The 72089-nt window shown below is 44.1% G+C and overlaps 4 protein-coding genes across 4 annotated transcripts; 1 reads left to right on the top strand and 3 right to left on the bottom strand.

The window, feature by feature from the left end:
- Nucleotides 1-12683: 12683 nt before the first annotated feature.
- LOC137022679 (extracellular calcium-sensing receptor-like) lies at nucleotides 12684-16288 on the bottom strand. The gene is made up of 6 exons (XM_067389114.1): nucleotides 16074-16288; nucleotides 15380-15671; nucleotides 14352-15179; nucleotides 14042-14269; nucleotides 13699-13822; nucleotides 12684-13597 (listed from the first exon to the last, which is right to left on the bottom strand). The coding sequence occupies exons 1-6, from the start codon at nucleotides 16286-16288 to the stop codon at nucleotides 12684-12686; spliced, it is 2601 nt and encodes an 866-aa protein (XP_067245215.1).
- Nucleotides 16289-25303: 9015 nt separating this feature from the next.
- Nucleotides 25304-34983, bottom strand: olfcq1 (olfactory receptor C family, q1). The gene is given in 7 exon segments (XM_067389113.1): nucleotides 25304-26208; nucleotides 26326-26449; nucleotides 26601-26828; nucleotides 26932-27744; nucleotides 27851-28068; nucleotides 34370-34464; nucleotides 34763-34983. Coding segments are annotated over 7 exon segments (2604 nt in total).
- Nucleotides 34984-37413: 2430 nt separating this feature from the next.
- olfcu1 (olfactory receptor C family, u1) lies at nucleotides 37414-41652 on the top strand. The gene is made up of 6 exons (XM_067389112.1): nucleotides 37414-37640; nucleotides 37940-38246; nucleotides 38625-39440; nucleotides 39646-39873; nucleotides 39947-40070; nucleotides 40748-41652. The coding sequence occupies exons 1-6, from the start codon at nucleotides 37414-37416 to the stop codon at nucleotides 41650-41652; spliced, it is 2607 nt and encodes an 868-aa protein (XP_067245213.1).
- An 18815-nt stretch (nucleotides 41653-60467) lies between these two features.
- LOC137022676 (extracellular calcium-sensing receptor-like) lies at nucleotides 60468-65520 on the bottom strand. Its single transcript, XM_067389111.1, has 6 exons — nucleotides 65291-65520; nucleotides 64785-65079; nucleotides 63739-64524; nucleotides 63323-63544; nucleotides 62796-62919; nucleotides 60468-61381 (listed from the first exon to the last, which is right to left on the bottom strand). Exons 1-6 carry the CDS (start codon nucleotides 65518-65520, stop codon nucleotides 60468-60470), a joined length of 2571 nt encoding a protein of 856 aa, XP_067245212.1.
- Between the last annotated feature and the right edge of the window lie 6569 nt (nucleotides 65521-72089).

The raw sequence follows: 72089 nt of genomic DNA, 5'->3' as shown, positions 1-72089 counted from the left end.
GGACCAGCTTTGGCTGTGGTTAAAGCTGTGCGTACTGCAGAGACTGAGATTTCGCCCAAAAAGTGTTTAGAGGCAACTGAGAGTGCATTTGGTCCCGCTGAATCTGGCGAAGAGTTGTATTTCGCATTTCGCTTGATGCAACAACATCCAGGGGAAAAATTATCTGATTTTCTTAGGCGACTGGAGCATTCTCTGAACAAAGTAGTACAGCGAGGTGGATTGCCCACGAGTGGGGTAGATCGAGCCAGAGTAGAGCAGCTTCTCCGTGGTGCTGTCGCTTCTGATATGATGCTAGTCCATCTCAAACTAAGAGATAGGAAAGAACACCCTCCTACATTTTTAGAGTTACTGAGAGAAATTCGCACTGAAGAGGAATATGAAGCCGCCAGGGTTAAATTGAACTCATCAGTGAACAAAATCCATGCTAGAATTGATCAAGACAGTCAGCAGCATGAGGTTCAAGCTCTAAAAAATGAGGTCAAAGAGTTAAAAGCTTTGTTTGCAGCTATGACTACCACTCAGCAGCAACCTGCTGTAACTGGGACAGGGGAGCCAACCCCAAAACCTGTCAGTTCAGGGGGGAGTTTGGATCCTGAAGTGGTAAGTCTTAAAAAACAAGTGAAAAGGCTGTAGCAAAAAGCCACAGTCCGAGGTTTAAGTACTCCAGCAACTGCATTACCAGTGGAAGCGTCACGAGCAGGTAGTACAATGGTAAAGTACTCCAAGCTTGCCAACAGTTCTGAGGAGTTGTATTGCTATCGATGCGGCGAGAATGGACACTTCTCTTCTAAATGTAAAAGTCCTGAAAATTTGAGCAAAGTCATACAGAAACTGATACAATCTCTTCAGAGGGCAAAACGGAGAGACTCAACTTCAGGAGATGTTGATCTGGGGACGGCTAACTGTTCTGTAAAAAGGAGTGTTGTAGAAGTGCGGTGAGATTGATTCCCAAAGGATTAATAGGCCCAACTTCTGTGGTACCGTTGAAGGTTAAAGGACATTCATGTGATGCATTACTGGACAGTGGCTCACAGGTGACCATAATATTTCAAGATTGGTACAGACGCTATCTATCTGATCTCAAAATCCACCCAGAGACTGGATTAGCCATTTGGGGGTTAAGTGAATCCAATTATCCCTATTTGGGTTATGTAATGGTAGATCTGGAGTTTCCAGAAAAACTCACTGGAACTAATGATACCATTTCGGTCTTAGCCTAGCCCCGATCAGACTCCGGTTATCTTGGGTACAAATGCAATTTTTTTCAAGCGGCTGGCCCAGCTGTGTAAGGACAGGGCAGGGGTGGACCTCGCTCAGACATTGGGCATTGCTGTAGATACAGCAGCAGAAAACCTGTTGCTAAATATAGCCAAGCCTATCTCTGGGTGTACTACTGCGGAAGATCATGTGGGTAGTGTCATCTGGTTGGGCCCGGGTTCTCTGAATTTACCGGCTGACGGAGACTGTTGTTCCATATGTAGTGTGGAGTTAGCTGTGACATTGGAAAGTGAGGTTTTGATGGTGGAGGCGTCACCATCCGTGACACTGCCCGTAGGGGTATTACTGCAACCGATGGTGATCCCTAGTAATGGAGTAGAGATAAACAATTTCCCAGTGTTGATACACAACGAATCCAAGAGAAGCACAGTAATTCCGGCGGGAACAGTTGTGGGACATTTGTATCCAATTGATCCGGTGAAGCCAATAGCGAAAACTGAGCAGGTTACTGAACAGTTTGACCCCAATCTCATTAATTTTGGTGATTCTCCCATCCCCGAGATTTGGAAGGATAGGCTTCGACAGAAGTTATCACAGCGAGCACGAGTATTTTCCTTGCATGAGTGGGATGTTGGCTTAGCCAAAGGTGTAGAACATCATATTAGGATGTCAGACTCTAGGCCTTTCCGGGAGCGGTCGAGAAGGCTAGCTCCGGCAGATATTGATGATGTGCGGAAGCATTTGCAGGACCTTCTGAAAGCTGGAATCATAAAAGAATCCCGAAGCCCATATGCTTCCCCATAGTAATAGCTCGCAAAAAGAACGGGAGTGTCAGAATGTGTATCGATTATCGCACTTTGAATAGTCGAACAGTTCCAGACCAATATACCACTCCACGTATTGATGACGCTTTGGACTGTTTAGCTGGGAGTCAATGGTTTTCAGTTCTAGATCTCAGAAGCGGTTACTATCAAATTGCTATGGCCCCAGAAGATAAAGAGAAAACCGCTTTTATATGTCCCCTTGGGTTTTATCAATTTGAGAGGATGCCTCAGGGTGTCACCGGGGCCCCGGCAACCTTCCAAAGATTGATGGAGAAAGCAGTGGGAGATATGAACCTTCTTCAGGTTTTGGTTTATCTTGATGATCTCATCGTCTTTGGAAGGTCTTTGGAAGATCATGAGGAGCGGCTCTTTAGGGTTTTAGACAGGCTGGAGGAGGTTGGGTTGAAAAGTCTCATTAGACAAATGTCAGTTTTGTCAAGCCAAAGTGAGATATGTTGGGCATATTGTGTCTGCGGAGGGCATTGCCACTGACCCGGACAAGGTTAGTGCTGTCACAAATTGGCCTCAGCCTGTAGACCTGAAGTCTTTGAGATCCTTTTTAGGGTTCTGCGGGTATTATCGCAGGTTTATTGCAGATTATGCGAGAATTGTTAAACCCCTTACAGAGCTCACTAAGGGATACGCCCCCACACAGTGGAAAAAGAAAGCCGAGGCACATAAATCCAATACTTACTTGAAGGAGTCAGAACCTTTTGGTGACCGGTGGACCCCATCTTGTACTGAGGCATTTCATCAAATTATTCTGTGTCTGACTACCGCACCCGTCCTGGCTTTCGCTGATCTGAGTAAACCCCATGTGTTGCATGTCGATGCTAGCTTAGGTGGGCTGGGAGCTGTTTTGTATCAAGAGCATCCCTCTGGGCTGCGTCCTGTGGCATTTGCTAGTCAGAAGCTGAGCAAATCTGAACAGAAGTATCCCATCCACCAGCTAGATTTTCTGGCACTGAAGTGGGCTATGGTGGATAAGTTTCACGATTATCTGTATGGGGCTAAATTTACAGTCCATACTGATAATAATCCCCTCACCTACGTGCTTACCACCGCAAAGTTAAATGCTGCGGGACATCGCTGGTTGGCTTCCCTAGCCACGTATGATTTTGATGTGCAGTATCGACCCGGGAGAACCAATGTTGACGCTGATTTATTGTCTCGCAGAGGAGTTGAGAGCCAGGAAGCTGAACCTTGGAGAGGCATATCTGAAATGGGTGTCAGATCAATATGCCAGAGGGTTGGTGCAGTCGTTTCCTCTGATGGTTCACCTAGATATGTTGAACAATTGGGAGCCTCCCCAGAATGCATCCCTAAAGTGTTTGCATTTCCTACTCACCTGAGTTGCAATTCTATGGAGCAGAAGTCACATGCTGAGTTGATCCATGCACAGAAGAATGATGCTACCTTAGGTTCTGTAATTTCTGCATTGGAAGATGGAAAATGGCCTGTGGAAGTAGAAGGAAAGTCAGAGCTAGGGCTGATGAAGCGAGAGGTAGGACGGTTAGTCATGAAGGAGGGACTATATAGAAGTAATAAAACATCTTCTGGTAAAGAAACTTGGCAGTTGGTGTTGCCATCGAAATTCAGAGAGACTGTGCTGAGATCATTACATGATGATATGGGTCATTTAGGGGTGGAACGCACCAGTGACCTGGTGAGGAATCGGTTCTTCTGGCCTAAGATGGCTCAAGAGGTTGAGCAGTATATCAAGAATTGTGGACAGTGTGTTACATACAAAACTCCTTGTAAGAAGTCTGCTCCGTTACATCAAATTGTCAGTAATGGACCTCTAGATCTTGTATGTATCGATTTCTTGTTGATGGAGCCTGACTCCAAGGGGATCAGTAATGTACTAGTGGTTACTGATTATTTTACTAGATACGCACAGGCCTTTCCGCCCAAAAATCAAACCGCTCTGACTGTTGCCAAAATTCTAGTGGACAAATATTTTGTTCACTATGGTTTGCCAGCTAGGATTCATTCAGACCAGGGGCGGGATTTCTAAAGCAAACTGATTAAAGAGCTCCTGAGTATTTTGGGTATACGGATATCTCGCACCACTCCCTATCACCCTCAGGGTGACCCCCAACCTGAGCGTTTTAATCGCACCCTACTTTCTATGCTGGGGACACTGGGACAGGAGAAAAGATGTCAATGGAGTCAACATGTAGGTCATGTAGTACACGCTTATAATAGCACCAAGTCTGACACTACAGGATTTTCTCCTTATTACCTAATGTTCGGGAGGGAAGCGAGATTGCCTGTTAATTTGTGTTTTCCCATTTTCTCTGATGGGCAAGAGGAGAGACAGCATACACAGTATGTGAAAAAACTGAAACGTGATTTGCAGGAAGCCTATCAGCTGGCATCGAACGCAGCTGATAAAGTTCACCAACGTAATAAAAAGGCTTACAATAGTAAGGTGAAGTTTCAGAACCTAGACGTTGGTGATCGAGTGTTGCTCCGAAATCTTGGGTTGAGGGGTAAGCACAAACTCCAGAGCCGCTGGAGTCCTATACCCCATGTTGTTGTAGGGAAAATGCCTCACTAACCTGTTTATAAGGTGAAACCAGAACAGGGCCAGGGAGGAGTGAGGTCTCTCCATCATGATAACCTCTTACCCATTGGCCAATGGGTAAGGATGCCGGAGAGCACAGTTGATGTTGAGCCGATGAAAGGGGTGAAAACACGGTCACAATTAGAAGAAAGACACAAGAGAACACAAAGGCGAGCAGAATCCTTACCTGAGTTGTCAGAGTCTTCTTCTGAGTCAGAGAGTGAAAGACCAGACCGCCATTTTGGGGCCTGCATTGATCATTTATTGCAGAACAGGGTGTCACGAGAAAGATCTTTTACCTTTACTTTTTATCTTTTACCTAGCAGAGCTGGATGATCAAAGCCTAGATGATAATGATTCAAGTGTGGAAGACGATTAGATCTCTTTAGATTGTCCTGATGAGGAAACAGGGGACAGTAGTTTTGAATGTCAGAAAGGGAGGAAGCTGATCATGTTATCATTCATGAGGAAAGACAAAGATCAAAAGAAAAACCAGCAGTGTGCCTTACCCCAAGAGCTAGTAATAAAAGGAGGATAAAACCTGTAATCAAACTAACATAAGATGAGCCAGGTAAAGCTAAAGATCTCCCGATAACTATAGTGCATAGAGGAATCGTAATTAAGGTTGGTTAGAGGTGATTCAGAGAGAATGAGATAGTTCATCCTCTTCTAGTTTGTTCGACTAGTTTGTTCCTATTCTAAGATAAATGTCTGATGAGGACATCTAGACAATTAAAAAGGGGGAGGGTGTAACCCAATAGGAAAATGTGGTTTAAATTTCTTTTGTTGTTCATTTCTTTCTTCATGGTTTATTTATTATGATGGTATTATATGTTAAAACTTTCAATTATTAAGTGTAAATGTGTTTAGTTTGTTTTATTTTTATTTCTTACCTTATGTGTGGCCAATCAGATGTCCAGGGCAGAGGTGTAGGGGAAGAGCTAGAAGAGAGAGGGGAGAAGGGGTATGAGAAAGAACGTGACAGCGTGAGCTGGCGATCTGTATATTAAACAAATAGATTTGTGTGTTGTTATTATAGATTAGTGGTTTTCAAAACGAAAGCTGAGTAACTAATTTATAATTTGAAAGGAGAGAGGGGACTTTAAAACAAAGTTTCTACAATTTCTCTCTATTTTGAGTTTGCATGGACAACGCAGCTCGGGCGTTCTGATCAGATACTCTGTTAGCATGATCTAACCCAGTGCAATCTATTTACCAACGAACAAGGACAGCGCGAGGAACTCGTGAGGACATCGGACAGTGCTCTGAGTTACTTAGCAACACTCGGAGTTCCGCTGGCGGCGAGGGATTTCCCTGATCGTTGTCGTTGAGTCATCGATTGTCTGCACGAGTGAGGAAACCTGTTTAACTGGATCGAAGCAACTATTTCACTATCATCGTTCTGATTCCTGAATGTCATTGCTCTCCTCATCATCTACCGGAACGGCGGTTGATTGGTTTGAGTCACCTGGAGGTACAGTTTGTTAATTCTTTTTTTTTTTCCCCCTCTCTGAACGGAACGGATCTTCATTTATGGGCCCCAACGAGGTTGAAATGGTTATAAAGACTATGGGTTTCGCTATTATTTGAAGAGTTTAATACCTGCATTTATGAAAATGTAGTGTTTATTTTCTACAGTGCTTGTGTGAACAGAAACACATTTTTTGTATTTTCTTTTAAGTTTTAATACATCCTATTTTGATCTACTAAATTTTCTGAGTGATTTACTTTGATTCTTTTGAATAGAGGTGAATAACGTAATTCATTCATTATTATATTTATTAGTTGCAGTTGATTAAAATAGCATTACTTTAGTTATACTTTAATAGAAGTTAGGAAACCTGAGGAGAATACATTTAACAGTAAATAATTTATTTGACGAACTCAGGGCGCTGTCTCTTTCACAGAGTCAACAAAGCGCTACACAAGCAAAGATGGGTCATGGCTCACCACTTTGTGCCAAATGTCATGAGGGAATTTTCAAACAATTAAAAAAAATCACATTTCTCAATGCAAGATTGCAAAGAATGTATGGTAGATGCTGAAAGTCATACAAAATATTGTAGAAAGATTCAGAGAATCCAGAGAAATCTCAGGCTGTAAAGGACAAGGTATAAGACACCTCCGTTGAATGTGCATGACTTTTGAGCTTTCAGATGGAACTTCAAGATAAACCATCATTCTACTTTGTTAAATACAGCCACATGTGCTCATGAGTACTTTGGAAAACATCTCGGTTATGTATGTAACCCTCGTTCCCTGAAGGAGGGAACGGAGACATACGTCAGTAGTGACCGACGAATTGGGATATTGCTAGAGAGCCCTATCAGCTTTGAGTGAACTAAAACAGCTCCGACAGGTGTATATAAATAGGAAGCGGATGCAATCGCACTCTGTTTTTCGCTGAGGAGACAACTGGTGTCCTCACTACAGTGAGGGTAGAGAAACTGTGGCGATGGCACGTACGTCAGCACATACGTAACCGAGACGTTCTCTTTCAGTCGGTCACGTTCGACGTACGTCAGTAGTGACCGACGGATTGGGATCCCAAATAAAGCTCCACAGTTACGAACCCCCTTCCAGTGCCCAGCGCCGAGAGAGTCTACTGCTGTTCCGACATACCCACTAAGTAAACTAGACTACACTTGGAAAGCAAACCCATAGGGGACGCTGCGGAGGCCACTACCTACCCTATGGGGAGGAGTTTACGTGGAGAATACACATATGGACTGGCCCGGGGGGCAGTACGCATATGGAGTCCCTGGGATAGCTCCACCTGGGTAGGGGGAGACACATCTGACAGGTCACAGCAGAGCTGGCTCTGCTAAGGGAAAGACACGGACTCACCGTAGGGAATTTTAGACCGTGGACAATACACATATGGGACCGCTCACGTAGAGGAATAGCAACATATGGAACCCAGCCAACAGACAACATCAGTAACGGATGTTGGCCTGGCATCAGACACTCCACAATGTCCGAGCCGAAGGGGGAGGCGGAGGAACTCGACAGGGTTTGCAAAGCGGGGAAAACGACTGGAGTCAAGGATGCACGTATCCGGCCCAGGGGGCGGGAGTGGCATTGCAAGCCGACAATTAGAGTGGGTTCAAGGCATCTACCGGCTAGTGGAAGCGAGTACATGGGAAGATACCGGCTCTACACTTAGACTATAGAATCTAGCGAACGTGTTAGGTGTCGCCCAGCCCATAGCTTTACAGATATCCGTCAGTGAGGCGCCGCGCGCCAGCGCCCAGGAAGGGGCCACTCCTCTGGTGGAGTGAGCTCTCAACCCAAGCGGGCAAGGCACGCCCTGAGATTCATACGCCAGGGTGATGGCATCTACTATCCAGTGGGCCATCCTCTGCTTGGAGACAGCCTTTCCCTTCTGCTGGCTTCCGTAACAGACGAAGAGCTGATCTGAGGTCCTGAAGCTTTGCATTCTGTCTACGTACACATGCAGAGCACAGACAGGACAGAGCAAAGCTAGGGCTGGGTCTGCCTCCTCCGAAGGCAGCACTTGCAGTTTCACTACCTGATCTCTGAAGGGAGTGGTAGGAACCTTGGGCACATATCCGGGCCGGGGTCTCAGGATGATGTGAGAGTCACCGGGCCCGAATTCTAGGCACGATTCCTTGACTGAAAATGCGTGCAGATCCCCTACCCTCTTAAGTGAAGCCAATGCAACCAGGAGGATGGTCTTAAGAGGCAGTGCTTTTAACTCGACTGATTGCAAAGGTTCGAAGGGATGACCTAGGAGAGATGTAAGAGCCAGGGTCAGATTCCAAGAGGGTATGGAGGGAGGGTGAGAAGGATTTAATCTCCTCGCCCCCCTCAGGAACCTGGCGATCAGATCGTGCTTCCCCAGGGACTTGCCATCTACTGCATCTACTGCATTGATAGCGGCAACATACACCTTGAGGGTGGAGGCAGACTGCCTTCGCTCCAAGCCCTCTTGCAGGAAGGAAAGCACAGATCTGACCGAGCATGATCGGGGGTCCTCTCAGTGAGAGGAGCACCATTCAACAGGTTTCACTTCAACGCATAGAGGCTCCTCGTGGAAGGAGCTCTAGCGGAAGTGATGGTGTCTACGACCGCTTGTGGGACCTCCGCATCCAGTCCAGGGACCAAACGTGGAGGTTCCACAGGTCGGGACGCGGGTCCGACCACCAGATGAAGGTGCGACGGCAGCACGGGGACACAGAGCGTACCGCGCTGCCACGCCCATCTCGGGACCCGGCCACGGAGCCAGTGTTGAAGCGGCCTCATATGGAGCAATCCGAGCGACGTTACCGCGGCTGCAGATGCCATATGCCCCAGGAGCCTCTGAAAGTCTTTCAGTGGGGCCGCTGTCCTGCGTTTGAGCCTACTTAGGCAGTTCAACACCGACTGGACGTGCTCCTCTGTGAGGCACGCAGTCCAGGCGACCGAGTCGAGCTCAAGACCTAGATAAGAGATCCTCTGCCCGGGGGCGAGTTTGCTCTTGTCCCAGTTGACCCGAAGATCAAACCGGCTGAGGTGAGCTAGAACCATCTCCCTGTGTTCGCACATCCGCTCTCGCGAACCGGCCAGGATCAACCAGTCGTCAAAGTAGATGCGAACGCCCTGTTCTTTGAGGGGAACAAAGGCCACCTCTGCAATCTTCTAAAGACGTGGGGCGACAGGGCCAGCCCGAAGGATAGGACTTTGTACTGATATGCTTGACCCTCGAATGCAAATCGTAGGAAGGGTCTGTGCTGAGGCAGAATCGAGACATGAAAGTATGCGTCCTTCAGGTCGATCGCTGCAAACCAATCCTGGGGATGGACGCATTCAAGAATGCGCTTCTGCGTGAGCATCTTGAACGGCAGCCTGTTAAGATACCTGTTCAAGACGCGCAGATCCAGGATTGGCCGTAGCCCACCGCCTTTTTTGGGTACAATGAAGTAGGGGCTGTAAAACCCCGTCTTCATATCGGCTGGAGGGACCGGCTCGATTGCATCCTTCGCCAGGAGGACAGCAATCTCCGCCCGGAGAACAGGTGCGTTGTCCAGTGACACCTGATTGTAGTGGACACCCCTGAAAACCAGGGGACACTGGGTGAACTGAATCGCATAGCCGAGTCTGATAGTACGAATGAGCGAGCGGGATGGGCTGGAAAGCACTGTCAACACTTCCAGCCAGCGAGACCTACCGGGGGTGGGGCAGCGAGGCAGAGTACAGGGACCCAACTCGGACGGCATGGAAGCGGCCCGGAGTGTGGTCAGACTCTGCGAGGTAGCAGTGTGTATGGGAGACGGCACATATGGTGCGGCCTGAACCATCACACTGGAACCTGCTGGCGAAGTGAGATGGGGCTGAGAGTGGCGAGGTGGGGCCTTGCACACTGCCAGCCACACCCTCTTGGGACCTGGAGGATCAGATAACAGTTCTACTTCGTGGGTACCGCTGGACTCCGGATGTGATGTGTGATGTGACCATTGATGTGGAGTCATATATTTGGATTGTACAGAGACATAAACTGCCATTAAGATGACATCTTATCTGGGAAGCAAGACAGCGGCAGGCCTCATTCTGCAAGTGATACATCAGAGTGGTTTCTAGACCCATTGCTTTAACTCATGTAAAAGAGTTTTGATCATGTAAAAGTCACATCATTCAGGTTTAAGGTTATAGCCTGCAATGACTATAATGGGAGATGAATTCAGAAACAATAAAAAACATACGCAATCGCCTCATTTAGATAATGTTTCACAATTAAAATGAAAAATGAGACACAATTATCATGTAAGTCTAAATAAACTGTTTTAAAGATTGATGTTTATTCTTAAGTTCAAAGAAGTCATTATTTTCTGACAGCCTCGCGGAGAGACGGGATGTATATGTCGTTGCCCCATGAATGTAAATACGATGGCTGGATTGCATTTACTCTGAGATCCAATTACAATGTGTCCCCTAGCACATTGATCGGATAATATTACAATTACAAACGTGTTCACACTTGTATTTTCAATGCATACGTGGACAAAATCTACATACAGGTCACATGTTAATGGCAAGTGTAAACACAGCCAAAGAGTGAATGAGTGAATCCTGGCTTTTATAGATAGAGATAATGAGAAAACAAGACACAGCTGAATGCAATCAGTGATAATTAAACTAGGAAGAGGATGATGGGAGATGAAGTCCTTGAGGGAGTAACAACAGTCTGTGATGGATTGTCCTCTGGTGTTAAGACCTGGGGCCTCATTTATAACCATTGCGTACGCACAAAATGGGCATAACAATATGTGTACAGAATTTTCCACACAAATATCGGGATTTATAAAAAATAAACATGCCGTAAATATGTGCTCACCGTACGGGAACTCTAGACCATCCTTACAAACTCTTACTAGAGTGAGAAAAGTATTAAACTGAACAATTTTAAACTCTGTTTTCATTTTGATATACACATTTACATTAATATTCCACTTTAATTCATGGTGATAAGCACTGAAATGACATAAATTAAACACAAAATATATGAATTTAGATAGTGGATGTGCTACTTTTGATCACTTTTCCCATGACAAGCTGTTTTAATAACAGCAAGGAGTGCTAGGTGCAAAATTAGTCCTCTTTATATTAAACTGCAGATCTCATGTTGTGGCAAAATATTTTAGAGAGAACGATGATCAGTGATGCATACTTACTTTGATATTATGGCAGACACTGCTGGATTTGGTGGTCGAAGGGTCTATTGTCGAGTTTGAATAGGTCCAATGATAATAGCTTACTGTACAACCACGGTGTTGATGTTATGTGAAGGCATCTTCAAACAATTATGAAAAATACCATTGTATTTGAAGGATACAACTTGAAGAAAACAGTAAGATTTACATGTTGTTGTTTTTTTTTTTTTGTGTGTCGGTGACAAAGACAAAAAATTGACAATTGTATTTACACTGCAATAAATAAGTAGGCCTATCTGTTTCCTAAATTCCTAAAATATATGTTTACCTTATCAGCAAAACTGCATAAATTTGATTTGATTTGTTTAAATCAATTAATATATTATTTTAATTAAAGTGGAAATGAATGAATCAACTCTATTCTAAAAACTTTGTCTGATAAGTATTGAATTCATTTTTTGTTTTTATGGATATTTTAATATTTATTCTAAAACATAAGGATATTGGATGATTTTTAGCATTATAATGTGTATGGCACAAATGGCATTATAGTCTGTATCTAATACTTTTCAATGTGTGTTAACCATTGTGTCACATGGATGGGAATATGCATGGAAATATGCAGATGAGGTGCATAGTAAAACTAGGTGTTTTAAGCTCCATATATGGTGATTTTGGGGAGGAGACAGTTTGGAGATGCACATACACACAATCTTCCGCTGACTTGGATTTATAAAGGGATTTTGCACAGGTTCTGGTGTACACACGGTTTTATAAATCTGAAAACTTTTGTGTGTATGCAGAATCCAGTCTTTTTTTTTATTTTATTTTTTTAGCTTTTGAGCATACATACATATTTAGGATGAAATCTATGGAAAGTTTTATAAATAAGGCCCCTGAGCTGGTATGAGTCAGCCAGTGGTTTTATATGACTTCTGTGTCGTCTTATGGACAGTATGTTACACAGAATATCATGTAGGTGGCAGTCATGCATTGGACACCATTTTGTACTTGTGGTTATCATAAGACCTTTGCATACTCCCATTCTTTCATCAGTGCTAATTAACAAAGAGCTGAAACACATACATATTTGTAATGACAAACAGCACCTTCGCTAACAATGCACAGTTGAATAAATAAAATATATGTATTATGTATTAATATTAATGTATTAATATTCAATATTAAATAATATATTAATAAGAAATACATTCATATGATATTTGCAAATAACGTAACTTTAATTCAGATTGACAGAGAAAACCCAAACAAAATCATCTAATATTCAAACACTGCCAAAATAACTCAATAAATCTATATGACATCTGATTGATACACGAAAAGGTAGAATTGTAGAAATGCTAAATAAGTCTGAACAAGCAGGAGAGTGAGACATAGTACAGGATATTACAGTATGTAAAACTATTTATTTTGGGTTGATCTTCCCATGATGGCTTTTTTAGTGTTTCTTTCTGGGTGTAAAATAATTATGTAGCACTTTGGGGCAAATATAGCCACCAGTAATCCAAAACTGGAAGCCAAGATGGCAAATATCTCCACAGCCACTGCATATTTCCCTGGTGAGCTCACATATGCAGGAACAAATGCAATCCACACAGCACAGAAGATCAACATGCTGAAAGTGATGAACTTCGCTTCATTAAAATTATCTGGAAGTTTCCTTGCCATGAAGGCTAACAGGAAGCTTACTGCTGCCAACAGTCCAATGTATCCCAGCAGCATAGAAAAACCAGCCACTGAGCCAATAGCACATTCATATACTATTTTAGAGCGGATATAAAGACTGTTTTTATGGGGTGTTGGGGATGCAGTGGATAACCAGACTGTACATATTGCTACTTGTGTAGAAATTAGGGCCAAAACGGTCCCTCTTTGCTGTGCTGAACCAAACCATTTCATCGCTCCTTTGCCCTCAGGTCGAGATGACTTAAACACAGCTATTACCACCATAGTCTTAACAAGGATACTGGAGATGCACAGGACAAAGCTTATTCCAAACACAGCATGTCTTAACTGACATGTCCACAACTGCGGCCGGCCAATGAACAGTAGCACACACAGGAAACACAGTTTTAGTGACAACAGCAGCAGGAAGCTGAGTTCTGAATTATTGGCACGTACTATGGGAGTGTTACGGTGATGAGCAAAAATGACCATCACAACAGCACAGAAACCAGTGCCTAAAAGCGAAGCAGTGGTCAGAGAAATTCCCAGAGGATCATCATAAGATAGAAATTCCACTTCTTTGGGAATACAATTGTCATTTTCAGGACTTGACCAAAACTCATCTGGACACATGAAACATTCAGGTGAATCTGTGAAAGACAGAAAGAAATACAGAGAACAAGAGGGGAAATTATAGAATAATTACAATTACATACTCATTACTTATTTCATTTGACATGAATTTCCTCACCTGTTGTATTAGAAATCTCTCCATCTCCGCATGGCAGACAGTCAAAACAGCAGACAGGAAGTCCCTTCCTCCTGACCCGTCTGGTTCCTGGGGGGCAACTTTCACTGCAAACAGACCGTGGGGGCTGCAGGGGTATTATTAATATTTAAATCTATGGGTATTTGCATGTACTTAAGAAGTATATGTATAAATAGTGTATAGAGTTGACCCAGTAATCCAGCTAATGAAAACCATTAATTTACTAATTTATTGTTACTTATCATCAAATGAAATGGAACTGATTTTTGTTAATCGTTCAGACATCTTCATCAAGAATTAAAGTAATATGCTTTATGCTAATTGCCTTTTTTGTCTCAAAGTTCCAATATAATGCATCATCATCCAGTGTGAGCACCTTCCCTGTTGTCGCCCCTTCATTTACCACACCAACTGTGCGGACAATGATCGACCCATCAGACCTCGGGTGCCAGTTCATCACATCATAGATGGCCAGAGCATCTCCATTCTCATCAAATGACACATGATCCCCAAAGCTTGTAGTGAAGTTCACTTTCTGTAGAAAGTGAACTAGCTATAGAGTTTGTATACAGGACAAATGTTATATGAAATATAACACACACACTCACAATATGCACTATATATTTGAGTCTTACCTGCCAAGGTTTCAGGTTGGATATGTCGGCACAGCCATTCTCACTGAATGGTCCTCTACCCTCCTCACACTGCATCAGGTCATGAAGCGCATGTGCTAAAGCATAAACAGCCTTATACACATTATATGAGGCCCTCAGCTCTGATACATCAGTGAATGCTGTATCTGTGTTGCTCAAATTTTCTTGCCCTGAACATTTTTTTCCCCCTTGTTCTTGCTCTTCAGATATATGTTTGCCTCCTACCTCAAACTTGCACCCAAACATGTTCTCCCAGAAGATTTTTATTGTACTGTTTTTTGGATTATTGTCAGGGTGTAGACCTTTCAGAAACTCATGAAGTCCCTGAATCTGTCCACGACGGATGGCGATGCCCAGCGTTCCCCCTAGTAGGGGCATATATTGTGGAGTTTGTAGGACAGGTGTTGTTGTCCAAGCCTCACTTGCAATCCACTGCTTGCCTGTCACATTTTGCAACAACAACTCATTCATCAGGGATGACAGATCAGTTGAGAACGCTACAACTACCCTGGCTGTAGAGGTCTGAATAACCCCTACTATACGTTGAATATCCATACGGTTGTTATCATAAGGCAGAATCTCAGAGAAGGCCACACAACCCCCAAACAGCTGCATTTCCTGATGGAAGGACTGAGCAGCATGGATGCCATAGTCATCATCACTGTAGAGGAGACCAACCCAGGTCCATCCAAAATGCCTCAAGATTTGAACCATAGCCTGCACTTGGAAGGCATCACTGGGGATTGTTCTGAAGAAAGAGGGGTACTTTTTCCTGTCACTCAGACAGGAGCAGGTGGCATAGTAGCTAATCTAATAGAAAGCAGGAGAAACAAAGACAAAAATCCGGCTTCTGATGTAATTTTACACTGTGAATGAAATTCAGAAGAAGTAAGAAGCAAGGAAATGAGAACAATTTTATAACACATAATTGTTTTTTACAAAAGTTATTTGGAAGCAAATATATTTTATAAAAAAACAAAACAAAACAAAAAAAAAAACATATATATTACCATAGGAACTCGAAACAGTCCCAGAACACTGGAAATTGCTATAGATTGAGTTGAACCTGGATCCCCCACAATCCCAATCACCGGAGGAGGGCCAGTGCAGTTGAGGTTTGAAAAGGTCTCCTCTGTCCCACTAACCAGGGATATGGCAGCCCGAAATGCCACTCCAAGCCTTAAGCAGTTGTCATAGATCTGATAACCAAGTGTGATGTTAGGCAGCAGGTTGTTATTATTATTAATCTCATTTATTGCAAAAACCATTGTCAGTGCCTGCTGGAAACTCGCCATATAGAATCTGGAAAAAGCAACACAAATTGTATGACTATGTAGTAATATATGTAATTTACTCTATATTTAAAACAAAAGATCAATAATATTATAAAAAAATATATCATAACATTACCAATACATTTCCATTTTTTTGCTTGTGCTTTTCTACTCACTATGTTAGATTGATATACAGTTATTGGTTTCGACATGTAATCGTAATGATGCAGTTTCTACTCTTTAACACTATATCAGTTAAGTGGAATAACTATTCACAATGAATAAACAATTTAGAAAAAAAAAAATGTGAGCAGAAGTTACAGTAGCTGTGATCATTCTATTGTCATCCTTTTCTCTAAATCTCATTTTACTTTTCCTTTAAACTCTTTGTTCAGCATAGCTGTTTTCCTGCTACCCAGTCCAAACTCACTCCTCACACTGGGGCAGTTCTGGCTCAGTTCTGAAGCTAAGTTCTGGGAAGACTTTGAGGTGCTGAACCTCAAACAGGCCTCCAATGATAAAGTCTCCATTCTTGTACATCCCATTCAGTTGGAAGCGTTCCTGGAGCTGACATGAATCTGAGATTAAAGCAGCAGAAATATAGTAAAAGGACAGATACAGGCAGATGTTTAGAGTGATCCACATCTCTCTACTTCTTTATGGCCAACTTAGCTACTGAATTCACTGCATGACCCAGTGTGGTATTCTTTTATAGAGAAGGATTTGTCACTTGAGAAATGAGGACATCCTTCTGGGTAACTCTACTGTATACTTTTCAAATCATTAATGGAGAGGGACAAGAGAGGGTGTGTTGTATAATACATACTGTATACACCGTTTCACTGTTTGTATCACTCTGCATGTGGTGACTATCAAGGCAGTCGAGCAAATCCACCATATTTTTTGTAAATACTACTGTAGTTATGTCAAAAAAGTTAGGAGTTTTTTAGGCAAGAATACATTTAGATCTTAAATATGTGACTCATATAAACATGGCGCCTATTTTACGCAGATGTGAGCTCCGTGCCGTCAGCGGCCGTTCAGCATTCATGTACCTGCAGAGAACAGCTACATCTTGGCTGATCCTTCGGGAATTTGCCACTGTCTCTTATGTAGATAGTGGTTAAATGATATATAATTCATTTGGGACATATAAAACAAACAATCTTTCGTCTTATTAATCTTTTATTTTTTCCAGAGCTAAATGATTTGTGTTAAGGGGAAAAGTAGGTTTCATAATTTTATACTTAGACTATATTTAACTCAAAGGGTTAGTTCACACAAAAATTAAAATTCTGTCATTAATTACTCACCCTCATGTTGTCCCACACCTGTAAAACCTTCATTCATCTTCGGACCACAATTTAAGATATTTTTTGATAAAATCTGATGGCTCAGTGAAGCCTCCATTGCCAGCAAGATAATTAACACTTTTAGATGCCCAGAAAGCTACTAAAGACATATTTTAAACAGTTCATGTGACTACAGTGGTTCAACCTTGATGTTATGAAGCATGTTATGATGTTTTGTGAAAAAACAAACAAGCAAACAAAAAAACCTTGAAGCTTCATTAAGCTTCAAAGATTTACAAATCTTTTGTTTTAAATCAGTTGTTTTAAATCAGTGGTTTGTGTATCAAACTGCCAAAGTCATGTGATTTCACTGAACTAGGCTTTGTTACATCATAAGTGTTTCGAAATGTCAATGGTTCACCATTAGGGGGCCTGACTTTGGCAGTTTGACAATGTAGGCCTCACTGAGCCATCGGTTTTTATCAAAAATATCTTAATTTGTGTTATGAAGATGAACGGAGGTCTTATGGTTGTGGAACAACATGAAGGTGAGTAATTAATGGCATCCAGACTGCTTCTACAAACATTTGTGAAAGAATGGGTCACTCTCAAGAGCTCAGTGAATTCAAGCGTGGTACCGTGATAGGTTGCCACCTGTGCAATAAGTCCATTCATGAAATTTTCTCACTACTAAATATTCCACAGTGAACTGTTAGTGGTAGCATAACAAAGTGGAAGCAATTGGAAACCCTAGCAACTCAGCCACAAAGTGGTAGGCCACGTAAAAATCACAGAGCGGGGTAAGCGCATGCTGTGGCACACAGTGCGCAGAAGTCGGCAAGACATGTTCTCTGGAGTGACGAATCACACTTCTCTGTCTGGCAATACGATGAACGAGTCTGGGTTTGTCGGTTGCCAGGAGAACGGTACTTGCCAGACTGCATTGTGCCAAGTGTAAAGTGTGGTGGAGGGGGGATTATGGTGTGGGGTTGTTTTTCAGGGGTTGGGCTTGGCCCCTTAGTTCCAGTGAAAGGAACTCTTAATGCTTCAGCATGCCAAGACATTTTGGACAATTTCATGCTCCCAACTTTGTGGGAACAGTTTGGGGATGCCCCCTTCCTGTTCCAACATGACTGCACACCAGTGCACAAAGCAATGTCCATAAAGACATGGATGAGTGAGTTTGGTGTGGAGGAACTTGACTGGCCTGCACAGAGTCCTGACCTCAACCCGATAGAACAGCTTTGGGATGAATTAGAGCGGAGACTGCGAGCCAGGCCTTCTTGTCCAACATCACTGCCTGACCTCACAAATGCGCTTCTAGAAGAATGATCAAAAATTCCCATAAACACTCTCCTAAACCTTGTGGAAATGGAATGGACAAATAGGAGGAATGTCTAGAGATGGCACTTACCAGTGCGAAAGAGATGATTTAAAATACTCAGTCAATTTTGGACATACAAATAAGAGTTATACATTATAAACAACTGTGGAATGTCTTCTTTTATTTGTGTACCCTTGCAGTAAAAACAAAATGGTGTGCTTTTTTGCAATATAAAAAATTAATTAACATGATGCACGATCTGCAGTCTCTTTCTCAATGAAGTCCAATCTGATACTCATTAGAAAATGAAGCAGGGCTCTACGCTTACATTTTTCTTTAGGAGCACACTCAAAAATTTAGGAGCACTTTCTGATCAATAACAAATATTACATTTCCCATTACAGGGCGATATTTGCACCTTAAAATTAATTTCCACAAGCATTTTTACCATTATAAGAGCAATTTTTTGTATCTTATTAAATGTATGCATCATATTTCATCAAATTCTTAAATTAAAATGGAAAAATTGTTTTTAATTGTTAAACAATAAATTCAGTTAGAACAATACAACACAATGAGACTGTTACCTATCAAAATAAATCATCCAAAAAATTGCACTACATAAGTGGCACAGAAGCTCAATCTGAAGTGGTATTATTTAGACACACTTAAATAAACTCCTTAATGCAGCTAGCTCATTGTTTAAAAAAATGTTGTACAAACATTTATATATATAATATATAAAGATATTATATATATATATACAGTCAAAAGTTTGGAAACTGTAAGATTTTTAATGTTTTTAAAATAAGTTTCATCTGCTCACCAAGGCTGCATTTATTTAATTAAAAATACAGTAAAAACAGTAATATTGTGAAACAATATTACAATTTAAAATAACTGTGTACTATTTAAATATATTTGACAAAGTAATTTATTCCTGTGATGCAAAGCTGAATTTTTCAGCATCGTGACGTTACTCCAGTCTTCAGTGTCACATTGTAACGAAGCGGGAGTCATGGTAAGATCCAAATGCAAGCTTTATTAAGAATGCCGTACAGGCAGGGTCAATCAGGAGCAGACGAGAACAGCAAGGAACAGGCAGAATCGTAATCAGGGTGCAGGCAATGGTCAGGACAGGCAGATATCATTCACAGAACAGTATACCAGGCAAGGGTCAGGACAGGCAGCAACGGGTCAAAAACAGGAACAGGCAAGATCAATCACAGGCAGACAGAAAACAAGGAAACGCTCAGAATTGTCACAAGGAATCAAGACTTCGCAAACTGGTGGTGTGAGTGTGAGTCCTTTATAGTCCTGTTAATGTACTGCAGCTGGGTGTGGTGATTAGTGAGGAGTGTGTGCATGGCTGTATGTGGCGACAGGTGATTGGTGTGGAGTGAACATGTGACTGGCAGGGAGGATTGTGGGTAATGTAGTCCAGGAACTGACAGAAACAGACGGTGATCGTGACATAATGCCCCCTCCCGGAAGGCGCGTCCTCGCGCCGTAGATGGCACAACTGGGGAGGGGGGGTGGGTGCCCTGGAGACCTGGCTCGGGCAACCACGGCAGGTCAGGTGGCTCGGGCAACCACGGCAGGTCAGGTGGCTCGGGCAACCACGGCAGGTCAGGTGGCTCGGGCAACCACGGCAGGTCAGGTGGCTTGGGCAACCACGGCAGGTCAGGTGGCTTGGGCAACCACGGCAGGTCAGGTGGCTTGGGCAACCACGGCAGGTCAGGTGGCTTGGGCAACCACGGCAGGTCAGGTGGCTTGGGCAGCCGCAGCAATGAGTCCATAAATGGCCCTGACAGCAGTGGCTGGGCAGGGTCCCCACCCACCAGCTCCCCACCCACCAGCTCCCCACCCCTAGGTATACTGCCCCCCCCCAAAAAGTTCTTGGGGAAATCAAGGGAGGCATTGGCAGGTTCATGGGTAAGGAGCTCGGGTGGCGCCAGCAGGGCATATGGCCTGAGCGGCAGTGGTAGAGCAAATGGTCCAGGCGGTGGTGGCAAGGCCAACCAAGGCTGCTCTCTGGCCGTATCAGGCAGAGCGGGCAGTTCGGTGACGGCCTCCATGGCCGTATCAGGGAGAGCAGACAGCTCCGGGACGGCAGGCACTTGAGAGCGTTGAAACAGGCGCACTTGAGAGCGTTGAAACAGGCGCACTTGAGAGCGTTGAAACAGGCGCACTTGAGAGCGCAGCGTCCGGCTGACTTGAGAGCGCAGCGTCCGGCTGACTTGAGAGCGCAGCGTCCGGCTGACTTGAGAGCGCAGCGTCCGGCTGACTTGAGAGCGCAGCGTCCGGCTGACTTGAGAGCGCAGCGTCCGGCTGACTTGAGAGCGCAGCGTCCGGCTGACTTGAGAGCGCAGCGTCCGGCTGACTTGAGAGCGCAGCGTCCGGCTGACTTGAGAGCGCAGCGTCCGGCTGACTTGAGAGCGCAGCGTCCGGCTGACTTGAGAGCGCAGCGTCCGGCTGACTTGAGAGCGCAGCGTCCGGCTGACTTGAGAGCGCAGCGTCCGGCTGACTTGAGAGCGCAGCGTCCGGCTGACTTGAGAGCGCAGCGTCCGGCTGACTTGAGAGCGCAGCGTCCGGCTGACTTGAGAGCGCAGCGTCCGGCTGACTTGAGAGCGCAGCGTCCGGCTGACTTGAGAGCGCAGCGTCCGGCTGACTTGAGAGCGCAGCGTCCGGCTGACTTGAGAGCGCAGCGTCCGGCTGACTTGAGAGCGCAGCGTCCGGCTGACTTGAGAGCGCAGCGTCCGGCTGACTTGAGAGCGCAGCGTCCGGCTGACTTGAGAGCGAAGCGTCCGGCTGGCTTGAGAGCGAAGCGTCCGGCTGGCTTGAGAGCGAAGCGTCCGGCTGGCTTGAGAGCGAAGCGTCCGGCTGGCTTGAGAGCGAAGCGTCCGGCTGGCTTGAGAGCGAAGCGTCCGGCTGGCTTGAGAGCGAAGCGTCCGGCTGGCTTGAGAGCGAAGCGTCCGGCTGGCTTGAGAGCGAAGCGTCCGGCGAGGACTTGGGGATGCAAGCTGCTCGGACCGTAGTCAGTGGAGGATCAGCCACACTGGAACGCAACCCTCTCCGCTCCCGGACTGATCTACAGACGTGACGTTGCTCTGGGCGATCAGCGGCAACGTGACGTTGCTCTGGGCGATCAGCGAAGGCGTGACGTTGCTCTGGGCGATCAGCGAAGGCGTGACGTTGCTCTGGGCGATCAGCGAAGGCGTGACGTTGCTCTGGGCGATCAGCGAAGGCGTGACGTTGCTCTGGGCGATCAGCGAAGGCGTGACGTTGCTCTGGGCGATCAGCGAAGGCGTGACGTTGCTCTGGGCGATCAGCGAAGGCGTGACGTTGCTCTGGGCGATCAGCGAAGGCGTGACGTTGCTCTGGGCGATCAGCGAAGGCGTGACGTTGCTCTGGGCGATCAGCGAAGGCGTGGCGTTGCTCTGGGCGATCAGCGGAGGCGTGGCGTTGCTCTGGGCGATCAGCGGAGGCGTGGCGTTGCTCTGGGCGATCAGCGGAGGCGTGGCGTTGCTCTGGGCGATCAGCGGAGGCGTGGCGTTGCTCTGGGCGATCAGCGGAGGCGTGGCGTTGCTCTGGGCGATCAGCGGAGACGTGACGTGACTGGGCGATCAGCGGAGACGTGACGTGACTCTGGGCGATCAGCGGAGACGTGACGTGACTCTGGGCGATCAGCGGAGACGTGACGTGACTCTGGGCGATCAGCGGAGACGTGACGTGACTCTGGGCGATCAGCGGAGACGTGACGTGACTCTGGGCGATCAGCGGAGACGTGACGTGACTCTGGGCGATCAGCGGAGACGTGACGTGACTCTGGGCGATCAGCGGAGACGTGACGTGACTCTGGGCGATCAGCGGAGACGTGACGTGACTCTGGGCGATCAGCGGAGACGTGACGTGACTCTGGGCGATCAGCGGAGACGTGACGTGACTCTGGGCGATCAGCGGAGACGTGACGTGACTCTGGGCGATCAGCGGAGACGTGACGTGACTCTGGGCGATCAGCGGAGACGTGACGTGACTCTGGGCGATCAGCGGAGACGTGACGTGACTCTGGGCGATCAGCGGAGACGTGACGTGACTCTGGGCGATCAGCGGAGACGTGACGTGACTCTGGGCGATCAGCGGAGACGTGACGTGACTCTGGGCGATCAGCGGAGACGTGACGTGACTCTGGGCGATCAGCGGAGACGTGACGTGACTCTGGGCGATCAGCGGAGACGTGACGTGACTCTGGGCGATCAGCGGAGACGTGACGTGACTCTGGGCGATCAGCGGAGACGTGACGTGACTCTGGGCGATCAGCGGAGACGTGACGTGACTCTGGGCGATCAGCGGAGACGTGACGTGACTCTGGGCGATCAGCGGAGACGTGACGTGACTCTGGGCGATCAGCGGAGACGTGACGTGACTCTGGGCGATCAGCGGAGACGTGACGTGACTCTGGGCGATCAGCGGAGACGTGACGTGACTCTGGGCGATCAGCGGAGACGTGACGTGACTCTGGGCGATCAGCGGAGACGTGACGTGACTCTGGGCGATCAGCGGAGACGTGACGTGACTCTGGGCGATCAGCGGAGACGTGACGTGACTCTGGGCGATCAGCGGAGACGTGACGTGACTCTGGGCGATCAGCGGAGACGTGAACTGTTGCTGTTGTGATGGTAGCCGCCATCTTGTGCGTGTTACCTGGCGCGGCGGCCATTACGGGACTCACCATGGTGTTGCATTCCTCCGCGACACCCACAGTAAATGGAGAGCCAACAGTCAACAATGCATAGTCCATAAAGCTGCTAAGTGATGAACGTGGTCCCTCTCGACTTAATTTATTCTGGAGAGGTTGGTTGACGCTATCACAAAAAAAGTCAATCAGTGCACAGTCCGGAAGATCAGAGAGGTAAGCAATGTTTAGATACTCCTGCACATATTCCTCCAACGATCGCGTGCCTTGCGAACTCCACAATAGCAATAGATTAATGTCCATACCGTAATGAGATCCTCCGGGAAAGCTGCTGGATCTTGGTGGCGGCGAAGTCTTCTGTAACGAAGCGGGAGTCATGGTAAGATCCAAATGCAAGCTTTATTAAGAATGTCGTACAGGCAGGGTCAATCAGGAGCAGACGAGAACAGCAAGGGACAGGCAGAATCGTAATCAGGGTGCAGGCAATGGTCAGGACAGGCAGATATCATTCACAGAACAGTATACCAGGCAAGGGTCAGGACAGGCAGCAACGGGTCAAAAACAGGAACAGGCAAGATCAATCACAGGCAGACAGAAAACAAGGAAACGCTCAGAATTGTCACAAGGAATCAAGACTTCGCAAACTGGTGGTGTGAGTGTGAGTCCTTTATAGTCCTGTTAATGTACTGCAGCTGGGTGTGGTGATTAGTGAGGAGTGTGTGCATGGCTGTATGTGGCGACAGGTGATTGGTGTGGAGTGAACATGTGACTGGCAGGGAGGATTGTGGGTAATGTAGTCCAGGAACTGACAGAAACAGACGGTGATCGTGACACACATGATCCTTCAGAAATCATTCTAATATAATGATTTGCTGCTCAATAAACATTTATGATTATTTTCAATGTTGAAAACAGTTGTGTACTTTTTTTTTTTTTTTCAGGATTCCTTGATGAATAGAAAGTTCAAAAGAGCAGCATTTATCTGAAATACAAAGCTTCTGTAGCATTATACACTACCGTTCAAAAGTTTGGGGTCAGTAAGAATTTTTATTTTTATTTTTTTGAAAAGAAATTAAAGAAATGTATTAATACTTTTATTCAGCAAGGATGCATTAAATCAATCAAAAGTGGCAGTCAAGACATCTATAATGTTACAAAAGATTAGATTTCAGATAAACACTGTTCTTTTGATCTTTCTATTCATCAAATAATCCTGAAAAAAAAAACATTGTACACAAATATTTTGTACAATTGTACACATTAAATGTTTCTTGAGCAGCAAATCAGCATATTAGAATGATTTCTGAAGGATCATGTGACACTGAAGACTGGAGTAATGATGCTGAAAATTCAGCTTTGCATCACAGGAATAAATTACTTTGTGAAATATATTCAAATAGAAAACAGTTATTTTAAATTGTAATAATATTTCACAATATTACTGTTTTTACTGTATTTTTAATTAAATAAATGTAGCCTTGGTGAGCAGACGAAACTTCTTTTAAAAACATTAAAAATCTTTGGACTGTACTGTATGTATATATGTACATGTATATATGTGTATGTATATATATATATATATATATATATATATATATATATATATATATATATATATATGATATATATATATATATATACATATGTGTGTGTGTGTGTGTGTGTATATATGTAAAAAAAAAACTTTAAAAGTTTGATATTTTAAGTAAAAACAGTCTATGTAAATTGTAAATATGACAATAAATGTATTTATTAAATCTCAATGTGAGTCATCATTCATTCAGTTGTTCAAAACGCAGATTCTTTCAGGAATCACTGTTGCTTGGAGATGCACAATAGTTCTGGTGTGGCTTTCTTTGAAACTGTTTTCATGAAATAGAGCAAAAACAGACATTATTGTGTCTAATGTTAAATCGCTTAATCGCTTATTTATTGGACTTAAACAAGATCAGTATCACATTTACAGTCATGCCAATACTCAGAGAAACAGGAGTATACTCATGTTATATTATTTAACTAACATAGTTAACTTGCTGAGATCGACAGTGTCACCAGTGTTCAGCCACAACTCTGAACATCACTTGAACACTTCATTTGCTCAGGATGAAAAGTAAGATGAAAAATGGTACTGAAAAATCACTTTAATTCAAATCAATTTGAGTATGGGTCAGATGGAATGATAAATTGCTAGACATTTTCTGAAAGCCACCTGAGCTTATCTGACTACAAACAGTTGCTAATTGTTCTTAAATTGCATCAAAGATGTTTATTCAAGTTTCAGTAAGCAGTACATATCATGTATAATAGACTGGAAACTTTTAAGACTGTTCAAAATTAGTTTTTTAATTTCAGGTTGCTCTTCCCATGAGGGCCTTTTTAGTGTTTCTTTCTGGGTGTAATATAATAATGTAGCACTTTGGAGCAAATATGGAGATTAGTAATCCAAAACTTGAAGCCAGGATGGCAAATATCTCCACAGCTACTGCATATTTCCCTGGAGAGCTCACATATGCTGGAACAAATGCAATCCACACAGCACAGAAAATTAGCATACTAAAAGTGATGAACTTTGCTTCATTAAAATTGTCTGGAAGGTTTCTTGCCAGGAAGGCTAACAGAAAACTTACTGCTGCTAAAAGGCCAATATAGCTGAGTAGCATGGAAAAACCAGCCACTGAGCCAATAGTACATTCATATACTATTTTGGAATTGATATACTGGCTGTTTTTATGGGGTTTTGGAGATGCATTTGATAGCCATACTGCACATATGACAACCTGGAGGGCTGTTAGGACCAGAACTGTGCATCTTTGTTGAGCTGCTCCAAACCATTTCATAGCACTTTTACCCTCTGGCCGAGATGACTTAAACACAGCTATTACCACCATAGTCTTGACCAGGATGCTGGAGATGCACAGGACAAAGCTTATGCCAAACACAGCATGTCTCAATTGACACGTCCACAACTGCGGCCGGCCAATGAACAGAAGCACACACAAAAAACACAGTTTAAGTGACACCAGCAGCAAGAAGCTGAGCTCTGAATTGTTGGCTCGCACAACTGGAGTGTGGCGGTAATGTGCAAAGATGACAACCACTGCAGAACAGATACAGGTGCCAAGCAAGGAGGCAGTGCTCAAGGAAATGCCAAGAGGTTCCTCATAGGATAGAAACTCCACTTCTTTGGGTACACACTGATTTTTATCTGTATTAGACCAGAACTCATCTGGACAAACTATGCACTCAATGGAATCTATGTGTATGAAAAAAGAGAGAGAGAAAATAGAGATAGTAGTATAATGTTAATAAAAGCTATGATTGAAGAATAATACAGTTTCAGTTGTTCTCATGATTTCATGACTCTTTCCACCTGATATATTAGAAATCTCTCCATCTGCACATGGCAGGCAGTCAAAACAGCAGGCAGGAAGGCCCTTCCTTCTGGCTCGCCTGGTGCCCGGGGGGCAGCTCTCACTGCACACAGACTGTGGGGACTGATGGATACACATAAAAAACACATAAAAATAGTGCATGTCTGTATAATACTACAAAAAAAGTATTCTTTTACTGACCATTATTCATGTAATGATACATATGATAGTTCTGTTTCAATAGTTTAAAAGACTTAATAAAATGCAATATTACTTTATTTGTCTCTACGTTCCAGTACAATGCATCCTCATCCAGTGTCAACACCTTCCCTGTTGCTGCCCCTTCATCCACCACACCAACTGTATGGACAACTATTGACCCATCAGAGCTCGGCTGCCAGTTCATCACATCATAGATGGCCAGAGCATCTCCATTCTCATCAAATGACACATGATCCCCAAAGCCTGTGGTGAAGTTCACTATCTGTAGATAGTGAACTAGCTGTGCAGAACATATATATCCTTATGTTTTGTATGAACATGTTTCATTTAATTATTAAATTCTATATTCTAATAAGCTGTGCTTCTGTCCACAGGAGTCTTACCTGCCAGGGTTTCAGGTTGGATATGTTGGAACAGCTGTTCCCACTGAATGGTCCTCTCCCTTCCTGACACTGCATAAGGCCATCAAGTGCATGTGCTATAGCATAAACTGCCTTATACACATTATATGAGGCCCTCAGCTCTGATACATCAGTGTATGCTGTGTTTGTGCTTCTCAGATCTTCCTGTCCTGTACATATTCTTTCTCCCTCTCTGCCTCCAGTGTCAAAACTGCACCCAAACATGTTTTCCCAGAAGATTCTCACCATATTATTTTTCAGATTACTGTCAGGATGGAGGCGAAGAAGAAAGTCATGAAGTCTCTGGATTTCCCCCCGCCTGATGGCGATACCCAGTGTGCCCCCCAGGAAGGGCAAAAGACGCTGAGTGTGAAACACGGATGAAGTGGCCCAAGCTTCACTTGCAATCCACTGTTTGCCTGTTACATTCTGCAATACCACCTCATCCATTAAAGGCAGCAGATAGGCTTCTGTGGAGAACACCACCACCACTCTTGCAGTAGAGGCCTGAATCACTTGTACAATGCGATGGATGTCTATGTGGTTGTTATCAAGAGGAAGGATTTCAGAAAAAGAAACACAACCTCCAAACAAGTGCATTTCCTTTTGGAAGGAATAAGCAGCATTGATACCATAATCATCATCACTGTAGACGAGACCAACCCAGGTCCATCCAAAATGTCTCAAGATCTGAACCATAGCTCGCACCTGGAAGGCATCACTGGGGATTGTTCTGAAGAAAGTGGGGTACTTTTTCCTGTCACTTAAACAGGAGCAGGTGGCATAGTAACTAACCTTATAGGAGAGATCCCAATGACAAGAAAAAATCAATTACTCTTTTAAATGAGCATACAAATTTAAGAATATAAGGTTACAGAAGTTTAAATTCATCTCATCCTACCATAGGTATTCGAAATAGTCCTAACACACTGGATATTGCTATACAGTGAGTAGATCCAGGATCTCCCACAATCCCAATTACCGGTGGTGGGCCAGTGCAGTTGAAATTGGAAAAGGTCTCCTCTGTCCCACTAAGCAGGGCTGTTGCAGACCTGAAAGCCACTCCAAGCTTCACACAGTTGTCATACAGATGATAACGTCTCGGTTACATAGGTAACCCTCGTTCCCTGAAGGAGGGAACGGAGACGTACGTCGGACAGACCGACGAATAGGAATCTCGCTAGAGAGGCCAATCTACTTCGAGTGTAACTAAACGAGCCAATGCACATTGGCATGCAATCATATGCATCAGCTGCCTGCGCCGCAGCGCGGGTATATAATGAGCAGCAGGTGCGTTGCATCTTCAGGTTTTCGCTGAGGAGCCGAACCCAGCAGGCGGCAGCATCAGCAGGACAACGCCTGTGGCGACGGGACGTACGTCTCCGTTCCCTCCTTCAGGGAACGAGGGTTACCTATGTAACCGAGACGTTCCCATTCAGTCGGTCACGTTCGACGTACGTCGGACAGACCGACGAATAGGAATCCCTACCAAAGCGCCACAGGGGCTGCCCTCCTCCAGCGCTCTTACGTGAGCCACCTGAACCCCCTTGCCTAAGGACGGTGGGACCAGGCTCACGCAGAGAGGTCGATCACTGTTGTTCCCAAAACCCACTCAGTGCGACAATTGGATAACGCTGGGAAAGCGTAGCCTTACATGCGATAAGGAACGCTGCGGAAGCCATATCCTTCCCCGAAGGAGTTATATGGATAAGTACATATGGACTAACCTTGTAGGTTGTACAACATATGGAAGAACTGGGGTGACTCCACTCGGTGAGAGATGGGTTCTCCCAGAGGGAAAGACACGGGCTTCGTTTAGGAGCAGCCGTGGAAAAGCCATATGGGATCCCCGTAGGGTCACACATATGGAACCCAGCCTAAATCCGGTTCTCAAGGATACAACGGAGTATAGGCCTGGCGCCAGACACTCCGCCACGTCGGCTGCCGAAGGGTAACCGGAGGACTCAACAGGGTCTGCCCGTAGGGGACTCTCTGGAGAATAGAATGCGCATGTAGCGCAGCAAGCCGACACTAAGCCGGGGCCTCTCCGTGCCTCTGACCTGAGGCGAGAACACGGGAGGAGACCGGCTCGACACGAAGGCTATAGTATCTAGCGAACGTGTTAGGTGTCGCCCAGCCCGCAGCTCTACAAATGTCTGTTAGCGAGGCGCCACGAGCCAGCGCCCAGGAGGATGCCACACCTCTCGTGGAGTGGGCATGCAACCTGAGCGGGCAGGGCACGCCCTGAGCTTGGTAAGCCAGGGCGATGGCATCCACTATCCAGTGGGCCATCCTCTGCTTGGAGACAGCCTTTCCCTTCTGCTGGCCTCCGTAACAGACGAAGAGCTGGTCTGAGGTCCTAAAGCTTCGAGTTCTGTCTATGCACAGCCGCAAGGCGCGAACTGGACAGAGCAAAGCCAGGGCTGGGTCTGCCTCCTCCGAGGGCAGCGCTTGCAGGCTCACCACCTGATCCCTGAAGGGAGTGGTAGGAACCTTGGGCACATAGCCAGGCCGGGGTCTCAGTACCACGTGGCTGTCACCCGGCCCGAACTCTAGGCACGATTCGTCGACCGAAAATGACTGCAGGTCCCCTACCCTCTTGATGGAGGCCAATGCCACCAGCAGCAAAGTTTTCATAGAGAGAATCTTTAAGTCTGCTGACAGCAAAGGCTCAAAGGGAGCAATCTGGAGTGCTCTGAGCACCAGAGTAAGGTCCCAAGAGGGCATGGAGGGGGACGAGGAGGATTTAACCGTCTCGCCCCCTAAGGAACCTGACGACCAGGTCGTGCTGACCAACAGATTTGCCATCTATGTGGTCGTGGTAAGCGGAGATAGCAGCAGAATGGACTTTGAGGGTGGAGGGGGACAGCCTACGCTCCAACCCTTGCTGCAAGAAGGAAAGCACGACACCGATCGAGCATCTTCGGGGGTCTTCGGCGAGAAGAGCACCACTCGACGAACAGGTTCCACTTCGAAGCGTAAGCACGTCTCGTAGACAGTGCACGTGCCGAAGTGATGGTGTTAAGTACCTCGGGGTAAGTCACCTAGAACCTCCGCGTCCCGTCCAGGGACCAGACATGGAGTTTCCAGAGGTCTGGACGCGGGTGCCAAAGAGTGCCCCGTCTCTGAGAGAGGAGGTCCTTCCTCAGAGGGGTGGGCCAGGGAGGGGCTGTCGCGAGGAGTGAGAGTTCTGGGAACCAGGTCCGGTTGGGCCAGTAAGGCGCAACTAACAAGACCTGCTCCTCGTCCTCCCTGACTTTGCACAGGGTCTGTGCAAGTAGGCTCACTGGGGGAAACGCATATTTGCGCAGGCCCCGGGGCCAGCTGTGAGCCAGTGCGTCTGTCCCGAGTGTTCCCTCGGTCAGAGAGTAAAACAACTGGCAGTGGGAGGTTTCTGGTGAGGCAAACAGGTCTACCTGAGCCTCTCCGAACTCTCTCCAGATCAGCTGAACCACCTGGGGGTGGAGTCGCCACTCTCCGGGCAGCGCAGCTCGTGATAGCTCGTCGGCCACACGGTTGAGCACACCGGGGACATGAATGGCGCGAAGCGACCTCAGATGCTTCCGACTCCACAGGAGGAGATGGCGGGCGAGTTGCGACATGCGACGGGAGCGTAGACCACCTTGGCGGTTGATGTACGCAACGGTCGCAGTGTTGTCCGTACGGACCAGTACATGCTTGTCGCGAAGCAGGCCTTTGAGGCGGCTCAGCGCAAGGCGTACTGCCAGCAACTCGAGGCAATTGATGTGCCAATGCAGATGGGGTCCCGTCCAAACCCCTGAGACTGCATGCCCGTTGTACGTGGCACCCCAGCCGGTGGCAGAAGCATCTGTGAAAACCACAGCATGCCGGGACACCTGTTCTAGGGGCACTCCTGCCCGAAGAAACAAAGGGTCCGACCACGGACTGAAGGTTCGGCGGCACTCCTGAGTGATTGGCACCCGGAACGTGCCGCGTTGCCACGCCCATCTCGGGACTCGGCCGTGAAGCCAGTGCTGAAGCGGTCTCATATGAAGCAGACCGAGCGGTGTTACAGCCGCTGCAGCCGCCATATGCCCCAGGAGCCTCTGAAAGAACTTCAGTGGGACCGCTGTCCTGCCATTGAACGTATTCAGGCAGTTCAACACCGACCGAGCACGTTCCTCTGTGAGGCGTGCTATCTGTTCGACCGAATCCAACTCCATACCGAGAAAAAGAGATCCTCTGCACTGGGGCGAGTTTGCTCTTTCCCAGTTGACCCGAAGCCCCAACTGGCTGAGGTGACTGAGCACCAAATCCCTGTGTTCGCACAACTGATCCCGAGACTGTGCTAGGATAAGCCAGTCGTCTAGATAGTTGAGAATGCGAACACCCTGTTCTCTCATGGGAACAAGGGCCCCTCCACGACTTTCGTGAAGACGCGGGGAGACAGGGCCAGCCCGAAGGGTAGGACTCTGTACTGATATGCTCGACCTTCGAACGCGAATCTCAGGAATGGCCTGTGTCGCGGAAGAATCGAAACATGGAAGTACGCGTCCTTCAGGTCGATCGCTGCAAACCAATCTCGGGGACGGATGCACTCGAAAATGCGTTTCTGCGTGAGCATTTTGAACGGTAGCTTGTGAAGGCTCCGATTCAAAACTCGCAGGTCCAAGATCGGTCGTAACCCGCCGCTTTTCTTGGGTACAATGAAGTAGGGGCTGTAGAACCCCGACCTCAAATCGGCTGGAGGGACCGGCTCTATCGCGTCCTTCGCCAGTAGGACTGCGATCTCCGCACGCAGAACAGGGGCATCGGCATCTTTCACTGTAGTGAAGAGGATGCCCCTGAACTTGGGGGGCGCCGGGCGAACTGAATCGCATAGCCGAGCCTGATGGTCCGAAGGAGCCAGCGAGACGGACTGGGGAGCTCTAGCCAGGCTCTCAGAGACCGCGCAAGCGGCACCAAGGGGACCACCGGCGTACCCGCCGCGGGGCAGCGAGGTGGAACGCAGGGACGCGGCCCGGGGAGGCTCTCTGTGTGAGGCGGCCCGAAGCGGGGTCACAGTGTGCTGTGCAACACTTACCTGCTTCCACGGGTGGACAGAGGGAGCAGTCGAGGTTTTGCCTACCTGCTGCTCGCTGCTGTCCGCTGGCGACAGAAGAGGTGGATGAGAGTGGTGAGGTTCTAGCCCTCCCACTGCTCTCCGAGCCCTCTTCGGACCCGGAGATAGAGGAAACTGCTCTTTTATTGACAATTTGGGGTACCGCTGGCCGCGGAGCCAGCCGGCGGAACAAAAGGGGAAACAAAAGATTCTCCACCCGGCCCTCCTCCGGGGGAAGGAGCGGTGCGGTCACCACCTCCTGAAGAGCAGTCCCGTCCATCTCCGGGTCGCCCGTCCTAGGGCCGCTTGGACTTGGCCTTGCCACCCTTCTTCTTAGGGGGTGGCTGGACGGGCTGGGCACCCCGCCCGCGACCGGCTCCACGACGCCGCTTGGATGGAGGCTGCTGCTGCTGGGGCGTCGGAGCGGGGGCGGCTGCAGGGGGCGCCCTCGGCGACGGGCAGTCTGAGGTGCCGCCGGCGGTGGAGGTGCAGCAGCTGACCGCCTCGGCAGGATGTGACTGATCGCCTCTGACTGCTTTTGTACAGCCGAGAACTGTTGGGTGAAGTCCTCGACCGCGCCGCCGAAGAGGCCAGCCTGGGATACGGGGGAATTAAGAAACCTGACTTTGTCGGTATCCCTCATGTCCGCAAGACACAGCCAGAGATGGCGTTCCTGGACCACCATAGTGGACATCGCACGACCCACTGACCGCGCCCGTAACCTTCGTCGCTCGAAGCGCGAGGTCCGTCGCGGCACGAAGTTCCTGGAGAACTTGTGGATCATGACTGACTCGTGCAGGTCCCTCAGTGCCTTGGCCTGATGGACCTGCAACAACGCCATAGCGTGTAAGGCAGAGGCAGCTTCCCCACAGGCCTGATAAGCCTTGCCGGTAAGATCCGACGAGTACTTACAGGCCCGGGAAGGGAGAGACGGCTCCCCCGCCAGGTGGAGTTAGGGCACAGTTGCATAGCAACGGCCCGTTCCACAGGGGTATATGCGCGTGTAACCCTTCGCTGCCCCGCCATCAAGGGTGGTGAGGGAGGAGGACCCACCGACACGGTTTCGGGCAGTAAAGGTGCCGTCCACGTGCCCGTGAGCTCTTCATGCACCTCCGGGAAGAAGGGTACTGGGGTGGGGGGCTGAGAACCAGCCCTGGCCACCCCGAGATACCAGTCATCCAACCTCGAGGGTTCGGGACACGGTGGAGGATTCCACACGAGCCCGACCCTGTTGGCGGCCCGGGAAAGCATAGCCATCATTTCCGGGTCCGTGTCGGGCACAGTTGTCACCCCCGAAGGAGGCAACTGCGCCGACTCATCCTCCCCAGAAGTATCAGGCTCACCCTCCGATGCAGCGATCGACATCCGGTCGTCTGGGGGAGCTCCGAAGGAAACGGATGGTACACACCTCTGGGGTGGTCCACCACGTTCCGAGGGCAGCTCTACTGGCTGCGGAGCGCACGAGGGGGAGGGTTCCTAGGGGGTTGGTTCCCCGAAGGAAGCGCGCTCACCGTTATCCTCAAGTCACCAGCCCCGCTCGCTCGCAGCAACCCTCTGAGGAGGATTGGAGCGAGGCGTCGGGACCGGGACTCCACCCCTTTGCAGAAAGTGGAGTCTCGACCGCAACTCCGCGATGGTCATCTTCCCACAATGGGTACATGACTCATCCACAAACGCTGCCTCAGCGTGCCTTAAGCCCAAGCACGCGATACAGCGCTGGTGACCATCCCGAGGCGCCAGGTAACGACCGTATCCAGAAACACACAAGTAGAACGACATCTTTAAAAGACGCGAACTACTAGTGTTATCTCTTTCAAGGACTGACTCTTTTAGGTGCTGAAGCACGCAGGGGAATAGCCGCTGCAGCACAGACAGGGAATGTGCAGCCTGTCGTGTGCACTCTCCTTGAAGGCGCTCCTCTTACCAGCTGTAACAACAGCTTTTTAGCGCTCTAGGCGCACCGTTTCACCAGCCGTGAGAACGGCCTTCACGCTGATTACAGCTTTGCTCAATCAAATTAAAGGCAAAAACAAAAACAAAAGGAGAATCGGCCCCGCTGCTGCGCTGTCCGCCTGCACCTCGCAACAAAGAGACGTCTTGAAGAGAGACTCGTTCACCACACTCGCTTTCAGTAGCTGTCTTCATAGAAGGTTCGGCTCCGAAGCGAAAAGCTGAAGATGCAACGCACCTGCTGCTCATTATATACCCGCGCTGCGAGGCGAGCAGCTGATGCATATGATTGCATGCCAATGTGCATTGGCTCGTTTAGTTACACTCGAAGTAGATTGGCCTCTCTAGCGAGATTCCTATTCGTCGGTCTGTCCGACGTACGTCGAACGTGACCGACTGAATGGGAACCAAGGGTGATGTTAGGCAACAGGTTAGGATTGTTATTTATCTCATTAATGGCAAATACCATAGTCTGTGCCTGCTGGAAACTTGCCATATAGAATCTAGAAAAGGCAGCATAAATGTTTATATTCAGTCACCCTAAAGAATATCACCATAAACATAAAAAAGAAAAGGAAATGAAGAATTATTAATGCAATTCCATGATAAGATTATCACTTTTATGGATTTTAAGAGCATTTATGTCAGTACATTTAAAACATTTCATTAGACAATCCGCTCTAAATGAATAAGAAGACTATCAAATATAAGTAAAATAAAATGAACATCGAATTTGTTCTGCATGTTCTTCCTTCTATTGTCTTATTTTCTTATTCTTCCATCTGTTTAGCCCAGGCTCACCGCTCACAATGCACCTGTTCCGGTTCTCTTTTAAAGTTCAGTTCTGGGAACACTGTAATGAGATGAAATGCAAACAGGCCTCCAATGATAAGGTCTCCTTCTTGAAACATCCCATTTAACCTGAAGCGTCCCTGGAGTTGACAGGAGCCTGACCTAGTGATTGAAGCTGCAGAGATACAGGTAAAGGGTAGATAAATACATAAATATAGAGAGCTCCACATCATTATTACTCTCTCTCACCCACTTGACTTGTTAATGTATCATAAAGATTATGTTGCAGCACTTTTTTATAGAGCAGGTGGTGCCACATGGGCTTCTCAGAAACAACGTCACTCTTGGTCTGACTGTCCCTTTGTCTCAAATTTCGCACAGAATAAATGCAATTATTACAGTTTAAAACTATTATGTGGGCTATTTGTTATTTTCTAGCAATAAACAATACAATTTGTTAGAAAACCTCAAGAAAAAAAAAAAGATAAAATTGGAATTGGTACCATATTGTACCATAAAAGCTAATTTTAATAGTTTATTTAACAAATCTAAGGGGTTGTGAAAGAAAGAAAGAAAGAAAGAAAGAAAGAAAGAAAGAAAGAAAGAAAGAAAGAAAGAAAGAAAGAAAGAAAGAAAGAAAGAAAGAAAGAAAGAAAGAAAGAAAGAAAATAGCGTTTCCATATGTGTGAAAAGTGCCAGATCACTCTCAGTGTTCTTTGTTATATCCAGTAGATGGCAGTCAGATAATGACAAGCTGTATACTGGTAATTTTCCTTGTTTTTAAATGTATTATTATTCTAGAACATGTAGGCTCAAAAGTGTTTAATTGGTCAAACATGGTCAGCCATCAGTGATGAATATAATTAATTACAATGCATTATTAATGAATCTTTATTATCATCACTCTAATCATTGCAAGGTACACAGTTTGCTTGCTGATCATCCTTTTCCTGATCATTTTATATATTTGCTTCCTCCTGACTTGGTTTCTGCTGCCACCATTAGTTCACCCAAAAATGTAAATTCTGTCATCCTTTACTCACCCTCAAGTAGTTCCAAGTTAGTTATGAGTGTCTTTCTTCTGCTGAACACCAAAGAAGATATCTTGAAAAATGGCACTATAACTAAACAGTTGATGGGTCCCATTGCAATCTGTGTATAATTATTTTATTTATTTTTTTATTTAATATTAAAAATAGAAAAATGAGAAAATGGCACCTGTTTTGTTTTTCATTAAAAAAAAAAATCAACTTGATTTTTTTTCAATGTTTTTCATTCAATATACAGCATGAGTTGCATAGGATTATTTAATGACAGATATGCATCCATTTGAAAAAAGTGAAAGTCAACATCACTGCCATTAAATGGGAATACAAGCAGGACATTTTTATTTTATTTTATTTTATTTTTTTTTACTTTTTTGTGTTTCTAAAAAAAGAATATAATAAGCTGTTGGAACAATATCATATTGAGATGGCTTAGCCTAGTTCACACAGTTCAAATAAATTGTGATGGGTTAATCTCTAAGCAGATAAACTCGCCTATACAGTGAAGTACAGACCAGTAAGTGTAAATACGCAGCAGTTAGCCTATTTCTGAAATAAACTTCTATATACCTAATTCCCTGACATGAGTAGAGTCAGCCAGAGGTGAATTTATGTCTACACAGAAGAAAGCCCTGTCTAGGCTCTGCCCCAGTATGGTTTGTGACGAGCCATTTGTTAGGTTGTTTGGTGAGAAAAAAATATTAAATGTAGTTGCAATAAACATGTTAAGAGTTTGTACAACCGTAGCTGAGGAGGACTATTATTCCCATCAACTGTTTGGTTACTGACATTCTTCAACATATCTTCTTTTGTGTTCAGCAGATTACAGAAATTAACTTTTTCAATTCAAAATGAAAATGGAAATTCTGTCATCATTTACTCACCCTCAGTTTGTTCAAAACCTGTATAAATTTCTTAGTACTGCTGAATGCAAAGGAAGATATTTTAAAGAAAGTTTGTAACCAAGCTGTTTTGGGCCACCATTGAATTCGATAGTAGGGAAAAAATACTATGGACGTAAATGGTGGCCCAAAGCCATCAAAATTTCTTCCTTTGTTTTCAGCAGAACAAAGGAATTTATACAGCTTTGGAACAACCTGAGGGTCAGTAAATGATGACAGAATAAAATTTGTGGGTGAATCCCTTTAATATAATCCACATAAAATAAGAAGTCAAATGTAATGAGTAGTATTTTCATTTCTTTTAAGCTTTCTGTTCATTTCTTTTAAGCTTTCTGTCTCTTTGAACATTCACAAAAAGGAAAAAAAAGGTTGTTTATAACATATCTGCAGAAAAATGTAAGCTATTTTGTCTTTTTTTCTGTACAAATTCTTGTTTATAATTGTATTGTATTCGCAATAAGTTGTTCAAGTTTTAGTAGGATCCCTAATACATTTCAAGGCACTTTGATCAGAAATACTGTTAAATCACATGACCTGGGTGACAACTCCACCCACAATGTATATCATTGGCCTGTCTCACTTGATGTTTCGTTTGGCATCATTGTGATATATTTTATATAGCTGGGAATTCTAGACTTCCATACACTTTGGATGGGGTCCTCACTAGCGGTTTCCATGGTCGGATTTGAAAGATTCAGCAATGGCCAATAAGATGCCAGTGAGTCAACTGGCACCACTGGGTCTTTTGCTTCTGCTGTACTTTTCAGTAATTCTCTGCACCTCAATGGACACGAGGTGCTGGACACTGGGTGATTTTAATTCACCAGTACTGGAACAGGATGGTGATATTGTAATTGGAGGGCTCTTTCCCCTGCACTATATAGCTCCGCAAACGGACCATAATTACTCTGAACGACCACAGCATCAAGAGTGTAGCGGGTGTGTGAAATGGCATGCAGAGAATGGAGAACAGCAATGAAAAGATAAAAAAAAAAAAGATAAAATACAGTTGGTTTAATGAATGAATATTTACCTTAAATGTAACATGAATGTATCCATACTTTATTACTCATAAATGCTGTATTATTATGCAAAAAAAAAAAGAAAAAAAAAGATGTTTGTCACTTTTGTGAACTTTTTTTTTTTTTTTTCAGAATAAGCCTGTTTGTTACCTTTTCACTACTACTACAACCAGCTCTCTCCTTCTTATTTTTGTTCTCTGTCCATCTTCTCAACAGGTTTGATTTCCGTGCATTCCGCTGGGTCCAAACAATGGTGTTTGCCATTAAAGAAATCAACAATAATTCCAGTTTATTACCAGGAGTGACACTAGGTTATCGGATCTTGGATAGCTGTGATCATGTGCACACCAGCCTGCGGAGTGTGCTTTTTCTGGTGAATGGCACCCTTAGCCAAACACAGGCTGATGCTGCTGGCAGTGCCAAATGCCTTTCCACTGCTCCGGTGCCAGCTGTCATCGGCCTGGCATCATCTTCACCTACACGGGCCGTGGCACAAACTTTGGGTCCATTTAGAATTCCACTGGTAAGAGTCTGAGTAAAAGGTGATACTAGATATTTATTTATTAACATTAGCATATATATATATTAGCATCTATAACCTGATCAGTGCAACAAAATATATTTCTGTACACTGTTCTACTGTTGTTAATACATGTTTATTTCATTACCAAAATTTAAATTTTGCAATTACAAACAAACACACACACACACACACATTATATTATATATATATATATATATATATATATATATATATATATATATATATATATATATATATATATATATATAGTCTGCCAAAAACAATAATTCAAGATCTTGGTTTCACCTTTAATATCTGTCCTAATGTTATTTTTTCTGCTTTTCTTTCTTGCTCTTTCTCCACTGACCCCCCTTCAAGATAAGCTACTTTGCAACCTGCACCTGCCTCACAGATAAGAAGGAATACCCTTCTTTCCTTCGTACTGTTCCCAGTGATGTATTTCAGGTGCAGGGACTGTTCCAGTTGGTTTCCCACTTTGGCTGGCGCTGGGTGGGCACGGTGGGTACAGATGACGACTACAGTCACTATGGTATCCAGGCCTTTACTGAACAGCTTGAAAGAACTGGTGTTTGCATAGCCTTTCACCACACTATACCAAAAGCACCTTCCCAGGCACAAATACATGCTATAGTTAATAGCCTGGAGAGTTCCACTGCACGAGTGATTATAGCATTTGCCACTGAAGGACAACTGCTGGAGCTCCTGGTTGAAGTGGCTCGTAGGAATCTGACAAGGTGGCAGTGGGTGGCCAGTGAAGCCTGGGTGACAGCCAAACTTCTCACTATCCCTGAGCTTCACCCTGTCCTGTCTGGAACAGTGGGCTTTTCCTTCAGGGGCACTACTATTCCAGGCTTGGCTGAGTTTCTTCTTGGGGTAAGGCCTTCACCTAGACCTGAATCTGTTTTCACTAACATGTTTTGGGAGGAACTGTTTGGATGCAGACTAGGTTATAAGGACAGCGGTGATTCTGAGTTGCCACTCTGCACTGGCTCAGAGGATCTGATGGAGACTGAGAATAGCTATACTGATGTATCAAGGGTGAGGATTTCATACAATGTCTACAAAGCAGTGTATGCTATTGCTCATGCTCTACACCAGCTGTTGGAATGTGGCTCTGAGGAACAAAGCTCAGACCACGTCTGTAAAACTGAATCAAAGTTTTTTCCATGGCAGGTAATATTCATGTTTGTCAATTGTCAATTGTCATTCAATTTTAAAATGTGTCAAATATATATATATATATATATATATATATATATATATATATATATATATATATATATATATATATATATATATATTATTTTGCTAAACAATTATAATTATAATAATTATACTTATATACATTTTATATTGCTTGCTTTAACTAATTAAATAGCTTCTTCACTACCTGAAAAAAGTCAATTTTACAAACCAGTTCAAAGAGAAGGTGTATTTTGACAACAATGGAGAGCCTGTGCCCCTCTATGACATCATAAACTGGCAGAAAGATGGCAAAGGTACCATCCGGTTTCAGATGGTGGGCACTTATGATGGCTCTGCCCCACATGGACAGCAGCTTAAGATAGATGAGGGGTTAATTCAGTGGGCAGGGGGACACACTGAGGTGAGCCTGTGGCAAACAGTTGTAGAGCTCTAAGTTTGGAGAGAGTCTTGATTTTATAATGTTTTGTATGCAGGTTCCTGTCTCTTTATGCACGCCTCCTTGTCCCCCTGGAACACGCCAGGCCACTCGACCAGGACAGCCTGTCTGCTGCTTTGACTGTTTGCCCTGTGCTGAAGGGGAAATCAGCAATATCTCGGGTAAATATATAATAGCATAGATGATCTATCTATCTATCTATCTATCTAGGGGATAATGTACAGTCAGCAGCTAGACATTATCACCAAATAAACTCTGACAGCAGGGGTTTATTTTGCAGTAATGACCTGCTGACAGTACAATATATTATCCATAATTACATGGTTACTCACCAAATAAATAAATATATGGATTTAAAATAATGATTTGAGTATAAATGATTTTACAATTTTAACTGTTTATTAGCTCAAAGTCCCATGACCCTACATAGGACAAGTGATTTTGAGAATGGAGGAATGGAATTAACTTAAAGCTTCCACTAAGAAAATAGTCCATTATAATCCAAAACAAAATAACACAAAATAATTGGTCTTTCATTGATACAAACACTGCAACAATATTACAGTAAATCCAATAATAAAGTTGGTCATTTTCACTACATCAGTACTGATAAATAAGACACACAATGGTGCCATGATGGTTGCGTTTGTATTAAAGAAGAGTGCGAGTCTGCAGTGTGATACGAATGTAACAGCAGTTTAAATTATACACATGATGAGTGTTTTGGGAACATCTGACAGCTGAATGACCAAACAGAAAGTATTCAAGAGAGTTTTGTAGTAATGTATGCTATATATAACCAGATTGTTGACTCACAGTGTCTGTTTATATCTACTAGGTGCTACTGAGTGTACCAAGTGTCCCCAATACTATTGGCCAAACAAAGAAAGGGTTTTCTGTGTTGCTGGCATAGAGGAGTTCCTGTCATACCATGAAATCATGGGCATCATTCTCATTTCTTTGTCTCTTTTTGGAGTCGCTGTGGCAACTGTTGTTACAGTGATTTTCTTCCTTTTTCGAAGCACACCCATTGTTAAAGCCAACAACTCTGAGATGAGTTTTCTATTGCTGTTGTCTCTCAAACTTTGCTTCCTTTGCACACTGGTGTTTGTAGGCCGGCCCTCGCCATGGACATGCCGTGCCCGACAAGCTGCGTTTGGGATCAGCTTTGTTCTATGTATCTCATGCATACTGGTCAAGACCATTGTGGTGCTTTTGGCATTTCGTTCTACTATCCCTGGGTCCATTTCTCTAAAGCTATTTGGCATTCCACAGCAAAGGGTTTTCATCTTCTTCTGCACGACAGGCCAAGTTATCCTGTGTGCTTGCTGGCTGGCATTAGCACCTCCTTACCCCTACAAAAACACATCCTATCAGGGTGGTAAGATTGTACTAGAATGTAAAGATGTGTGGCCACTAGGATTTTACCTTGTGTTGGGCTATATTGGGCTGCTCTCTTGTATGTGCTTTGCACTTGCCTTCCTTGGAAGGAAACTTCCAGATACATTTAATGAAGCTAAGCTCATCACTTTTAGTATGCTCATATTTTTTGCTGTGTGGATCTCTTTTATACCAGCATACAACAGCTCACCAGGGAAATACACAGTGGCTGTTGAGATTTTTGCCATTCTAGCTTCCACTTTCGGCCTTCTGTTTTGTATTTTTATACCTAAATGCTACGTAATTCTGTTAAGGCCTGACTTAAACACTAAGAAAGGAATAACTGGAAAAACATCTAAATGAAATGTCATCAGCATGACACTGACCCTCTGTTCATCTGGTCAGCATTTCATTCCTGTTTATCATATTGTTTGGTTATGATTGCTGTATTTGTTGTAAATATATGAGCCACTACTTCCATCTGTCACTTTAAATGGAACAAGTAACTCATTTTAGTTCATTTTCTGTATTTTATTGTCAGATGTGTAACTATAATTACTTGATGATGACATAAATAAAGCCATTTTATAGTTTATTTAAAAATGCTTTGGTGTAATTTTCACAAACATAAATTTTCAAAACTCTGAGAACTTGTATCACAAAAGATAATCAAAAGTGCACTTTTTTTTCATACCATTAACACAATTCATATCGTTTTCACACAAAATGCAGTAAATTAACAGGTTTCTAAAATGCTTACATTTTCTTTTCATACAAGCTTACCGCATGCCAAACTCATGGATCTTTCTGATCTTGTTTACAAATGCTTAAGTCACAGCAAGTCAAAAATGAAGACCCAATGTTCCAGAGAAAAAAATGTCTGGGTGAGGGAGAGGAACAGATGAAGGAGCAGAAAAGTTGGATCAGGACAAGGGAGAAAAAGAGGTACATGGGAGGGGAGTAAGAATGTGTGCTGGATTGTGCATCTCTATGGTTTTCCCCATTACACATGTGGAACCTATGAAAGCTTATTTCTGCCATGGAATAGAAAATAAAAAAGTATTTTTTATCTCACTATTCTGACTTTTTTCTCTCAATTCCAAGAGTTTATATTTCACAATTCACAAAAACAATTTTATTACAATGATTCCACTACCACTGTTCCATATATGCAGAATATGTGGTCTGCACAGGGCACTAGCTACCAAGGAGACACCATCCCACCCTCTATGGGGACACCATCAACACCACAGTCCCAACCCCAAAATGAAATTAAACCAAGGGGGACACTGAAGTTCTGCATAAGGGACTCATTTGACCAGTGGTTTCCCTGAGTTACTTTCTCCATTTTTTTTTTTTTTTTTTTTTTTTTTTCTACTGTACATTCTATAAAGTAATGACTCATTCACTTTTAGATAGTATGTTGCCAGGAATGCACACATTCAACACTCAACCAAATGGCTTTCATGTAAGGAAACTATATTTTAAAAACTATGTATTTCATATTTTCTGCAGGTAGAACTGAAACATGACAAGTAATGCAGTTTTCATAATGTCATCAACTGTTAGTATTTTGACATTCATTGCACTATGATGGACTATATGTTCATGTTGGATAGATACAGTAATTGGTGCTGTTTTAACAGAGTGACTCGATTATGAATGGTTTGACAGAGTTAGTATATGTTGAAAAAGGTTTTTAGCATTTTGAAATGTAGAGTTTGTGTTTATTGAACAAAATATGTTTTTTGGCCGAAAATTAACTGATGATGTAAATTAACTGTGATGTATGTGTGTTGATGTGTTAGGAGTTTAGAAAAATATTTTAAGTATTGGTAAATGCTTGTTAGCAATTGTAAAAAAAAAAAAAAAAACTGTAGTAAAATACTGAATATATCCTATTACAAACATTATGGATTTTATGCCAATTATGTAATTTAGGTAATACATTTTTTTTTATTCACTTTAGTACTATTTTCACATCTAAGGTGTACATTTTCAAAACTCTTAATACAAAACTCCAAACTGATCACACTTGTAAAACAACTAGTCATTCTTTCAAAACCTGATCTCATGCTTTTATTCTAGTTGTACATATTTTCATTCTACATAATCACTGTTTCAAAACACAAGGGCCCTCATTTATCAAACGATTATGGCCGGAGCCAGAGAAAACGGCTGCACGGGGCATAGGGGAGGGGACCCCTGCTCCCTGAGAACCAACCCAGCCAGCACTGACATGTGGGGCCCAGATGAGGGCTTCATGGGCGGCAAATGTGGGCCCCATTATGGGCTTGCACCCGGGATCCACATTGGGGCAAGCCGTGGAAGCCCAGACGTACTAAAAGTGGGACCTGTAAGGGTACTGCATGGGTCCTAACTGGGCAATTCATGCCAAACCCATTTGGGCCCCACCTGCCCAAAGGGGTTTAAAGTGGGCTTACACCCGGGATCCACATGGGGGCCAGCCATGGATGCCCAGATGGGTTTTAAGTGGGATCTGTAAGGGTCTTGTGTGGGTCCTAACTGGGCAATTCATGCCAAACCCATTTGGGGCCCACCAGTCTGAAGGGGTTTAAAGTGGGCTTGCACCCGGGATACACATGGGGACCAGCCGTGGATGCCCAGATGGGTTTTAAGTGGAATCTGTAAGGGTCTTATGTGGGTCTTAACCGGGCAATTCATGACAGACCCATTTGGGCCCCATCTGCCTAAAGGGGTTTAAAGTGGGCTTGCACCCGGGATCCACATGGGGGTCAGCCATGGATGCCCAGGTGGGTTTTAAGTGGGATCTGTAAGGGTCTTATGTGGGTCTGAACTGGGCAATTTGTGTCAGACCCATTTGGGCCCCACCTGCCTAAAGGGGTTTAAAGTGGGTTTCACCAGGATTCAACCGTGAATGCCCATATGGGCTTAAAGTGGGCTCTGTAAGGATCTTATGTTGGTCCTAACTGGGCAATTCATGCAAGGTAAGCCCAACCATTCATTTAAGGGAACAATCTAAGAAAAATTTAAAATGAAGAATGAATGTAAGTACAAGATAAACAGACACTTGATGCTTTGAACTGCAAGAAATATATTAAATTGAACAACAAAAATTATCTTTAAAAAACAATGTCACAACATACGGTAAACTAAAAAATATATTTTAAAAAAATCTCTGAAAAAAAACCCCTCCAAAAATACAATACAAAATACACTCATTATATAATACATTGAACAACAAACATAATCTTTAACAATTAAAATTTTACAACGTACCAATAAATAAATAAAAAATCTATTTTTTAAAAAAAATGTCTGAAAAAAAGAAAACAAAACATCTCTCCAAAAAATACATCCAAAACAGTCATGGCGTTTGTGTTGTCAATGTTCTTTTTTACCCATAGATATATGAGCAATATCACACTCGTAGCCGTGCGATATGGCTGTATATCAGCACGCTGTGATTCGTCTGTAGGTAATCACTGCGTGCTGATATACAGCCATATCGCACGGCTACGAGTGTGATATTGCGTTTATACAACAGTTCGACGGCACGACTTCGGTAAAGTTGGTTTTATATTCGCACATTCGGACTTATGATAAATTCAAACTTTCCAATAAATGTGCAATAAATTAACCCATACGGTAAAAAAAATTATTTTCAAATATATTTTTAAATAAATTTCAAAATATACAAAAAATGGCCAAAAAATATATTCGCTATAAATATATTTTCACATATAAATATATTTTCCTAAAATGTATTTTTTGGCCATGTTTTGTATATATTTTTTAAAAATATATTTTCAAAATATATTTTACAAAAGCATTTAAAAATATATTTTGCCCTACATATATTTCAACCCAAGAAAATACATTCACATGTCACATTTGAAAACATTTTTATTTGTTGTCTATAACACGTGAACATTTGAATAAAAATCAGCAAGGAACATACTTTACAATGTTCAAAAAATTACAATATTCAAACAAATATAACATTTTTGCTTTCAAGAAGTCTCACTTTCCCCACGTCAAATCCTCAAAGCCTCTTTGGACTGTTTTGCGGTGTGTATTTTGATCTTAACACCTTTTAACCTTATTATTTATTATTCTCAGGTTAGGTAAAGTAAGTCAAGTCTGGCCTAAATTATAAGCATTTTAAATTACTTACAATTTGGTCAGAAGACTCCTCTGTGGTACATTCTTATTCAAAGTCTTAAAACACTATAAATCAAGCTAAGGTAGGCAGCTTTTGTAATCAATTAAATTTCTTTTAATTGGTTACTTTTATAATAAACAATGTAAAGGCAAATAAAACTTCATCATTAAAGTATAAAATACAGTAATCACTCTTGAGTCAAAGGTGTAGTCAGCTCTGGGCCTCCCATCTTCAGCTTGGGGTTTCTTGTCCTCAGCTCTGGACTTCTAGGTGTCGGGGGTACTGACGTATCAGTATCCGAAGAGGCAATCAACTCATCAGTCTTTTATACTCGTGCTGTTTATTGCAGACGTTGGGTTATCTTCTTGACTGACGTACATTGTAACTTTCCCAAAGTTTCCAGACACTTCTCAAGGCCTCGCAGGTGCAAGCTGTCTGGCTTTTGTGTCCTTGAACTCCAGTAAACTCAGCCAAGATGGCTGATGTCCTTATAAGGTTCTTGGAGTAGAACCACAGTTCTCCATGTCCTTGAGCACACACACATAGAACCACACACACTTCTGTGTTCTGCAGTCCAGTTCTGCTCCTCCTTCTCATGGACAGGCACACACACATATCTAATAACTGTAATAACTATCAATAACTGTACATCTTTGGCCATGCAGTATAATGCATTTCTTAGAAACAAACAAATATAAATAACAATAATATTGTAAGCAATGCCTAATATTTAATACATTGGCCAAATGTGTAGCAACAGACATCCAAAATCTTACCAAGGAGGCAGGGTAATTGCATTTTCTTGATATAATACAACAGGACACATTTGGAAATCTCTTCTTGACTGTGAGACAAAAATCAGTAATTTTTTTAGAACTTAATGTTTCTAGTAAATGTTCCTTTCACTAAGTATTAACTTACCGTATATATGGCTGCCATGGTTTCCTCATCAAAGGCACTTCTTCTCTGTCTCTACCACTGTACTCATACAAAAGACAAAACACAATCACTGAACATCAGTACAGGTACAGAGGGCATGCACTTTGTCCTCTAACTAGTTTTGGATTTCCTGATATTTTTGTTTACACTGGAACTAAAACAATTACAGGTATACTGGATTTTAAAGATATTTAATGGGCATATTTTTAGACAGTACAGTAAAGAAACTGGTGATTGAGGAGAGGTCGAATTAGCCTTTCTTTACACTTCTGCATTGCATTTTCACTTTTACAAATGAAGGGATAGTGGAATATCACAAAGTCACTCAGTTAAGCTAACTTAACAAAGGGATATTTACCCTCATGCTGTTCCAGTTGATTATGACATTCTCTTTTTCTGTGGAATACAAACAGAGATATTTAGAAAAATAATCCATCTCTGTGTGTTCACGCAAGAAGGTCAAAAACCAAAGTGAACATGACGGTAATCCACATGACCTCAGTTGATTAATCAACTTCTTCTGAAGTGAAACAATAGGTGTGTTTTTGGAAAATACTGTTATGTTAAATTTGTTACATTACAGATTTGCCAACTGTCCAATATGGGCTCAAAGTCAACATGTTGTAATTTGTGATGTGTTTTAAAGCTTGAGGAATCATTTGCATGTACTGACTTTAAAATATTAGTATTTTTCTAACACACACCTAGTGTTTCACTTCAACTAGGGTCATGTTGACTATTTCATGTTTTTTACTGTGAAGCTGTTTTGTATAAAGTGCCACAGAAATGAAGATGACTTGACTATGAACATTATCCTGTACCTGTGACTTGTGGTTCCCATTCAGTCGGTCACGTTCGACGTACGTCGGACAGACCGACGAATAGGAATCTCGCCAGAGAAGCCAATCTACTTCGAGAGTAACTAAACGAGCCAATGCACATTGGCATGCAATCATCTGCATCAGCTGCTCACCTCGCAGCGCGGGTATATAATGAGCAGCAGGTGCGTTGCATCTTCAGCTTTTCGCTTCGGAGCCGAACTACTGCAAACACGGTGGTTTCTACGAGCGAGTGTTTGAAGAACGGACTTCAACGAGCCAGCTCTCTCTCTGACTGCTCTTCTCGTCCGGTGCAGGAGGAACTGCACAGCAGCGGGGCCGATTTTTTCTTCTTTGCTTTGTGTTTTGCCTTTTTTATTTGAGCAAATTAAGCTGTGTATCAGCGTGAAGGCCGTTTTCACGGCTGGTGACGGTGCGCTTTAAGAGCGTTAAAAAGCTGTTCTCACAGCTGGTAAGAGCAGCGTCTGCAAAGAGAGTGCACACGACAGGCTGCACATTCCCTGTCTGTGCTGCAGCGGCTATTCCCCTGCGTGCTTCAGCACCTAAAAGAGTCAGTCCTTGAAAGAGCTTACACGAGTAGTTCGCGTCTTTTTAAAGATGTCGTTCTACTTGTGTGCTGCTGGATGCGGTCGTTACCTGGCGCCCCGGGATGGTCACCAACGCTGTATCGCGTGCTTGGGCTTAAGGCACGCTGAGGCGGCGTTTGTGGACGAGTCATGTACCCATTGTGGGATGATGACCGTCGCGGAGTTGCGGTCTAGACTCCAGTTCCTGCAAAGGGGCGGAGTCCCGGTGCCGTTGCCTCGTTCCAATCCTCCTCAGAGGGTTGCTTCGGGCAGCGGCACTGGTGACCTGAGGATCACGGTGAGCGCGCTTCCTTCGGGGAACCAACCCCCTAGGAACCCTCATCCCTCCTGCACTCCGCAGCCAGTAGAGCTGCCGGGGGAGCGCGGTGGACCACCCCAGAGGTGTGTACCATCCGTATCCTTCGGAGCTCCCCAGGATGACCGGATGTCGATCGCTGCATTGGAGGGTGAGCCTGATACTTCCGCGGATGACGATTCGGCGCAGCTGCCTCCCTCGGGAGTGACAACTGTGCCCGATTCAGACCCGGAAATGATGGCTATGCTTTCCCGGGCCGCCAACAGGGTCAGGCTCGTGTGGAATCCTCCACCGTGTCTCGAACCCTCGAGGTTGGACGATTGGTATCTCGGGGTGGCAAGGGCTGGTTCTCAGCCCCCCACCCCAGTGCCTTTCTTCCCGGAGGTGCATGAAGAGCTCACTGGCACGTGGACGGCACCTTTTACTGCCCGAAACCGTGTCGGTGGGTCCTCCTCCCTCACCACCCTTGACGGCGGGGCAGCGAAGGGTTATACGCGCATACCCCCTGTGGAACGGGCCGTTGCTATGCAACTGTGCCCTAACTCCACCTGGCGGGGGGAGCCGTCTCTCCCTTCCCGGGCCTGTAAGCACTCGTCGGATCTTACCGGCAAGGCTTACCAGGCCTGTGGGGAAGCTGCCTCTGCCCTACACGCTATGGCGTTGTTGCAGGTCCATCAGGCCAAGGCACTGAGGGATCTGCACGAGGGTGGTCATGACCCACAAGTTCTTCAGGAAATTCGTGCCGCGACGGACCTCGTGCTTCGTGCGACGAAGGTTACGGCGCGGTCAGTGGGTCGTGCGATGTCCACACTTGTGGTCCAGGAGCGCCATCTCTGGCTGTGTCTCGCGGACATGAGGGATACCGACAAGGTCAGGTTTCTTAATTCCCCCGTGTCCCAGACCGGCCTCTTCGGCGACGCGGTCGAGAACTTTGCCCAACAGTTCTCGACTGTACAGAAGCAGTCTGAGGCCATCAGTCATATCCTGCCGAGGCGGTCAGCTGCTGCTCCACCACCGCCCGCAGCATCTCAGACTGCTCGTCGCCGAGGGCGCCCCCCTGCGGCCGCCCCCGCTCCCGCGCCCCAGCAGCAGCAGCCTCCGGCTAAGCGGCGCCGTGGAGCCGGTCGTGGTCGGGGCGCCCAGCCCGTCCCGCCACCCCCCAAGAAGAAGGGTAGCAAGGCCAAGTCCAAGCGGCCCTAGGACGGGCGACCTGGAGATGGAGAGGACTGCTCTACAGGAGGTGGTGACCGCACCGCTCCTTCCCCCGGAGGAGGGCCGGGTGGAGAATCTTTTGTTTCCTTCTGTTTTGGTTCTGCCGCTGGCCCAACAGCCAGCGGTACCCAAATTCTCAATAAAAGAGCAGTTTCCTCTATCTCCGGGTCCGAAGAGGGCTCGGAGAGTAGTGGGAGGGCAAGAACCTCACCACTCTCATCCCCCTCTTCTCTCGCCAGCGGACAGCAGCGAGCAGCAGGCAGTCAAAGCCTCGACTGCTCCCTCTGTCCACCCGTGGAAGCAGGTAAGTGTTGCACAGCACACTGTGACGCCGCGTCGGGCCGCCTCGCAGAGAGCGTCCCTGCGTTCCACCTCGCTGCCCCGCTGCGGGTGCGCCTGTGGTTCCTCTGGTTAGCGTCTTCACGAAGGTCGTGGAGGGAGCCCTTGTTCCCATGAGAGAACAGGGTGTTCGCATTCTCAACTATCTCGACGACTGGCTCATTTTAGCACAGTCCCGGGATCAGTTGTGCGAACACAGGGATTTGGTGCTCAGACACCTCAGCCAGTTGGGGCTTCAGGTCAACTGGGAAAAGAGCAAACTCGCCCCGGTGCAGAGGATCTCTTTTCTTGGTATGGAGTTGGATTCGGTCGAGCAGATAGCACGCCTCACAGAGGAACGTGCTCGGTCAGTGTTGAACTGCCTGAATACGTTCAACGGCAGGACAGCGGTCCCACTGAAGTTCTTTCAGAGGCTCCTGGGGCATATGGCGGCTGCTGCGGCTGTAACACCGCTCGGTCTGCTTCATATGAGACCGCTTCAGCACTGGCTTCACGGCCGAGTCCCGAGATGGGCGTGGCAGCGCGGCACGTTCCGGGTGTCAATCACTCAGGAGTGCCGCCGAACCTTCAGTCCGTGGTTGGACCCCTTGTTTCTTCGGGCAGGAGTGCCCTTAGAACAGGTGTCCCGGCATGCTGTGGTGTTCTCAGATGCTTCTGCCACCGGCTGGGGTGCCACGTACAACGGGCATGCAGTGTCAGGGGTTTGGACGGGACCCCATCTGCATTGGCACATCAACTGCCTCGAGTTGCTGGCAGTACGCCTTGCTCTGAGCCGCCTCAAAGGCCTGCTACGGGGCAAGCATGTACTGGTCCGTACGGACAACACTGCGACCGTTGCGTACATCAACCATCAAGGTGGTCTACGCTCCCATCGCATGTCGCAACTCGCCCGCCATCTCCTCCTGTGGAGTCGGAAGTTTCTGAGGTCGCTTCGCGCCATTCATGTCCCCGGTGTGCTCAACCGTGTGGCCGACGAGCTATCACGAGCTGCGCTGCCAGGAGAATGGCGACTCCACCCCCAGGTGGTTCAGCTGATCTGGAGAGAGTTCGGAGAGGCTCAGGTAGACCTGTTTGCCTCACCAGAAACCTCCCACTGCCAGTTGTTTTACTCTCTGACCGGGGGAACACTCGGGACAGACGCACTGGCACACAGCTGGCCCCGGGGCCTGCGCAAATATGCGTTTCCCCCAGTGAGCCTACTTGCACAGACTCTGTGCAAAGTCAGGGAGGACGAGGAGCAGGTCTTGCTGATTGCGCCTTACTGGCCCAACCGGACCTGGTTCCCAGAACTCTCACTCCTCGCGACAGCCCCTCCCTGGCCCATTCCTCTGAGGAACGACCTTCTTTCTCAGAGACGGGGCACTCTTTGGCACCCGCGTCCAGACCTCTGGAAACTCCATTTCTGGTCCCTGAATGGGACGCGGAGGTTCTAGGTGACTTACCCCCCGAGGTACTTAACACCATCACTTCAGCTCGCGCACTGTCTACGAGACGTGCTTACGCCTCGAAGTGGAACCTGTTCATCGAGTGGTGCTCTTCTCGCCGGGAAGACCCCCGAAGATGCTCGATCGGTGTCGTGCTTTCCTTCTTGCAGCAGGGGTTGGAGCGTAGGCTGTCCCCCTCCACCCTCAAAGTCCATTCTGCTGCTATCTCCGCTTACCACGACCACATAGATGGCAAATCTGTTGGTCAGCACGACCTGGTCGTCAGGTTCCTTAGGGGGGCGAGACGGTTAAATCCTCCTCGTCCCCCCTCCATACCCTCTTGGGACCTTACTCTGGTGCTCAGAGCACTTCAGATTGCTCCCTTTGAGCCTTTGCTGTCAGCAGACTTAAAGATTCTGTCTATGAAGACTTTGCTGCTGGTGGCATTGGCCTCCGTCAAGAGGGTAGGGGACCTGCAGTCATTTTCGGTCGACGAATCGTGCCTAGAGTTCGGGCCGGGTGATAGCCATGTGGTACTAAGACCCCGGCCTGGCTATGTGCCCAAGGTTCCTACCACTCCCTTCAGGGACCAGGTAGTGAGCCTGCAAGCGCTGCCCTCGGAGGAGGCAGACCCAGCCCTGGCTTTGCTCTGTCCAGTTCGCGCCTTGCGACTGTACATAGACAGAACTCGAAGCATCAGGACCTCAGACCAGCTCTTTGTCTGTTACGGAGGCCAGCAGAAGGGAAAGGCTGTCTCCAAGCAGAGGATGGCCCACTGGATAGTGGATGCCATCGCCCTGGCTTACCAAGCTCAGGGCGTGCCCTGCCCGCTCAGGTTGCATGCTCACTCCACGAGAGGTGTGGCATCCTCCTGGGCGCTGGCTCGTGGCGCCTCGCTAACAGACATTTGTAGAGCTGCGGGCTGGGCGACACCTAACACGTTCGCTAGATACTATAGCCTTCGTGTCGAGCCGGTCTCCTCCCGTGTTCTCGCCTCAGGTCAGAGGCACGGAGAGGCCCCGGCTTAGTGTCGGCTTGCTGCGCTACATGCGCGTTCTATTCTCCAGAGAGTTCCTACGGGCAGACCCTGTTGAGTCCTCCGGTTACCCTTCGGCAGCCGACGTGGCGGAGCGTCTGGCGCCAGGCCTATACTCCGTTGTATCCTTGAGAACCGGATTTAGGCTGGGTTCCATATGTGTGACCCTACGGGGATCCCATATGGCTTTTTCCACGGCTGCTCTTAAACGAAGCCCGTGTCTTTCCCTCTGGGAGAACCCATCTCTATCGAGTTGGAGTCACCCCAGTTCTTCCATATGTAGCACAGCCCTACAGGGTTAGTCCATATGTACTTCTCCACATAACTCCTTCGGGGAAGGATGTGGCTTCCGCAGCGTTCCTTCAAACGAAGGTTACGCTTTCCCAGCGTTATCCAATAGTCTCACTGAATGGGTTTTGGAACAACAGTGATCGACCCTCTCTGTGTGTTAGCCCTGTCCCACCGTCCGCAGGCAAGGGGGTTCAGGTGGCTTACAACAGAGCGCTGGAGGAGGGCAGCTCCTGTGGCGCTTTGGTAGGGATTCCTATTCGTCGGTCTGTCCGACGTACGTCGAACGTGACCGACTGAATGGGAACGTCTCGGTTACAAAGGTAACCCTCGTTCCCTGAAGGAGGGAACGGAGACGTACGTCCCGTCGCCACAGTTGTTGTCCTGCTGTGCTGCCGCCTGCTTGGTTCGGCTCCTCAGCGAAAACCTGAAGATGCAATGCACCTGCTGCTCATTATATACCCGCGCTGCGAGGTGAGCAGCTGATGCAGATGATTGCATGCCAATGTGCATTGGCTCGTTTAGTTACACTCGAAGTAGATTGGCTTCTCTGGCGAGATTCCTATTCGTCGGTCTGTCCGACGTACGTCTCCGTTCCCTCCTTCAGGGAACGAGGGTTACCTTTGTAACCGAGACGTTCTCCAGCACAATCGTTGGGCTTGTGGGTTTTGACCCGCACCTGTTCCAGACAGAAACAGATATTAACACAAGTGCAGAGAACATATCAATTCATAAATTACACAAATAAAATAATAACAGTGCTTAATTAAAAAAAAAAAAAAATCTACTTCTTAATGTGTCTCATCATTCTTACCTTGTTGCTGTTGCACAAACTGTCTCTGCTTCTGCTACTGAAAATAAAAAGCAGATTTTTTCAGTAATGAATGACACATGTAAACCTGTAAGTCGTGACAAATAAGCATCTACTGTTACAAGCAACTTACTGAATCACTGGCTCAACTGGATAATCGAAAACAGCTTGTCATTCAGCAGAAAGTGAATAAAAATTATATTATAGTAAGGCTATATTAATAATGATAATAATAATAGTAGAAAAATTGAGCGTATGAAATGCCATTAATGCCAAACCAGCATATGCCTGAACTTTAATAACGAGAAAATAACGTGTGCCTACTTAACAAGTTTAGTAAAACATTAAATTTAGCCAAAAAAAAAAAAAAAAAAAGACTTACGTTACAGGCCACTATCAGTGACAGGAGCATCATAGATTGACAACAGCAGGCAGCACCGTCTCCCAAACACTCTACAGCTGAAATTTAAAAAAAAAATTATTAAACATTTTTTGTGTGTAACGTTAGTTTTCACTAGTGTCCAAATTAAAAACAACTAACTGTAAAACGGAAATCTGAAAATATCAAATGCGTCTCATGTGAGCAAATAAACAAACGGGGCATTAATTTTACAATTAAAGTAAAAAAAAAACCTTGACAATAAAACATTATACATTCAAAGTAGCAATGATATGTCCTGGCCAAATTCCCTCCATAGGCCCATACTAATCATGGCCTCCTAATAATCCCCATGCATTGAATTGGCTCTTTCACTCTCTCTCCTCTCCACCTTCAGCTGGTGTGTGGTGAGCGTACTGGCGCCGTTGTACTGTGGCTGCCATCGCATCATCCAAGTGGATGCTGCACACTGGTGGTGGATGAGGAGAGACCCCTGATATGATTGGAAAGCGCTTTGGGTGTACAGTTGTACATATGAAAGCGCTATATAAATGCCTCATTCATTCATTCATTCATTCTTTTACTCCGAAAACTCCCGGTTGACTGACGACCGTTACAGTTCAAAATGACGCGCATGCGCAGTACTCCAAAAGTCTGTGAGCGCTGCTAGTGGTTTCCCATTCAAATTACGTCACAGTTAACATCGTACAGCTAGCGATTTTATTTATCTATTTATTCGTATTTGATGTAGATCTAAACGCTATATTACACTGACAATAAATTACAATTAAATTAATAAATAAATGAATTAATTAATAAGTAATAGACTAAAACACACATTTGTGAGGTGCCATGATCACTATTACACAGGTATTTTTTGGGAAGATATGTGAACAAAGTGTCAATGTGGAAAATATGTGGAAATTCATGTTTTTCAAAATTCTTCAAACATAATGGATAGTTTTGTTCGCAAGGCTTTCTTCCACGCACATTTGCATTGTCGACTGTAAGATTGGAAATGTATTTTCTTGCGCCCTGAAATATATTTTCATATATAAATATATTTTTCCTGCCCCTGAAATACATATTTAAATATATTTTAAGTATATGAAGGTTGAAACAAATATATATGGGTGATTCTTCAATTAGGGGAACTTTTATGTCCCCAGATTATACATTCATGTTCAAAATAATATATTATAAAATAAATAGTTTAGTTATTTCAAATAATATTGCACCACCAAAAAATGTTATACACTAAAATCAGTATGATTTCCATGTTTAAAAATGTTTTCATCACTAATATTTGGCTACTCAAGCCTTGTCCCCAACCCAGACTTTAAAACTTGTCTGCTCTGAAAATGTGATAAAATGTTATCAGTTCATTAAAAAATCACAATATATGTTTAAACAGTAACTTAAAAAGGCACTTGATGCATAATTTGGGTTCATATCTGTGCAATTTGTGAATATTTTTAACAATTTAGTATTGTCCACAACAATACTGTCATTACCGCGACAGTCTATGATTACAACAAGGATTTTTTTGAGGGTAAGACTTGTTTATGCCGTAACCATGGAAATGAAGACCAGCAGGGGAGCACATGTCAGCCATGGAAGAACAGTGACATTTGATGTCTGAAAAAGTAAGTAATTTAATCATGAATTCCTTCTGATCATGGAGTAGACTTATTCAGCGTCATCATTACCATAAATGCTGTAGCAGCAATATTTTGATAAATATATGTATATATTCACATGATTTATGTGTATTTAAAGTTCTTTTTGTACTAGCTGTTGAGTGATGTTAGCAAATCCATGACCTAGCATCTTTTTTTCCTGAAAAACAAAAAAATGTCATTACCGCAACACGTCATTACCAACACACAACTTGTTGTGATGGTAATGACAAGTGATGGTGGTAATGACATGTTCTGTGTCACTATCTATATCATATTATGTGTTTATAAATTAAGTTAAAGAAGCATAATAGTGTTATTTTACAATGAAACTTAAATGAGATGCCTTACTTCCTAAAACTATTTTTTCTTAATTTTTAACCAGAATGGCTCCCAAGAAATCAGCTGAAATGTCTAGAGATTATAGAAAAAAAATTGAAGGAAGATCATGTAAAATACATGTTTGAAAGCAAACACAATACACTATACACTGTGTGCAGAATTATTAGGCAAGTTGATTTTCTGATCATATTTTTTTTTCCAAGCACATTTTACCAATTCCAATCCACATCAATCTTAAGAACTACTATTAATATTGTTTTTAATAATTTATAAGTGATATATAATTGTTCATGAAGGCTGGAAATGAAAAATGCCTTATATTCAGGTGTGCAGAATTATTAGGCAGGTTTTCTTTTACAGGCAAAATGAGCCAAAAAAGAGAGGGTCATACAAAAACAGGTGGAAAAGAAAAGACAGATGTTAATTTCAAAATAATTAAGAATTAAGGTGAAGAATTAAGTGTGAAACCATCAGGAACCATTTAGTCTCCAGCGGCACCATTTTCCAGAACTGCAACCTACCTGGAGTCTCCAGAAGTGCAAGGTGTCAGGATCTCAGAGACTTAGGTTAGCTAAAGAATCCTAAAAAATGAACCTCTCTTAATAAGAATCACAAGCTGAAGTGTTATAAAATACATGAAGACTGGGTTTTTATAGGCCTTATCGACAGACAGCTTGAGGGTGACTCCCGAAGGACCGGCACCACATCCTCTTGTACCACTGTTTGAAGAATTTATTTTCCAGAATCTGGCAGTAAGGTGTGGGAGTTCACTTTTAGTCCATCTCTTATCCTGAAATGTCTATCTTGCAGAGATGGACTAAATGATCTTCCAAAACTTACTGCCAGATTCTGGAAAATAAATTCTTCAAACAGTGGTACAAGAGGATGTGGTGCTGGTCCTTCAGGAGTCACCCTCAAGCTGTCTGTCTATGAGGCCTATAAAAACCCAGTCTTCATGTATTTTATAACACTTCAGCTTGTGATTCTTATTAAGAGAGGGTCATTTTTTAGGATTCTTTAGCTAACCTAAGTCTCTGAGATCCTGACACCTCACACTCCTGGAGACTCCAGGTAGGTTTCAGTTCTGGGAAATGGTGGCACTGGAGACTAAAGGGTTCCTGATGGTTTCACACTTAATTCTTCACCTTAATTCTTAATTCTTTTGCAGTTAACATGTGTCTTTGCTTCTCCAGCTGTTTTTGTATGACCCCGCTGACCCAATGAGCATTTCACTGTCCAATGGTCATGCTTTAACTTTGCAATTTCTAGTATTACATTAGTATTGCGTCCTTCTCATGAGTATTTAATAATTTTTGACTTTTCAGTCTGAGTTAAATCTCTTTTTTGGCTCATTTTATCTGTAAAAGAAAACCTGCCTAATAATTCTGCACACCTGAATATAGGGCATTTTTCATTTCCAGCCTTCATGAACAATTATGTATCACTTATAAATGATTAAAAACAATATTAATAGTAGTTATTAAGATTGATGTGGATTGGAATTGGTAAAATGTGCTTGGAAAAAAAATATGATCAGAAAATCAACTTGCCTAATAATTCTGCACACAGTGTATTGCATTACATTCATTCTTCAAGTCGATGTCCATAATATTATATCCATTATAAAAGTCCGTTTGAATGTCCTCTGAGGAAAGCGATCTTTGTATAACACTACAGCACTAAAAACAACTTGCAAAAGTTCCTTTCAATTTAAAAGTCTCTTGTGCTTCACTGACTCATTCCTCCTGTAAAGTGTTGCTGCCATCTAATGGCGTATTAATGTAACTTTCACTCAATCCATATTACTTACTAATGGACATATTTATATAAAATAATATTTATTGAACAACAAATAAGCACAATTGTACAGTTCAGTCAAACAAAGCACTAGTTATTTACAAAAAACAAAAACAAAACAAAAAACATTTACGCTTGTATGTGGGTTTTACAAATATTTAAGGAATGAAAAGGATTTTAAAGAGCTTGTGACAAAACCTCTTAACTCCATTGGATCCTCAAACTGTCAATCAAACTTCATTACATTAATCCGCATCCCCTTGTGAATGAAGTGTGCACGCAGTTTGGACATATCTGTGCAATGCAAAGGTAAATAAAGATCTGATGTTAGAAAAAAAAAATTGTAAAGCGTTTTCTTTACTAAAAAAACCCTATGTTTATAAAGTTTAATGTTTTACGTATTTGAAGAGCGGAGAAGAGTCTTCGTCTGATATGTCCCGTCTAGTTGAAGCAAATATGCTAGCCTATATATAATGATGTAACATAACGTCGTTTATTATCAAATTTAACATAGCACAATTCGACTTGCTCTGGAACAAATAATAGATTAATAAAGACCAAAGATTGCCTGTTCTATGTACTCAAATTGAATAATGTCTCATGTTTAACCACTATAAGAGCCAGCGGCAAATCCACGAGTCACTGGCCGAGACTAAGCTGTTCTCGGCAGTTACAGAAGCACTGAACGGTCGCTGACGACCTGGAGCTCACGTCTCCGAAAACGTCAAAACAAATTGTAAAATAGGCGCTGTTATTAAATATGAGTCACATATTTCAGGTCTAAACAACTACATTATCGCCTAAAAACTATTGAGACTGCAGTTTGTGGTACAACAAGTAGTATTTGTAAAGCTTGCGGTTGATTTGGTCGGCCGCCATGACGGTCACTTCAAGCGGAGTGATACAAACGGTGAAAAGGTAGGAGGAGTGCTGATATCGCTGAAATATCGCATGGCTATCAGCCAAATAAGATTCGAGAACCAGACAGAACTGTTGTATAAATATATATAAGACCCATATATGTGTTCCCAGTTCAAACCCATGCCAACTTGGCCCATAAATATATCATGCAAGACCCATATATGTGTTCCCAGTTCAAACCCATGCCCACTTGGCACATAAAAATTCCATGCAGGACCCATATGTGCATTCCCAGTTCAAACCCATGCCCACTTGGCCCATGCCTGTCCCTTATGGGGCCCATGTAATCAGCTCATATGGGCTTCCTATGTGGGACTCGTACTACAAAACCTACATGGGACCCGCTGATTTAACCCAGCCAAAGCCCATGCCCACACAGTACCCATGGAACCCGTAGTTAACCCATCTGGGCCCCACGTTTCATTGCTGGCTGGGAAGGAACGAGAGTCTGGATCTCAACATTGAGATAGTCATGTTTCAACAGTGGCATGTGATGCAGCAATTGTGACCGTCAGTGGGGACCAGGAAACGACCGCGTCCAGTAACGCACAGACGAAATGACATCTTGAAAAAGACGCAGGGTTCGTCTGTGAAGCTCTTTTAGAAGGGGAAATTCAGCTCTGATCTCTGTGCCGAAGCACGCAGGGAACAACCGAGATGTAATCAGGTACACCACTCTCTGATCACATACACAGAGGATCCGGCCCAAATCGCAAACTGTCAAATGCATGGGCAAAACAATACTGTAAGAACAGCAGTTGAGAGCTATAAAAAGCTCAGGCTCCTCTGAAGCTTGCGACCTCGCTGCAACGTGCTGTCACACCAACACAAAGACCGCTGCTCTTCAAAGGCTTCCAGAGTTTCACTCTCAGTCTTCTTAGAAGCTTCTTAGAAGCTCTTAGCTAAGCTCTAGGAACACAAGGTTGGCTCCGAAGTGAAAGACAGAGTGCAATTGCATCTGCTACCACCTGGCGGGGGTATAAATAGCGAAGCAGATGCAATCGCACTCTGGACGAGGCTTCTAAAATTTGGGGCGTGATATTTAAATGATGACAGTTTTCAGCCGCCACATTTATCAACAACCATGGAAAGGAATTCAAGTACAGGTCTCTGCAGGACATTAATGATTGATGGGCGAGGCTATAAACAGAGGGGCATTTTGATAGCGTTACCTGATTTGCTGACGTCAGAGTGTGGGTAGGGTTTACGGCTGGGGTCGGGTGAAGGGGGTCATTTTCACTGCATGATATATAAACACCCAACAGTTTGAAAACACCCACAAATACAGAAATGCCCACTTTTCTTCCACAGACACCTCATACTCACGGAATCGCAGCATATAAAAGTTTAATTAATCACATGTGAAGTTGTCGTAAACTGATTTTTCAGTTTGAATGCACACTGGTTTCTACGTTCGTTTGATAAATGAGGGCCATTTTGTGTAGTGAAAAGGATACTTTGTGATTTTATGTATTGCACTAATACAATTGAAAATACGCCAAAATGTTTGAAAAAAAGTGCACTTTTGATGATCTGTTGCGATATTAGTAGAGTTTTAAAAATTTACCAATTGCTTGAGAAAATTGCACCAAAGCAATAAAAAAATAATAAAAAAAGTGTATTTTGTAATGTGGCATCTAGCCTGTGTAACTAATTATTTCAGCAACAAGGGTGATTTGAAACGTGTATCTTGTATTGTTTGCTGCTGAATGAACTGATTGTTAAAAGTACTAAATTGAAAGAAGAACATACTGTTGTGTTTCGGTGATTGAACCAAATGTTGTCATTACATATCACAATGATCTTGTGTTTTGAAATAGTGATTATGTAGAATGAAAATATGTACAACTAGAATGAAAGTATGAGATCAGGTTTTGAAAGAACTTTTATTGTCTTTTATTTTTATTGTCTTTTATTTTATCAAAAGTATGCAAGCTGACGTGCAAACATAACTAAAGAGAATTTACAAAAATAAATAAATAAATAAATGGACATACTTATGATTTCATTATATATGTTTCTGTCTTCATTTTTGCACATATTTGCAAAGAAGTATAGCGGATGCATTAAAAATCACAGAATATATCATTTGCAATATTATTTAGCGTTTGTATGCACTGTTGTGGTGATTGCATTGCGTGACTCAGAGAGCTTTTGATGGTACTTTACCCATTAGGTGTTTTTTGGTATTCTGCTCTGGTCTAAATACAATAATGAAACACTTAGGAGCAAAAATACAAAGAATCAGACCAAAGCTTGAAGCTAAAATGGCAAATATCTCCACAGCTACAGTAAATTTCCCCGGAGAGCTGACATAAGCTGGAACAAATGTGATCCATACAGCACAGAATATGAGCATACTGAATGTGATGAATTTAGCCTCATTGAAGTTATCAGGCAGTTTTCGGGCAAGAAAAGCTAAAACAAAGCAAAGGAAAGCTAGGAGGCCAATATAACCTAGTACAGCCCAGAAACCAATTGCTGATCCTAAACTGCATTCAAGAATGATCTTTTCTTTGTAGATTTGCATATTATTGTAAGGAAATGGTGGGGATATTGTTAACCAAAGCACACATATAAGAACCTGTACAAGAGTGAAAACAAAAACACTGAGTCTCTGTTGATGAGGCCCAAACCATTTCATGGCATTACTTCCTGGAAGTGTAGCCCTGAAAGCCATTAACACCACTATTGTTTTCAACAGAACACATGAGATACAGAGGACAAAAGTGATTCCAAATGCTGTGTGACGTAACATACAGGACCACTCAGTGGGCCGACCAATGAAAGTAAGTGAACAGAGGAAACATAGAGTCAGTGAAAAGAGCAGCAGAAAGCTCAGCTCTGAGTTGTTGGCTCTTACTATTGGAGATGCTCTGTTTTTGTAGAACACTAAAGCCATGCTCAAAGCCACTAAAGAGCCTGCAATAGAAAAAGCAGCCAGGATAATCCCAAGGATTTCATCCCAGGAGAGAAATTCCACTGGTTTAGGAAGACACTTGTCCTTCTTATTATTGGGCCAGTACTCAGGTAGGCATTTGTGACAATCTAAAGAATCTGGAAGATGGAAGAAATCAGTGCTTAACAGTCATTTATGAACCATAGGAAGAAAAGAGAGACAAACATGTGTCTTTTTTATCAGACCTTTTAGAATGACCAACTCAGTGGAAAAAGCAGGGTCTATGATATGGTGCTCATTTTTGTCCTATAAAATGCTGTCAAAACATACATTTTACCTAAACATTATACCAAGTTTACATACACTCTGTAAAATGTAAATAAATAAATACAATTTAAGTTTAAAAAATATATATTTTATGTTTTATTTTTAAATCATGAAAATTTATGTTAAAAAAAAAAAAAAAAAAGTTTCCCGCATTTTCATGTCACTAACAAAATATTGTATGTTAAACAGTTAAATGTGTTCAAAAGTCTGAACATTTTGAAGTCTTTAACTTGAGGGAACATAACTATCGAACAACTTTTTTTGCAATTAAGCAAACTTTTTTGGGTGTTATTATAAATTACAAAATTTAGTTTTTATGTGTGTACTGTGTACTGAACTGTGCTAGGTAACCATATACTGATTAGCATGTTTGAGCTAGGCTCAAAAGTATAAAAAATTGTCACTGCCAAAACAGTCACAACTGAAACATGATGAAGTTTCGGTTGTGACATCATTGTTTTTTGGGGGTTATTCGATGAAAATGTAGTTTTTGTGTATGTAAGCTGTATAACTGTTCAGAACTGTGCTAGCTAACCATGTGTTGATTAGCATCTTTAAGCTAGGTTTAAAAGTATCTAAAATTGTCACAACCAAAACACATGTTTCGGTCGTGACTGTTTTAGTGACATCATTGTTTTGGTAGTGACAAAACGGAACACATAATCATTAATTTGGGGGCAAATAAACAAAATTTTAGTACAGTTATGCAAATCATTAGTGTTTTAGTATGTGATTTAAAATTCTGTAAAGTGATGTGGTCGCTAAAAACACATTAATGCCACTACCGAAAATGTACAGTCATGACTGAAACATGCAATGTTTTGTCAAAAATAATGTATACTGAATTGTAAACTAAGACGTTATTATAGTGTTTAGTTCAATGCATATTCAAACTAATGAATCCTCAAATTTCAAATCAGTACGATAAGCTTTATGCCTTTTATAAAGAAAGATTGGATTCAAAATACAACAAATGTCATAAATTACACTTCAAATACTGTTAAAATTGTAATTGTTACTGATTAGGTAAATGTAAGCAAAATCTTAATAGGTCAACATAACCCTTCGTATTAAAATTATACGAATTTCAATACGTGACAAATTTGGGGAGAGGAAAAATATTCCAAATCTTTCTGAAAATACAATATGAGAACTGCACAATTACGGAAAATGTGTACCTTAGATATTATACAATTTGCATACATACAAAATTTCTGAAAAAATATGAATGTCCAAACAAATTACCTGTCTCATTGCTGATTTCTCCATTTGCACAGTTAATGCAGTCATAACAGCAGACAGGTCTTCCTTTTTGCACAGCCTTCCTAGTACCTGGAGGACAGCTCTCACTGCACACAGACACAGGCACCTGCAGGTGACAGGAACACAGAGCATCAGAGTTAAAAATTAACTTTTTCTTTCTATTTTTTAATTAATAATACACTTAAATAAAATTAATTTATTCATTATCCAAGGCTATCTAGTTATGTTTAGTAGTGTCATATTTATCTGTAAGGATGCTACACCTGTATTTTATGTCTGAGGGGCAAGTGATGTTGAACATTCAGCTCATATGAAGTTATTTATTTTAATTAATTGATTATATTAAAGTAAATGGCATACACTGATGATGCTGTACTTTTATATGGTTAGAAAAAAAAAAAAAAAATGTCAACATAAAAATACAAAAATGTCCCCAAAAAACAGCTCCAGTGGTACCTCACAACTCTAGTAAGTACCCACAATCACATAGAATAGATCACATGCTATACCTTTTCACTGCCATCATGCCAAATGATATCTCTGTTCAGACTGAATTCTTGGCCTTTACGCTGGGATGCATCATATTGACCCACTGTCACAAAATTAACTGAACTGTCCTCTTGAAGCTGCCAATTCACAAGTTCATATGTGGCCACAGGGTCTCCATTGGTATCAAATGAAACCGAATAATTATTTTTTGTAAAGTTCACTTGTTTGAGCTGATCAAAAACCTGCATGATGGACATAAAAAATTAAAACTGTGTTGTGATTAAAATTGTATGCTGATAATCAGTAGCTGATACAATGGGTGTCGTTTTATAAATAATTTATAGTAATTATACACAAAAAGTAAAGGGATAATACTGTAGTATATAGAGAATTTTAAATTCACTTAACAAAAAAAATCAACAATAAGAAAATGTACCTGTCGGGGCTCAACTTTCATGTTTTTGTCACAATACTTTTCGTTACAGACAATGCCATGAAGGGCATGAGCTATAGCATATGTGGCTTTGTACACCATGTTAGTGACGCGCAACTGGGACGTGTCTGTGTACGGGTTCTGTAATACGCGTAAGGCCTCTGTGCCATCGCATGTTGGCATACCAGTAGAAGAACCTGTCTGCTGTTTTAGACTACAGCTAAATGAACTTTCCCAGAATTCTGTCAGCAGGGGAAATTTCAGCACCTGCTCTAGAGAGAGGTCAAGTAGAAAGTTACGAAAACCTGGGATAACAGACCGCGGAATTGCAAAGCCCACAGCACCAATACACAAATTAAACCGCAGCATTTCTGGGTCTGTAACCCACGACTCACTGCCAATCCACTGCATCGGAGGAGGAGGCTGCTGACTCAGCTCTTCTAAAAGAAGTCTCATATCACCTGAGGCCACAAAGGCAACTATTACACGAGCCGTTGATCTGCGTATGACATCTGCGACTCTTTTCAGTTTACTGCGCGGCTGGGTCCTGTAATAGGCCTCAGAATACTCGACACAGATTCCCTCCTCCGCCGCAGCTTTCAAGAAAGATGCCATGCCATTGTTCCCATAGTCTGAATCACTGCACACAGTCCCTATCCACGTCCATCCAAAGTGCTTGACCATCTGTGCCAGTGCGGCTGCTTGATGGTGATCGCTGGGAATGGTCCTGAAGAAAGTAGGATACTGCCGCTTGTCACTGAGACACGCACACGTTGCATAATGACTTACCTATAATGCACCAAGAGGGGAAAATAAACATTTTAAATAAAATGTTTCCGAATGTATAAGGACTTTAAGTAAACATTTTTGATCTTATTACAATAACATTCTTGTCTTGTGACAAATGTTCACAGATGTTTCTTTTAACAAATATTTTCAAAGTTTTTTCTATCTGTATTACGACAAAAATACAATGATATTTTTTATTTATTTTGGAAACATTTGTATTTATTTTGGAAGACTAAAATAAAGTTTTACTGAGCAAACACCTGTGGAAATCCAAAAGGACTGAAAAGTCTTGACATGCTTATAGACGGTGTGGAACCAGATTCTCCAACTAGTGCAAGAACTCCAGCAGATTTTACACAGGAATCAGTGTCGTTAAATGTGAGATCTAGTCCATTGGCAAGCTGAAATGATACTTTGATTGCCATTGGCACAGAGCCACAAGAGTCATATATATGATACCCTAATGTGATGCCCGGTAAGAGATCAGAGCGGTTGTTGATCTCTTGGATGGCGAACTGCAAGGCACGAGCAAAGCGCAGCTCCCTGAAGTCCATTCTGTTGAAGTACACACAAAAAACGAATTAGGTAAAATAAACCATTATAAGAATAAGAACATGAACAGTTTGATTATATGATTCTCATTGAATGAATATCAGAATATAATATGAATATAAATTTAGCACAATAGCAACCTACTCAAGACTGCTCTGTTAAAAAAAAAAAAAAAAAAAAAAAAACTGAATAAAATTTTACATCAAACTCTAACCTGCCACTGCACTCTAGCATTTGTGGCCGTCTAGTAAAGGTGTGCTTTTCTGTCCTTAGATAGTAATGAATGGTGAAAGCCCCTCCAATAACAAAGTCCCCATCCTTGAAAAGAGCGGGGGGCTGAGGGTCACCTTGGAGGATGCAATTGCCTAAATTAACCCCATACACAGCAGGACAAAGTCTGACAATACACAGTATTGTCATTGTCAATAAAATATTAACATGCATTTCTTCTGCTTGGCAAGCAATCACTCCAAATGTGAGGTGGGAATTAAGCCTTGTTTTATATACCCACCAGCCACTACTGTTGTATTTTGTACATCTCTGTAATGAAAAATGTAAGAGGGTGTGGTTAATATTTCATATCAGTAAATCATAATGAGACAATGTGTCTCAAGTGAATAAAAGTTTCAAAACACCCACCCCCTGCCAACCTCTAGAGAAACGAGGTTAATGGAAAACATGTATGTTTGCATTTAATTGCCTTTACTACTTATTTTGTAAAAAAATTGTCAACATTGTATGTGTCAGTGACACAGCAGTAAAGCATTCTGCAATAAATGCAGATAATTAATAAACAATTACTATAACCATAGCTATTAAAAAAAACAAAACAAAACAAAACAAAACAAAAAAAAACATTACTTTGTTCACACCAAAACAAATCAAAAGTTAACTTACAGATGACTATAATATTTAACCCGCCTAATTATTACGTTTGTAGACAGCACCATCAAATGTCCTGGTAGAAATGTCCCTGCGACCCTGTAGAGGAGAAGTGGCTTGGAAAATGAATGGATTATTGCATTTTTTATGTCATGAAAATGTAACAAAAGCATACTCATAACTAAGCTAAACCAAAGTTAAACGAAAGCAGATTGAGTAGTTGTCAAAATTAACTGTTTTAATTCAAAAGATTTGCACTCCAGGACCACGATGTGTCCATGATGTAATGCAGTGTTTGTCCAGTTAAAATATTCAGAAACGTAAAGGGAACCGCTGGTATTAAGACTTGTATGACTTAATATAACGTAAATGATGTCTCTTACTGAAATATGTAGTAGAAACCCCATGAAAGATTTACATTATTTAAAAAATCCATGACATATTTAGACAATGGGCGGCACCATTTTGTTTAGCTGCACAGTGCATGCTATGCAAATGATTGCACTCTGTGAGCTACTCACTGTCATGATCACCGTCTGTTCCTGTCACTGTTCCTGGACTACATCTCCCATCATCCTCTCTGTCACTCACCTGCACACACTTCACACTAATCACTGATCACCACACCAGCTGCAGCTCATTACCTGGACTATAAAGGACTTCCACACACACCACCTCACTGCGAAGTATTGTTTCCCCAGTGTACAATTTCCGAGCGTTTATTTCCTGTTTGCCTGTCTGTTCTCGACCTTGTCTGTTCCTGTTTTTGATCCGTTGCTGCCTGTCCTGATCCTTGCTTTGTATACCGACCTGTGAGCAATATCTGCCTGCCTTGTGACCTACCGCCTGTACCCTGACTACGACCCTGCCTGACCTTTGCTGCTCCTGTTTGTTCCTGATTGACCCTGCCTGTACGACCATTCTCATTCTTAATAAAACGCTGCACTTGGATCTCCTGCCTGAGCCTCCCATTCGTAACAGAATACTTCGCCAAACCCGGATCCAGCAGCTTTTCCGAGCGTGTCCAGTCTCAACATGGACCCAGCGGTGCGATTGGTCAGCCTTCGCCAAGGTACCCGTACCCTTGAGGTGCACATTCAGAACTTTTTAGATATCACTCATTTGTCTGATCTGCCGGACTGTGCCCTCATTGACTTTTTTTGTTATGGGTTAAACGAACCACTAAAGAACAATTTAATCACCAACGGTCCCCGAGAATCGTTCAGTGAATTTCTGGACTTTGCCCTGTTAACAGTTGGTTCACATTTTACCGTGGGTGTCGCGGAGGATTCCGACACCACGGTGAATCCCGTAATAGCAGCCAAGCCCGAGAACACACACAAAATGGCGGCCTCTACCACGAGTCACGCCGCCGCTGATCGCCCAGAGCAACGTCACGCCGCCGCTGATCGCCCAGAGCAACGTCACGCCGCCGCTGATCGCCCAGAGCAACGTCACGCCGCCGCTGATCGCCCAGAGCAACGTCACGCCGCCGCTGATCGCCCAGAGCAACGTCACGCCGCCGCTGATCGCCCAGAGTCACGTCACGTCTCTAGATCAGTCAGGGAGCGGAGAGGACTGCGTTGCAGTGTGGCAGATCCGCCGATGACTTCAGCTCGAGCGGCTGGCATCCCTAAGCATCCACCAGCCACTTCATTCTCAAGGCCGCCCGTTGCAACGCTCTCAAGCTCGCCCGTTGCAACGCTCTCAAGCTCGCCCGTTGCAACGCTCTCAAGCTCGCCCGTTGCAACGCTCTCAAGCTCGCCCGTTGCAACGCTCTCAAGCTCGCCCGTTTCAACGCTCTCAAGCTCGCCCGTTTCAACGCACTCAAGCTCGCCCGTTTCAACGCTCTCAAGCTCGCCCGTTTCAACGCTCTCAAGCTCGCCCGTTTCAACGCTCTCAAGCTCGCCCGTTTCAACGCTCTCAAGCTCGCCCGTTTCAACGCTCTCAAGCTCGCCCGTTTCAACGCTCTCAAGCTCACCCGTTTCAACGCTCTCAAGCTCACCCGTTTCAACGCTCTCAAGCGAGTCTGTTTCAACGCTCTCAAGTTCGCCGGTATCCATGGACTCGAGTGCTCTGGACGCGATGGACGAAAAGACTGCTTTGCCAGTGCCCACGGGCAAGATGGCCGCCCCTGCGGTGCGTAAGGATGCAGGGGACGTTCCAGCCACTGAGTTCGCTCCAGAATCCACTCCAACCGGTGAACCATCACCTCACCCTCGGAAGAGGAGGAGAAGGAGGAAGAAGGCTTCTTTCTTTCCTCAAGGCTCAGAAGCCTTTCAAGAGGCCGTTGGGGGTCCAGAGACTACTCCAGAGGTCTCTCCCACTGCGCCCAGGTGTCTCGCTCTGCCGGCGCCACCCGAGCTCCTCGCCCTGCCGGCGCCACCCGAGCTCCTCGCCCTGCCGGCGCCACCCGAGCTTCCAGCTCTGCCGGCGCCATTCAGGCGTCTTTCCCTGCCGGCTTCACCCACACGCCTGGCCCTGCCGGCGCCACCCGAACTCCTTGCCCACGAACCTGCGACGGGCCCCGCTGAAATCCCCAAGAACTTTTTGGGGGGGGGCAGTATACCTAGGGGTGGGGAGCTAGTGGGTGGGGACCCTGCCCAGTCACTGTTGTCAGGGCCATTTATGGACTGTAGCCCACTTGGGCCATTCATGGACTCATTGCTGCGGATGCCCGAGCCACCTGACCTGCCGTGGTTGCCCGAGCCACCTGACCTGCCGTGGTCGCCCGAGCCACCTGTTCTACCGTGGCCGTCCGAGTCACCTGACCGGCTGTGGTTGCCTGAACCATCCGACCTACTGTGGCTGCCCAGGCCATCTGACCTGCCATGGCCGCCTGAGCCACCTGACCCACCGTGGCTGCCTGAATCCCTGGGGCTGCATTGGAGATTCCGTCCCCGTCTGCCGTTAAACCTCCAATGCACCCACCCCCCCCTCCCTAGCTGTTCCTTCACGTCGCGAGGACGCGCCTTCCGGGAGGGGGGCATTATGTCATGATCACCGTCTGTTCCTGTCACTGTTCCTGGACTACATCTCCCATCATCCTCTCTGTCACTCACCTGCACACACTTCACACTAATCACTGATCACCACACCAGCTGCAGCGCATTACCTGGACTATAAAGGACTTCCACACACACCACCTCACCGCGAAGTATTGTTTCCCCAGTGTACAATTTCCGAGCGTTTATTTCCTGTTTGCCTGTCTGTTCTCGACCTTGTCTGTTCCTGTTTTTGATCCGTTGCTGCCTGTCCTGATCCTTGCTTTGTATACCGACCTGTGAGTAATATCTGCCTGCCTTGTGACCTACCGCCTGTACCCTGACTACGACCCTGCCTGACCTTTGCTGCTCCTGTTTGTTCCTGATTGACCCTGCCTGTACGACCATTCTCATTCTTAATAAAACGCTGCACTTGGATCTCCTGCCTGAGCCTCCCATTCGTAACACTCACACTGCCCTGTTGTTATTTTTACCGCAACACAACTTTGAGTATAATATACAATGCCACATTGCGCAGCTTTTGGTTGTAATTTCCAGTCGAAGGGCAACAAGAGAAGCAATGCAAGTTTTGGTTGACTACCTACCATAGTTCTGGATTTTGCTGTACACCTTGTCACATAGCAGTGTTTAGACATTGTTCTGTTCAGCCTCACGCAATTTAAAGTCAATGGAGACGGTTGGATTGTTATGTGAGCACACACACAGAAGCATGTGAACACAGAATACTGTTTTCTTCCACGTCTATTTGTGCCTGAATGGACACATACATGCTAAAAAAAAAAGGTCAAAATGCACTTAAAGGGTCGACTATTCTTGTAAACACAATTTATTATGGTTTAGGTGAACAAAACAATTGAGAAAGAAAACCAGATGTGTAACAGTATTTTGGATCCACTCCACGCATTCAGTCTTAAAGTGACAGCAGCCCCTGCTGCTTTCTGTGTTATGAATGTTAAGCAAACAACAAAAGACAAAGAGAAAAGTTATTTTTTGTATTTTTAACACAAATTAATCATGTTTTTTACATTAAATATTTTATACATTATTTTACATTTGATTATTTAATTTCTGTACCTTATGTTAGACTATTGTAGCGTCTGGACCAATCAGGCACACAATTATTCATTATATTTAAACAAATTACCCATAAACTCACTCTATCAAAGTTCTGTGAACCCATCCCCCTAAAACTGCAACCAGCATCCAAATGTAGCTAGCACACAGGCAGAACTAGGTGTCCTGTTACAGATACCTGGTACTTTTATGATCAGAAAGAATGCTGTAGAGACTAGTGAATCATTCTTTCTGAGAAGGACAAATAAAACATAGGCGTAATTTGCGGGTGGGACGGGTGGGACGGGTGGGACATGTCCCCACCACTTTTTGAAAGGGTCGATATTGTTCCCACCACTTTTTGAAACATCTCTCGGATATCTAATACAAAATAAACACCTCTAGTTAATTATCAATTTGTGTTAATAATAGGCAATTTGCCGTTGGGATGTGTTGTTTTTGAAATTATGTTGAGTGCTACAGGGTTCACAGCGCTCGTGCACACTGCGCAGTCTTCACACGGATGAGCGCTTCAATCTATCGCTGTTGCGGAGACTCTCTATTCGATACGTTGAAATCACAAAAAACAAAATACATATAAACGTATCCCATCTTTCGATATACAATCACTAATGAACATCTTTGGTTTTAATGAGGAAAAAAAAAAGACATATGGTTGGATTAGAACCAGGAACCTCTTGCACCCTAAACAGAGAAACTGCCACTAGTCCATCAGGACATTCAATTATTCAAGGCGGATCGTCATATTTATTAAATAATGTACATACTCTCGAGACTAACGACATTGTATTATAGCAGATGTAGGAAAACTATCATATTTGAACACATTTATAGTTTTAATATCATATTATTATTATTGTAATAATAATACAACACCCTGAAATCACTGAAATCACACTGGTAGCATGTTTGGTATCTACGGACTCCAACTTTTGTTTCCTATTCAGTAATTTATGTTACATGTTACTAACTCTGTGACACATTAGTATTATAAGAATCTAGAAGGTTCTTTTCTCATTCATCCAATCCAGTGTCTTATGCTAATATCTTGCTACAGAACAAAGACTCGTAAAACTTCTCTCCGGGCAACTCCTTATTGGCTCAGACACCTTAAGAGGTTGTGATATCTTCATCCCTTATATTCACTGATCACAAGATCAAATCTCTTCTTCTCTTTCACTGACAAATGCTGATGTCAAGATGACGCTGTAAGAAGCTAGAAGCTTCTAAGGAACCCCGAGCTTGTGCCAGGCCTCGGCCTAGACCTTCCATTAACCAAAGATCCTCTGAATCCAACTGGTTCTCTTTCGTCAAGACAATATCAGCAAAGATTCAATGGAAGCCTCCACAAATTGCATCAGGACAGTTTTAATTCAACTTGGAGAGACATGCAAGTATCAAACTTAGTCTCATTATCGGATACATTGAGTATCCTTACCCCTTTTAAAGAAGGGCCTGTTAAAACTAAACTGATGGTTTGCTCAAGGCTGTTGATCTGCTGAATGTCAAACAATGCTGTAACTTTTTGCTTCCTGTACTCTGCTGTAAGAACTGTGGACGAACCAGACCATAATTCTATGTTTCAAAACATAATTCTAATTCAGAATTGAGGTTCCGGCTCCGGACCGTCTGCAGATAAAGCCAGGCTGATTACTTTTACGACACATGCTTCCTGATAGCAGAAGCGACATACCAAAGGGTCACCCAAGAAGACAGAGAGACAATCCCCTTTTGTTTCCTTACTTCACAGGAGAGCCAAATAGACTGTTGAACAAATAAATCTGCTTCAAAATTGTTCCAACAATTTTAACGGACTTATCAAACATCTTTTAACTACATACATTTTGCATTATGTGTCCACAAGTACTACCTGTAAACAGTTAGGCTTTAGAACACTCACAATTCGTGTAAATGCATTAACTCTTGACTGAATGACTGGAAGTATGCCTTATTTGGACTTAATTTGATTCTTTCTCCCTTTCCTATATTCTGACTTGAATGAAATCTGTTTAAAATGTATTGTATTCCATTTAATAGCAATTATGTTAAAAT

This window comes from Chanodichthys erythropterus, chromosome 7, assembly GCF_024489055.1.
Source record: "Chanodichthys erythropterus isolate Z2021 chromosome 7, ASM2448905v1, whole genome shotgun sequence".
In the NCBI taxonomy this organism is placed as follows: domain Eukaryota; kingdom Metazoa; phylum Chordata; class Actinopteri; order Cypriniformes; family Xenocyprididae; genus Chanodichthys; species Chanodichthys erythropterus.
The sequence above is the reverse complement of the archived record's forward strand: the minus strand, read 5'-3'. Positions and strand labels throughout refer to the sequence as shown.

Coding starts and splice junctions, on each gene's coding strand:
- LOC137022679 (XM_067389114.1), bottom strand. CDS start 16,288: ATGTGGATCACTCTAAACATCTGCCTGTATCTGTCCTTTTACTATATT. Junction 15,672..16,073: donor GAACTGCCCCAGTGTGAGGA/GTGAGTTTGGAC, acceptor TGCTTTTTCCAG/ATTCTATATGGCGAGTTTCC. Junction 13,823..14,041: donor GGAACTTTGAGACAAAAAAG/GCAATTAGCATA, acceptor ATACCCCTGCAG/CCCCCACGGTCTGTTTGCAG.
- LOC137022676 (XM_067389111.1), bottom strand. CDS start 65,520: ATGCATGTTAATATTTTATTGACAATGACAATACTGTGTATTGTCAGA. Junction 64,525..64,784: donor GTCCTTTTGGATTTCCACAG/GTGTTTGCTCAG, acceptor GGTGCATTATAG/GTAAGTCATTATGCAACGTG. Junction 61,382..62,795: donor AGAAATCAGCAATGAGACAG/GTAATTTGTTTG, acceptor TCCATCTTCCAG/ATTCTTTAGATTGTCACAAA.
- olfcu1 (XM_067389112.1), top strand. CDS start 37,414: ATGCCAGTGAGTCAACTGGCACCACTGGGTCTTTTGCTTCTGCTGTAC. Junction 37,641..37,939: donor CAGCATCAAGAGTGTAGCGG/GTGTGTGAAATG, acceptor TCTTCTCAACAG/GTTTGATTTCCGTGCATTCC. Junction 39,874..39,946: donor GGGCAGGGGGACACACTGAG/GTGAGCCTGTGG, acceptor TTTTGTATGCAG/GTTCCTGTCTCTTTATGCAC.